The sequence below is a fragment of the Chrysoperla carnea genome, chromosome 3, assembly GCF_905475395.1.
Source record: "Chrysoperla carnea chromosome 3, inChrCarn1.1, whole genome shotgun sequence".
NCBI lineage: Eukaryota > Metazoa > Arthropoda > Insecta > Neuroptera > Chrysopidae > Chrysoperla > Chrysoperla carnea.
This window is the reverse complement of record NC_058339.1, coordinates 73036211-73097158: the sequence shown is the minus strand read 5'-3', so window position 1 is coordinate 73097158 and position 60948 is coordinate 73036211. Positions and strand designations below refer to the sequence as shown.

At 28.7% G+C, this 60948-nt stretch overlaps 3 protein-coding genes across 3 annotated transcripts; all 3 read left to right on the top strand.

The window, feature by feature from the left end:
• Positions 1-2438: 2438 nt before the first annotated feature.
• On the top strand, positions 2439-18497 carry LOC123296229. The gene is made up of 14 exons (XM_044877691.1): positions 2439-2544; positions 3595-3782; positions 3846-4083; positions 4595-4887; positions 5712-5842; positions 7122-7610; positions 8365-8546; positions 13558-13745; positions 13806-14043; positions 14388-14680; positions 15085-15215; positions 15594-15815; positions 17307-17573; positions 18263-18497. The coding sequence occupies exons 2-14, from the start codon at positions 3595-3597 to the stop codon at positions 18445-18447; spliced, it is 3045 nt and encodes a 1014-aa protein (XP_044733626.1). The 5' UTR covers positions 2439-2544; the 3' UTR covers positions 18448-18497.
• A 2996-nt stretch (positions 18498-21493) lies between these two features.
• Positions 21494-38699, top strand: LOC123296228. Its single transcript, XM_044877690.1, has 16 exons — positions 21494-21583; positions 22458-22645; positions 22713-22950; positions 23007-23299; positions 24012-24145; positions 25151-25372; positions 26120-26386; positions 27381-27539; positions 30493-30518; positions 32425-32612; positions 33148-33385; positions 34793-35085; positions 35870-36000; positions 36762-36983; positions 38099-38365; positions 38446-38699. The coding sequence occupies exons 2-16, from the start codon at positions 22458-22460 to the stop codon at positions 38622-38624; spliced, it is 3045 nt and encodes a 1014-aa protein (XP_044733625.1). The 5' UTR covers positions 21494-21583; the 3' UTR covers positions 38625-38699.
• An 8045-nt stretch (positions 38700-46744) lies between these two features.
• Positions 46745-52646, top strand: LOC123296790 (cytochrome P450 6a2-like). Its single transcript, XM_044878445.1, has 7 exons — positions 46745-46932; positions 47637-47874; positions 48599-48894; positions 49916-50046; positions 50473-50694; positions 52080-52352; positions 52422-52646. The coding sequence occupies exons 1-7, from the start codon at positions 46745-46747 to the stop codon at positions 52601-52603; spliced, it is 1530 nt and encodes a 509-aa protein (XP_044734380.1). The 3' UTR covers positions 52604-52646.
• Positions 52647-60948: the final 8302 nt, after the last annotated feature.

Here is a 60948-nt window from a genome sequence, read left to right as displayed (position 1 = left end):
ATAATCATCAATATAATTACATACAAGAATTAAATATTTATTTACGGATTTACTAATTATCTTTTTAATCTGACTTTATAGTTTTTAATTACTTTGTACAAACAAAATTTTAATATGCAGTTTTAATACAATTCGATGATAGGATTGGCAGTAGACTAATATAAATCGATTGATTTTGTCGGATGGATTTGGTTTAAAATTAGTATTTCTATTATTAATTATTAATGATCTTTTTAAAAAAGGAAAGTTTTGCCTCCTGTAGGAAAATAAAGAAGTTTAAAAAAAAGGGTTTCTAAACAAAAGACGTTTATTTTTTCCTAAGGAACATTTTTTGCATCTCTTCCTTTATATTTTACGATTGCCGTTTCTGAAGACGCTATAATATTTATAGCTAACTATATTTCTTTTTTCTTTTTTGAATTATGGTAGTGCATTACGGATAGAGCTTTGGTGTACAGAGGTGAGGACAAGTCAATTTGACTGTTCCCCTTTCTTGGTCGTGGGGGCTTACCATGGATTTTGTAAGCTAACAAATTCTAATTGCCCTCCTCTAAGCCAAAAATTTGAGTTTTGCTCTCTTTGGATTAAGAACTGGGTTCACCCATAAAAAAAACGGACAAACGCAAATGAGCTAATTAATATTTCGAAGAAAATGTCTTTTAGTCAAACTTTCTAAAACTAGAGACTCTAACAGTCTCTAGGCGTTAGCATGGCCCGAATTTTTTACATTTGAAATCAATACTAGAAAAAAAAATCACGTGACCGAATTTTTAGTCTTTTTACCTGACTATCAAAGAGTGGTTATGTTTTTCGCGGGTATCTTTTATGTATGTATGTATGTATGCCTTTTCTTCCAAACGGCTTGTGGGATTTCGACAATTAAAGTATCGTTGTATTCGTCTTAAAACCCAAGTGTTCTTAGATAGGTGTTTAAAAAAATACAAAATGCCGGATTTTCGGCACGATAAGGTAATACCTACGCTAATTAATAATAAAAAAAAAATTAACCAAAATCTATTGAGTTGGATATCAAAATAGGGGATAACAAAATATATATAAATTATATGTTTTAATTTAATTAGGAATAATAAATTGGTTTAAAAAGTATTAATATAATATGGTTTTTTTTAGTGCTGTGACACTAAAAACTCTAAAATAAAATAAATAATTAAAAAAATATAAAACCCGACTGTGTTAAATAAAATCTGAAAAAAAGAAACAAGTCTAGTAGTTTACATCGCGCATTTAACAGTCAGGACCCATTAAAATCTTAACAGGAAAATTCCCCAATAATAGACCTCGACTGTTAAAATCGCTATGTAAACTACTAGCTGTGATAACTACCCGCTTTGCTGGGCAACATCCCCACTTGCACCCTTCCCTCCACATTTCCTTGCGTGGGATAACAGTTTTGTAATGTACACGTCATGCTCTTTTATTTGATACCCCACTTAGGTATATTTGTAAATATTCGATAATTCCTTCCCACTTTCTCGCTACCCCTTTCTACCCTCCGAAGGTTAAAAGTAGATAAAAACAATAGATCTTTGAAGCTGGTTGTATATCGTGTCAATATTTGAGCTTAATCGATGCACAACTTTTTTAGTTTTTGAAGCATATCCCTTTCAACCCCTATTTCAACTCCTTACTCTACTATAATATGGATGTATTATACATAAAAACCTTCCTCTTGAATCACTCTATCTATTAAAAAAAACCGCATCAAAATCCGTTGCGCAGTTTCAAAGATTTAAGCGTACATAGGGACATAGGGACAGAAAAAGCGACTTTGTTTTATAATATGTAGTGATTAGACTTGTTTCTTTCTTTTCAGATTTTATTTAAAACAGGCGGATTTTTTTTATTTTTTATTTTATTTAGCTATATGACCAAAAATAGCCAATCCGCTGGCTATTATCATTTTTAGAAGAACGAACTAACCATTACAAACTCTTATGATGATGTCTCTCAGTAGTGTGAAAATTGAAATAGCAAAGAATATTAATTTTCAATGGGTTTTTATCTAGAAAATGCAATAATTATCATGAAAATTAACTTTTATTTAATTAAATATGTGCTATTTTCCTAAGATGTTCATATAATTTCAAATAAATAAAATAATTTTCCATCATTTTTTCAAAATTAATTTTCGCATTTTTATTTAAAAAAAAAATAAAATACTTAACGTAGCCTTGTTATAATCACTATTAATATTTAAGTCTATCATTATTAATTTTCTTGTATTGCATGCAATTTATTAATTGTATGTGAATAAAATACAATTGTTGTGGAAGTGATCAAAACATATTCTATTGTTATAGTCGCTCTCTTGATTACTATTAATCAAAGAAAATCATTACAATTAAAATTCAATCAGTAATCTTGGTATTCAAAAAGGTGCGTATACCAATTTTGATTCGTCAGTGTATGGTGAAATTTTGTTTTTTGTGAAGCTGTCTAATTGTTGTGAATTTTCATATTGTTGTTAAAAGTTTTGGGCAATTTTATTTTGTTGGGGATATAGAAATTGAAATTGATTCAATTGTAAGTAATGGTTTTAAGGTTTTAACTTATAGTGTTGTATATTTGTTATTTTGGTTCGTCAAAACCATCTATTTCTTGATTAAATGTTTCAAAAATTTCTCAACCTTTTCAAATAATAGAACTGGATTACGAATTTTGATAATTTGTGCTCAAACATTAATAGACTAATCACATAAAATTCATAAAAAGTGTTTCGAGGAATTTTTTTCCACTAAGCCAGAAATTGACCACGAAAAAGCGATTACAAATATTGGATAAAAAATACAACAGCTGAATGTACGGGTGAAGAAGTGTGGGGGCGTAAAGGAATGACAATCAGTTTTTTGCGGCGTAAATACTCGTCCTATCAAAAAAAGTTAAATATAACCGTTGTAGATAGTAAAAAAACTCTAGAACTTTTATTTTTATCATTTTTTAACATAAAAAAATCTATTTGAATTCCTAATAGACTGGTTTTTATGCTTTTTCTAATTTCAGTAGTTTCTGAGAAATTGGAAAAATTATATAATAATCAAATTTCATACCCATTCCCATTTTGTAATTTTTTATGCAATACAAATTATATTTGATGTAATATTGTGTTGAAGTTGAATCATATACATGAAAGAGTCACTCGAGTCACCTAAAGTCACCAAGAAATTTTGATAAATTAAGCCCAAACATTAAGCAGATTACAAATTTTCATTCTAATTATGTATCGCATCAATTATTAGAACTTCCCTAAAAATATCATAGTCTAACTTGGATAATTTTCATTCGTGAAACCTTCGGAACATATTTACTTAAATCAATCTAATTTTTTTTGAATTGGGAAATGCTACTTTTTAACCCGAGACCAATATTTTTTCTAGATTCAAATGCTTTATGTTTTAAATAATTAAAAATTGAATATCTAATTTTCAACACTGGAATAAACATTTGCTATCTCAAATTAACAATGGAATATGATTCTGAAAGCAGATTTGTTATTTTAGAAACTTTCATGTCATGAATGTAATACTTTTGCCTATACGTATTAAGAAATGTATGCTTTTTTTTTTTTAATTACAGATGTTGATTGATTTTCTTGTATTAATTGCTTCACTTATTGTTATTTTTATAATATTTTACACTTGGAATTATGATTATTGGAAAAAACGGAGTATTCCATATGAAAAACCATTTTTCCCATTTGGTAGTATTAAAGATGCTCTACTTGCCCGAAAAACTTTATGTTCCGTATTAAATGATTGTTACCAGTAAGAATACATTCCTAAATTTATTTTTTGACTGAAAGATTTTAAACAAAATTTTCATTCTAGGAAATATAAAGATTATAAATATTTTGGAGTATATTTTGGACGACATCCCGTATTGTTTGTTCGTGATTCACAATTAGCTAGAGATGTTATGGTGAAATATTTTAATCATTTTCAAGATAATACAATAAATATTAATGAAAAATCAGAACCATTAGTTGCGAAGAATCCTTTTGTTTTGAAAGGAGAACAATGGAGATCGAAACGTGGTCATTTAACACCTGGTTTTACAGCTTTAAAAGTATGTTTTTGTTAATAATTAATTAGTCTCTATATATACAGTTCAAATGTCTAGAAAAATGTGCCGGAAGAGTTTGTTAGCACATAAAAGATTATAAAAATAAAAAAACAATTAAAGATGAAAAAAAAGGTACCTATATATTTTTTAGACAATATTTCAAAAACTATTAATTTTTATGAAATTAAAAAACAAGATTTTTAAAGAGGAAATTATGCGCAAATTGAATAGTATGTATATGGGTATATCAGTTATATGTGTGTGACATGTATGTATGTGTAATGTGACAGAGTAATCAACACTGTTTATACATGGTATTTCAATAATTAACTCAGCCAATTGTTTGTTTTCACTTATTTATTTGGTAAAAAATGTTTCCGGCACATTTTTCGAGATATTCTGAATCCAACGAGCTATCACCAATTGTATTTGTACGATCCTTATCTCTAAATTTCATCAATTTGAACTTTATGACTAGACTAAAAGGTTCCAAAATTACGATTTTATGTTTTAGCTAAAACAAATGTTTCCACATATGGTAGCTGTATCTGAGCGTCTTGTAGCATATCTTCATCAACAAATTGACTCATCGCAAAATAGTATTGAAGCAAAAGAAGTTGCAAGTTGCTTTGCAACTGAAGTGTTCACATTGAGTGCTTTGAATATTACATCGGATTCATTTGAAAATCCAAAAAGTTCTTTCAAAACAATTGCAAAAACAATGTTAGAAGGTTCAAATTTACTAGCATTTATAACTTGGACCGTGGCAATTGTGGATCCAGGATTGTCAGTTTTATTACGGACTAAGTAAGCAAAGTATAATTGATTTTATGATTTAATTGTTTAAATGAAAGTTTCAAGAGCCTTAACACGGCTTCTACGTAATTTTTTATTTCTTTCTATTTGTTTAAATTAATATATCAATATCAATACATAGTATAACACAAAGTAGCTTCCGTCTCTCTATCGCTAATCCCTATGTATGCTTAGATCTTTAAAACTACGCAACGGATTTCGATGCGGTTTTTCTAATAGACAGAGCCATTCAAAATTAAGGTTTTTTATGTATAATACATGCATAATATAGTAGAGAAACACTGATAATTTGAGATATTAAACGAAATTGTGAAGAAAAAAAGACTAAGTGATGACATATGAAGTGCCCATGCGAAGCGGGTAATTCACAGCTAGTTCGATAGCTTTTTTTTAAACACTTTACTGTCCGTGGAGAACTCACTGTTATATCCATAGCATCCGTAACTATTTTTGTTATTCGCACAGTCATCTTAGATGCCAGACTTAAAATTCCGTTATCCTCTTTCTAGAAAAAAACCCTTCTATAGGCACCCACGATACCAGACTTGTTACAATTTAATCAGACGTGTGATGATAATATAATCAGACCATGTTAGAACCAAGGACTTTTGTTGATTAAAACATACTTATGTTTTTTCCAATTTTCTCAGAAAAGAAGCTCGAATTCGGAATTTCGGTTGTTCCGTTTTTATTGACTGCATCGCTTCTCCGTTGAAGTTTCAAAAATTTCAATGAGTATTTGAATGAGCAGAGTTTTAAGCCAAGAAATCCGAAATGTTTTATTAGGCATACTAATAATTTTAATGTATTTACAGAATTTTGACAAAAGAAGGAGCAGATTATTTCAGAAAGGCAGTAAATGATGTATTAGTTCATAGAGAAACGAACAATATTGTGGTAAATGACATCTTCAACCATTTTTATACGTTGTATCAAAAAAATGCTGGTAAGGAATTATGGCTATTTAAAGCTTATAGGGGAATATTTACAGCTTACAGAAGGGGAAATCCAGTGACAATCATTTTAAGAAGGACAAGGTTTATCCTAATAGAACTCTAAAACTACACTCTAACATATAAAACGCTGTTTTTTGTCTAATCTTTATTTAAGAGGGCAGATTTAAGCCCTCAAAATCACCACTACTATATCATATTATATCAAAAGTGACGGTACGGTTCGAGAATTTTCCTGAGAAGCATTTCTTTAAATATAAAATTCAAGTGCTAAAAAATCTATCTAGTAAGGCATTTATTTATAGTTAAATATTAAAAGGGTGTACATATAAAAAAATTTAAATAAAAAATACTTTTTAAAGCACAAGCTTTTATTGTACTAAAAAGTAGAAAATAATTATTGCTATGAGTCGAACTCATACTTGACTATTATAAAAGTTGGAGGCGCTCAATTAATATTTTAAAAAGAGTATGTATCGAGTGACTCGTAGAAATAATTGAGTTATATGAAAAAACAAATCAAAAATTTCTTAATAGTTATATAACTCGAAAAGTTGCAAAAAAAGTATTGGCGGTAAAATATTTTGCGGAAAAAGTTGGAAATGTTTGCGGTACAAAATTTTTTTTGTATCTTTATTATTTTTCGACTTATTTAACGATAAAGACATTTTTTTCGCAAATACTTTTTTGCATTTAAATTATAATATTTCAAAAAATATATATCCGAAATTGTTAGAACTCTTTGAGCATTTTGCCAGTACCTAAATAAAGTAAATTGGAAAGTGAGAACCATTAATTTTAGTTTCCGTGGTTTCTTTTCGTTAAAAATTCCTTTAATTTTCGAGAAAATGACTTAAAACTTTTTTCATCTTCAAGGATTTTTATGGTAATTGAAAAAGTGTACGATATCCTTTTTTCAAAAATCTACAAGCGAAGCGATGGGAAAATGGGAAAATCAGGCTCATACTTACCATAAAAAAGCATTTTCATCTAATTTACGTATGTTATTCGTATTTCGTATTAGTCTTGCCAAATTTTTTTTAGAATGACATCACTCAACTTTTTATGCATTGTCATCCAAACTAAACGTGAATGTAAAATTTCAGCTCAATCGGTTAAGGATAACATACCTTAAAATTCAGTTGCAAGATCTAACTCGAACATACATACAAATATTGAAGTTAAATAAAATAAATATCCATCCTCTCTAAGACTTTGGAGCAATTTGAAGGACAGTAGCTTTTTCATAAATTTTGTTTTGTGTTATTGCAGATTTCACGAAGGATGATTTAGTTTCGAATGTCGTAACATTATTTATTGATGGAGTAGAAACATCTGCAACGACTATTCGAGGTATATTATATGAAATAGCGGCACAACCTCGAGTCTTCAAGAAATTGCGTAAAGAAATCGACACAATTTTGAATAAAAATAACAATAAATTTACGTATGATGGAATTCAAGAAATGACTTATTTAGATAGCTGTATATCAGAAGGTTTACGCATTTGCTCAGCCGTTCTATTTGCAATGAGACAATGTACACTACCGTTTGAATTCCCATCGCAAAAAGATGGCGAACCAGGTGTGAAGATCGATAAAGGAATATCAGTGGTTCTACCATTTTATTCAATACATTATGATGAGAATTTGTATCCTAATCCTGAAGAATATAAACCGGAACGATTTTATGATGACGAAACAAAAGTTCAGGCCAAAGCTAATCTGTTTGGGTTTGGCGATGGTCCAAGAATTTGTTTAGGTATGACACGTTTCAAACAGTTTTTATATAAGTAACCGAAATATTGTAAACAGGTTACCAAAATACCTTGGTTGTTTTTTGGTCCTTTTTTGAAAGATTTTGAATTTACAAGTTTACTAGTCAGTTTACTATCGAACGGAAATTACAATCACTGTGGTGTAAAATTGCGAACAAAGCGATATCATTCGTGAGTCAAATGAAGATTTCTTTATTATATATTACACCTCCCTCTGGTTAAGTTTTATAAGGCAATACTCACTGAAAGCATTGCTCGATTTTGCGACCGATCGTAAAAATCCCCCGTGAATACGGCCCTGACAACTCCTCAATACATTTTCTGCTTAAAGTAGTCCGGGATAAAAATATCGTAAACTAGGCAATTTGTATGACGTAAATGTATAAATGCTCTAGAAATATCGTAAAAGCGTCCAAAACCAAAGTTTTTTTATGTTTTGTTTTTGGAAAGCGCCGTAAGGTTTTTTGCATAAACAGAATCTGTGATAATTTTCATGATGAAAACTTTTTTAAAGCTCAATCACCAATTAATATTTGTACAATTAACATTATTGTGAGTTCTTCCATAAGGCACTGTGGAAAAAATCACAATTTTAAAATGAAATAATTCAAAATTTTGTCCTACAAGAGGCCCTAAAACTGTGTTTATTGGGATCAAGAGACTTTATGTTTAATATGCTTTAAAAGCTCATTTTTTGTTTAATTTCAATTAATGAATTAAATAATTTGAACTTTTTAGGAATGAGATATGGAACAATGGTTACCAGATTAGGTTTAGCAACAATTATATCAAAATTTGACGTGACTGTGAATGAAAAATCGAAGGAGCGTGCAAAAAATATTGGCCCATCATTTCTTTTCGCTCCGAATGTAGAACCAATCGTGGACTTTCATAAACGTGGCACAATTTATAAAGATAATTAAAAATTAGTGTTTTGTAAAATTTTTTTAGTGAAATAAAATTTTTTTTTTAGTTAAATAATTTTGTTTTTAATAGATAGTTCTAGCTGAAGTAATTGAGCACATTTTTATTTTTATTTTTTTCGACTTTTTAGCTTCAAAATTGACCGAAATATACCAATTTTGTGCATTTTTTGCTAATACAATCAAATGAAAAAGGACCCATATTGTAAATCGTTAGAGATAGAACAAAAGTTTAAATGTAAAAGTTATTCTTTATAAAAAAAAACCGAGAGGTGTCGTGGAAACACTCGGTGGGAACTATATTCCATTCATCCCTTGGTACATTGTAAATGTAGCCCTTACTTTTTTTATTTACAATATATTTTTCTAAAAATTTTTAAGGTATTAATTTGAGAGGTCAAATACTTGTTTGATTCGTTAAAGAATTTAATTTTATAGCTACTTTTAGTTTTTACTGTATGAAATAATTGTAGTACCAGTTTAAGAAAGACATACTTATGATTTAGTAGTCAACCCAATATGTGAGTACATTACGTTTGGTTTGATTAGGATATTTATTATGACTTAACATAAAAATTGCATTGTACTTACTTTAAATTATATCTGTTTTCTTTACCTTTTGATAACTTTCACAACTCAATTTTTTTTAAACGATAAAACATAAAATTTTGACAAAAAATACAAATTGACAGTTTTAAAAAGATTTTTGCATTTTCTCAAAATTCATGGAAACCTGAATCGATTGAAAAAGTTTTAGAGTCCTAGGGAACCTGGATGTCAGTTTTTCGTGTCTATTGCAGTTTTTTTGGTTTTGACTCCCAACCAGAAAACAAAGATCGAGCGATAAGGAATTTAGTTTCAATAATCAACTTTTGTTTGAAACATTTTTTCGTAAACATCACTGCTTACCCGTGAGGACGCAGATTAAGACAAAGCTTTGGTGTCCATTTTTTCCAAACTATAAAAATTTTTGTGTTGTAACCAAGTGCAAGGTTAATAAAAGCGGCCTAGGATTCGCATCCTGTTACGTCTGTTATTCGTTCAAAGTCATCAATTAATTCCTATTCAATAAATTTATCATAAAAAAAATGAAGATTATATTTTTTGCAAGTCATTATTACATGTAAAATTCTATCCATTTCGAATTATCAGGCTTTTAGAACTGAAAAAATAAATGTTATTAAGCTCCCATATGACTCAGTGTCGTAGCAAAAGAGGCCTTGCTCCGTATCAAATAAATTCGTTAGCCAACTTTAATTGAAAAATAAACTACGATTTAGTGTGTCCTTAAAGTGGTTCGACTGTTTGAGCAAGTACGGTGAATGTTCATTTTTTTTTTGCGGTTAATGATAGTTCAAAATCCCTTGATCACGATAAACATAGTTTTGGGGTCTCTTATGGGGTAAAATTTTGAATATTTTATTTTAAAATTGTGATTTTTAACATAGTACTTTATGGAACAATTCACAATAATTTTAATTGTATAATTTTTATTTTAAAGATCCCCCGATCCCAATAAACACCGTTTTAGGGCCTATTGCGCGACAAAATTTTGAATTTGTACAAAAATTAATCGGTGAATGAGCTTCAAAAAAGTTTTCATCATGAAGGAAATTTATCACAGATTCTGTTTATGCAAAAAAAAATTACCTTACGGTGCTTTCCAAAAATAAAAAATAAAAAAACTTTGGTTTTTGACGCTTTTACGATATTTTTAGAGCATTTTTTTACATTTATGTCATACAAATTGCCTAGCTGACTAGTTGACTAGTCATGTGACAGTCGAATCACTTTAAAAGTTACTACGAAAACACTTGTAAAATCAATTAATTTATATCTATAATATCCTCGTATGTTCTTTGTGTGTAGGCTTTTTACAATCGGTGTAATTAGAAATAGATAGTTTTATCTAAAGTATCATTATAAAATTGGCTATCCTTTTCTACTTACACCGTAGACCGCACTTGCACAGTGTAAATAGTTAGTGTATGCACAAAAAATAAAAACAAAAACAAACTATAATCAATTAATATTTCAATCAATGAAGTTTTGAATGTTCTGTTAAATTTGATCGGCTATTAAGGTATCTCATGCGTATAAAATAATTTCTTGAAAACGAAGGATTTTCCTGTAATTAATCATGAATTATAATTTTATCATATTGTGAATAGCAAATGTTGAATGAAAGCATATACAGGATGTTTTTTTAGTTGAAATATTCGCAGGCATTAAACTGGACCTAAGTTTTCAGGCTCAATGAAAAGCTCACTCTACTCAATAAGAGGTAATTGATAGATGAATACTTTAAATTAGAAAGTTGTTATTGATTAAAAAAGTAACATTTTTGTTCGAAACATTTTTAAGCAAACCAAATAGTTTATGCAAAAAAGGACTAAAAAGTATTACCCAAAATAGTTTCTTCGTATCAAAATTGTTATTTTGTATAATTGTTTCAGTGAAATCGATTCACTCTTCGGTAAAAATTTTGTATTAAATCCAATAAAACTGTCTTGCTTTTCTATAAAGACCATTTTTGGTCAAATTGAATGAACAATAACGTTGTACAAAAAACTATATTTTTGCTATACCTTCTATAGTGTAGCTACATTATCGTGTTTAAAACGATACAGTGCGTTAATCTATATTTTTCGGTAGGAACTTTGTTCCTTTTGATATAAATTATGTATATAATTGGTGGGTTTTGATCTGACGACCTTCCGCATGAGATAAAATACAAAAAACCACTTTGAATTAAGTTATTACAACTTAATGGATCAAATTAAATAAACAAAAATATTAATAAATATTAAATAAACATGAGTACTCTTGAGTTATCTCATATATAACTGAAACAATAATAGTTTAATAATTTAATAGCCTTGAAAATTTGGCTGTACTTGAATGATTATTCTCAAATATATTTTATGCGTATCGAATATGTTTCCACTTTTAGATTGAATATACCGTAGAAGAGTTAATAATTACATTTAAATTCGGTATTGGAAACAATTTGTGGGAAATAACTATTTTTTGTTCAGTGATTTAATTTCGAATATTTATGAAGAGGTGAGAAACAAATTTTAATAATAATAATACGTGTGGTTTAATTCTTTATTAATTTTATCAAATTAATTATATTAAAAGTTGGTTGGACGTTTTTCTTGAACTCTCAAATACTATAAAGTTTCTGGGAATCATTTTGATTGTAACATCAGATGGAAAGCTCACATCGCCAAAATTAATACAGTTTGTTATCAAATCAAAGTAATGAAGGGAAGAGTTGATATGAATTCTTTATTACTTATATATTATACAAGCTTTGGCTCGATAATGTCGTTCGGGATTATAGTATGGGACTCAAAAAGTAATAAGCATTATATTTGGATTAAAAAAAGTAAAAAGTTGCAAACCCATTTTTAAAACCATTCCATGGTCTGTAAGCACTCGAAATGATCAAATTTATAATTAAAAATAAAAATAAAAACTACTTTCACCAAAATAAAGTAATTTCTAATCGTTTCACAAGGCAAAAGCGTGGCTATTGTCCTCCGTGTTGCAATTACAAATGTGTAGATCAAGGATCTCGTAACTTAGCTTCAAAATATAGAATAAGTTTTTAAACTGCAAAATCATTTACGGTTTTATGGAAAAGGACAGAGCGACTTTTGTGACGGCCGTAAAAAAGTACCTAATTGATAAATGTCCATACTCTATGGATGATGTTCTTCTCTAAGCCTGGAGTACAATATGCGGTCACTAATGGTTTATGATTTGCGACTTTCGTATTTGTACGAATTTAATTAATTAATTAATTTATCGTATTTAGAATTATTAGTGTCTTTTAGTATTTGACATCTCAGTTGAGAGGATTTTCTTTTTGTTGTTGTTATTATTTTTTATAATTGTTATTTATTTGTTATTTTATTTGTTATTTATTTGTTATTAACTGAAATCTCAGTTTTTTTTTTGTTATTGAAACTATGACATGTTCTGAACAACAATGTTTTGTAAAAAAAGAACGAATAATAATATTATTATTAAGTTGAGCGTTTAAAATTTGAGCACCATGGATTTAAAAAAGTGCCAAGAGTTTGATCGAGAAATTTGTATTTGAGGAATGCTAACAATTGATATGAATGCCGTCAAGATTAGAATGTCGACTCATTTTTCGAGATAGAGATTGATCTACATATTTAAATTAAAAATTAATTTTCTTCCAATTTTTTGTAACTTTTTTCCATTTTTAAAATATTGAAAATAATAAAATACTATTAACGGTTGATCAACCATGATCCAAGATAGATTAACAATCTTGGCCATAATAAGTATATCGAATCAAAAGTAGATTTTTAAACAATTTGCCATCTTAGAACCCGGGAAAAATTGAAATCGATGTTTAAAAATATACCTAACTTTATTTAAGAATACATATTTAAAAAAAACAAATAGAACAAAAATTAAATTTTGTTGTTTTATTGACCAGGGAGGCGTAAGCTGATTTTCGCAATCTAGTGCCCAATAACAGCCCTGCTTTGTCCATAGCTTTACAATAATTCCGATTTATTATCGTTTTGCGATATATTATCGTAACACAACTCGTTCACAAATTATTCATTATACCTGATAATGAGCGCCGAAAGCCTTTATATCAAATATCTTCATAGCGCACTTTTTCATAGCGTTCATATCTTGAATTTCGTAAGAAAGTGCGCTTCGCGTTATATTTGAAAATGCTTTATTGTATAAGAATAGTACCTATTCTGAAATCGTTTCCTACCCTGAAGACTTATTACCTGCTCAATTGATGTAAGTTTTGATTTTTAAACTTAACGAATCTGAACTTAAGTTAAACTTAACTAAATCAAATTTATAAGAAATAATTTAGTTTTTATACCTATATTAGCTTGTTGTTTCAGTTTCTCATTTAACTATTGACTTTAGATACTTTGTATATCATGAATGTAATATTTTTGCCTATATTAATCAAAAATGTACTTTTTAATTTTAGATGTTGGTTGATTTTCTATTATTGCTAGCTTCGCTAATCGGAATTTTATGTATAATTTTTACATGGAAATATGATTATTGGAAAAAACGGGGTATTCCATATGAAAAACCAGTATTCCCATTTGGCAGTATTAAAGATTCAATACTAGGAAAAAAAACTTTTAGTACGCAAATAGATAAATTCTATTAGTAAGTAAAAATTAACTTTTTGCGAAAAATAAAAAATATTTTCATATTTTTCAATTCTAGCAAATATAAAGATTATAAATATTTTGGATTACATTTCGGACGACTTCCTGTATTATTTATTCGTGATTCTCAGTTAGGTAGAGATATTATGGTGAAACATTTTAATCATTTTCAAGACAATGCAATACGTTTGAATGCGAAAGCAGACCCAGTTGCTGGAAACAATCCTTTTGTACTAAAGGGGAATAAATGGAAAACTACAAGGGCTCATTTAACACCTGGTTTTACAAGTTTAAAAGTATGATTTTAGTACATATCAAGTGCGAATCCAGAAATTTTTTTGAAGTGGGTATTATGAATTTTTCATGCTTTCGAAAGAAATAAGTTTTTTTACTACAATGTTTATAGTTTAAGTGTCGAATTTGATTTGACAATGCGTAAATTAGTTTGAATAATCAATTCAGAATTCTATGAGTAATTGGGTAATTTAAAAAAAGCAAGATATTTGATTTTTTTTTTAATGGAATATTTTTTTTTTTTATGCTAAGTATATTTTGAAGACGTTAATTTCTCCGATCACCGCTTTCTGGGTCCGCACTTGCAGATCAAAAGATTTATAATTTTATCTGATTTTATTTGTAGCTAAAACAAATGTTTCCAAATATGGAATCCGTTTCGAAACGCTTTGTAGCATATATTCAACAAAATATTAATGCTTCAAATAATAAACTTGAAGCAAAAGAAGTTGCAAGCAATTTTACAACTGAAGTATTTACGTTAGCTGCGTTGAATATAAAATCGGATTCATTTGAAAATCCAAATAGTTCTTTTAAAACAATTGCCAATACAATGTTTGAATCTTCAGGTATTCAGGGATTTATAACTTGGATGTTAATGACTGTCGATCCACCTCTATTGGAGTTGATCGGAACTAGGTAAGTAATTTTAACAGTAATGTATTGCATGCATTTGCATCTCCAAAAATCCATCACAAAATGCACCCCCTTCCCCCGAAAGTGGAGTTCAAAGACCTCTACATTAAGGTAATCAATTGGGTCTTGTAAGACCCATGGACCCATCTTGTAAACCGTTAGAGATAGAAAAGTTTAAATGTAAAATGTGTAGAGATAGAAAAGTTTAAATGTAATGTGATAGAGTAATCAACACTGTCTATGCATGGTATTTCAACAATTAACTCAGTCAATTGTTTGTTTTCACTTGTTTGTATATATATTTTCCCCTTATTTTGTGGATTTGAAAGCAATCAAAGCCTTCATGTACAGAAATTTATTTTTAATTTTTATGCAGCGATTATAAAAGGGGCAACTTTTCTTTTTAGATTGATGACAAAAGAAGGTAACGCATACTTTAGAAATGCTGTAAATGATGTTTTGAATCATCGAGAAAAAAATAATTTGCAGATAAATGATTTTTTAAATTATTTACATAATCTTCATCTTAAAAACAAAGGTAAATTATTATAAATTTTTTCAAAGATTAGCTGGTATCTCCAATGTGCGTCAGTTTAGTCAGCAAACATGTATACTCATTAATGTCACAAAAAATGCTCGTTTTACATATAATATTAAGTATATGTAAAACGAGCATTTTTTGTGACATTAAGTATATGTGCTATCTATAGTTTTGAAACTGCTAATGCTATAAGAATTCCTTCAAACCGTGTGCTAATCGCTATACAAGTGCTGTTCGCTTATACAATCTCTGCTGTTCAATAAATTTCGATTCTGCTGAATGATTTGTTTGAAATTGTTGTGAAAGAACTCTCAAGCATGCCCTTACACTCAAATTATTTAATATCAAATTTTTTTTTGTTTTATTTGGAAATAGATTTTACAAGGGATGACGTCCTCGCAAATATCGTTACATTATTCATTGATGGAGTTGAAACTTCTGCGGCAGCTATACGAAGTCTATTATATGAACTGGCTGCAAATCCACGAGTATTCGAAAAATTGCGAGAAGAAATTGACACAGTTAAAGCTAAATACAATAATGAAATTACTTTTGATGCCATACAAGAAATGGCTTATTTAGATTCCTGTTTGTCAGGTATTATAAAGAGTGCTTTATAATTGTCGCATTTTAAGAACACAGTGATACAGAGAATACAATTCCAAAAATATAGGTTCTTTGAAATTAATAGATCTTTCTGAATTTTAAACGAGATAGAGCTTCGTTAAACATCGTTTATTTTTTATGTATTTTAGGGACATTGAAATATTTTATAAATCAAAAGTAATTGTAGAAAATAAAATTTCATACGATTTGTCTCTAAGTTGAATACGGAATTATTGATGCGGAATTATTTATGTAAAGCTCTAAAAATTCAATACATCAAGTTTCTAATTCTACTAAACTAGACAGCAGGGGAAGGTGGTCTATAATGACCCCCCTAAGAAAAAATGTAATTTATAGCCAAACTATATTCGACATATGCACAACGTCGAAATATTTTTGAATTCTTTATCCAAATGTTACAATATTGGCATGTCAATTTCTTTTGATCTGTTCAAATTTCTAGAACTATTCAATATTTCTCAAGAGGGATCGTTTTGAACGATCTTGTAAGAATAGTGGGTAAAAGTGATTCCATTGCATTTTTTATCAAATAGATCACAAAAAATATTAACTGTTCTTTTACATAGCATCAACGATTAGTATGAAAACAAAAATCACTGGTAAATTCATCTCAATTAACACATTCAAAACCCGTTACATGATGGAGGATCATTTTACCTATTTTAATTTTACACACAAAATAGGGACCATTTTAAAGTATATAAAGGGGATCATTTTACCCGTAACGACATATTTGAATGTGGTCATAAAAACTGACCTTAAAATTTATTATATACCTATAAAAATGTGTATAATATTATTAAAAGTCAACAAAAGCAAAAAGTAAAATAACGAGCCGGCAAAAACTAATAAAAAAAAAAAAATTTTACGTTAAAATTTGTCTTACCATAGATCATAAGCAGTAAAGTTAATATTTTTGCTACGAAACACAAATTATAGCTTATACATCACCATAAGTCTTTGTTGAACCATTAATTTGATCGCGTGAAAGCCTTCTATCGATAAATATACTACTTAAAATAACGAGGAATCATTTTACCCTGAGGGATCATTATAGACCACTTTCCCCTAAGTATTAAACTGGGAGAAAAAAATTATACTAAGAGTACAATTATTCTAAATGGAACTTTGAGAAATTCTTGAATTTCCGATTGTCATGACAACATTTCGAGTTTTCAAGTAAATTGAAGAAGCTCGAAGTTCACTTATCTTTGAAATGAGCCCTGGTAGAGCACCCAAATATTTCGTATTTTCAATGAAACAAAAAGTTTCCCATTTTTATTTTTTTAGTATATCTAATTAACGAAGCTTTATCTCGTTAATGAAACATCGAATCAAAACATCGATGCGAAGGAATCCTTTTCTTAGAATTTTATCCTGTATACATCTTTGCTCTTCAAACTCAATAATTACCAACGAGACGATTATTCAAATCTCAGTAAAATAATTAATTTTTTTTAGAATCGTTACGAATTAATACTGTACTTCTTACGTCAATGAGAGAATGTACACAGCCTTTTGAATTCCCACCACAAAAGGATGGTACTGCAGGACTAAAAATTGATAAAGGTGTATCAGTTTTGATTCCACTTTATTGTATTCATCGTGATCCAACCTTGTATCCAAATCCTGAAGAATTTAAACCGGAACGTTTTTATGATGAAGAAACAAAAGATCAAGCTAAAGCTAATTTCTTTGGATTTGGCGATGGTCCAAGAATGTGTTTAGGTAAGGATGAGGAAGATTTATCGCCAAATATGAACTCCTGAATTATTCTCTTCTAATTATTCAAAGTACACTAAGAAATGATATTTATTCAAATCACGTGAACCAAAAATTATTCTCGATCTTTTAGAATTTTTCTAAGGGGTATTTTTAAGCTATGAATTCCCTTCTAACTTGAGCAAAGGCGTCGCCATCCGATTGCAAATAGAGAGGCAAGTTGATTTATGGAGATTAGGAAAAGTATGAATTCTAGTTACTTATATTCAAGTAAAAATATAGGAGAATAATGGCGTGGATTTAAGCTTAAACTTTGGGGTTTCACAGACACTGGAGTCCGGATTTATACTGGTGGAAATCGTTTACCTAAAAAATTAATTGTTCTGCTATTTCTTTTTCCCCCTTTCATCTTATGGGAGCCTTTTTCCTAAAAATTTGTTTTTAAAAATGATTTTATTTAGTTTCTTATACTCTTTATATGAAATATACCCTTTATAAGTAACTTTTTTTAAAAATAAATTTTCTCCATCAATGTAGAATCGATAATTTAGAACGCTTGATTAAAATCCATTTTTCATTTGGATCGTACCAGGTACTATTATTTATATATTTATCAGTAAAAATAGTGATTAAATCAAAAAATTGCAGATTATATCTATTTCATTATTTCTTGCATTTTTGTTTATTTTTTCCAGGAATGAGATACGGATCACTTGTTACCAAATTAGCAATAGCTACAATTGTATCAAATTTTGATTTTACGGTAAATGAGAAAATAAAAGAACGCCCAAAACATGTGGGTCCATCATTTATATATTTCCCCAGTGAAGAACCAATTATAGATTTCCATAATCGTGGAACAATTTATAAAGATAAATAGGTGTGTTTTCGAATTTTTCGATTCGAAAATCTATTGAGTTCTATCTTCAAAAAATTTGTTATGACTTTTTATTTGTAAATATTTTATTATAATATTCTTTGTTAATTGTTACAATAAATACATTTTTATTCGAAACGATTAGTTTTGGTCTATTGAAATACTAGCTGTCAGGTGTACATCATATGTAGAATTTCTTGCAGGACTTACTTAATATGAATTTTAATGAACATTTTTTACTTTCAAAAATTGTTACATCAACCTACTTTAAATATATGTATGTATGCATGGTATGCAATATACAACATTGTAAACAACGGATCCGTTAATTATTTTATATCTATTCGAGCTAACATTAATACTTCTTTTGTCTATCGCTAGATAAAGTTTTTCTTAGCATTAAAGTTCCATACTAAATTTTTCTCTTAGTATTAAGTTTCCGGACACATTTTTCTTAAAATGCTTGTTATGGTGTACCTTATCATCCCCTAGAATATAGACCACTTATTCTGATACACACGGTATATTATGGGTAAGGGCTGCTTGTTATTTTTTAATTATGTCCTTTCTGATTGAAGGTACTGAGACGAATTATCGTGCAAAGTGGCAGGTTGATCCATCGCTACTTATCTATCTATCTACAAAATCGAATCTTAAACCACCAACCATCTCATTCGAATTTTTTCCGTACCTACATCTCCCGGAACCATTATTCTAGGATTGTTCTATATAAGAGAAAATGGGGGATAGTGGAACAAATACTGTTTTTGTAGTTTTAAAAATAAAATTTAATCTGATTTAATGGAAGAATGATTGGGGCACAGTGGAATAAGATGGTTAGACATAGAGCAATTAGAAATTCTTTAGATACAAAATTACAATATAAAATATAGAAAATCGGCTTTTTTTATTATCTATTAAATGCAAATTAGATTATTATGTATGATCCGAGCGAAATGTTCAGAAAAATTTATTTCTTTTATAGGTACTCATATTTATAATTATTTGCTTCATTCGACAGTTTTTTTGCTTTAACTAAGCAGTCTACTTCTCTCATATAAAATTCCCGTAATCGGAAAAAAAAGACCCGGAAAAAATAGAGCGAGTTGGTTGGGTTGAAATTGCCGACTATAGAGGAGTTGGTTGGATTCTGAAGTTTTTAGCCCTTGCGATCAAAAATGGGACACTATTGCAGATTTTTTTTCGATCTACAAATCAAAATTTAATGAGCTGGTTTGATAGGAAACAGAGCTCGTATACTTTTCTATTTTGGATACTTGTATTTTCCTATATCAAGTGCTTATTATGCGAATTATGTATCAAATATTGGGAAAATACGAGCATTCGCCTTAAATGGAAATATTTATAATAAAAACAAAAAAATTAAAGTGAAAATTTTCTAAAGATTATTTTTTAAAATTATTTTTTTCAGCATAATTGCACAAACAATACGCTCATTAAAGGAACATGACAACTTCATTAAAATAATGATCTGAACGGAATAACAAATTTCTCTTGAAATATATAACGAATATTTCTGTTAATCTATTGTACCCCATCTTTAAACAATGTTTGACTAATAATTTAAAGTTATTAAAGCTTACTGAGCCAAATTAAATAAACATAAATCTATTAAAAGTATTAGGTACTATCAAGTACACTCTTCAATGAGCTATCATAACTAAACAAGCCGTCATGAATATCACCCTCAGTGGACAAACCAATCACTTTCTAATTAGTAAATGACTTCATTTGACGTATACTAATTGTAAGATACATTCCAAATACAGAAGTTACATTCCAAATTAAAAAATTTATTCATTCAAAAATCTAGTTTCTCCATAAAAATCAAAATATTTCGATAAATATCAAACTTATCTGCAGAAAAATAATCTAAATATATAAAGTGTGTCGCATTTAAGATGACACTATTCTAGTTTTATAACAAGTGAAAACAAACAATTGACTGAGTAAATTGTTGAAATACCATGTATCGACGGTATTGATTATTCTATTACATTACACATACATACATGTCACATATATATAATTGATATTCCCATATAATACATACTATATAATTTGAGCCTAATTTGCGCTCTCACGGGTAAACAGTGATTTTACGTAAAAATATTACAAACAAAAGTTGTTTATAAAATAAAATAAATAAATAAAATAAAAAGTTGTTTATATTTTATAAGGAACATTTTTTATATTTAAACTTTTGTTCTATCTCTAACGGTTTACAAGATGGGTCCTACGGACCCAAGACCCAATTGACCTATCTTGCTCATTTACGAACTCGACCTCACTTTTTACGTCCTGAGTACGCTGTAAAAAATTTCAGCTTGATATCTTTTTTCGTTTTTTAGTTATCGTGTTCACAGACGGGCGGACGGACGGACGGATTTTATGAACACCCATACCAAAATTAGTATACCTTGATATATATTACATATACACATGGTATAAAAACAACCGATCTGCATAAAAAATCCAATTAAAGTTTTCTCACAAATATTATCTTTATTTAGATGCAAGAAATGACTGACAATGGAATGTAGACATGGGCCGTTATAAGCCAAATATGATACCGTACAAAATATTACTATAGGTAACAGAACGGGCGCTAGAAGGAATTTAGTTTGCAAAATAGCTAGACAGCAAGATAATCTGCATTCTTATGCTTGACACACCCAAAGAATTAGAAAAACCTACGGATGAACCCATTTAAAATTTTTAATTGTTTAGAAAGGTAATTTGGTCGAGAGTGTTCTTAGCTATGTTCCAAAAAAATCGGTTTAGTTTAGAGCTACAAGGAAAAGCATTTGTCGGGAAATTTTTATAGTTTGTGTAAATTTCTTGTAATATAAAGTGGACACCTGAGAACATAAAGATACCATACAATTTTCGACTTTATTTTACGAGTTGAAAATTAAAATGTTCTATCAGACATCTACCAATTACTACAATGTTTATCAGCCTTGGGAATTTGTCTGTTTTTATTAATAATATTACTACCGTACTCCGTCGTTAAATATTTTTTCGCGTGTACGGAATTTATTTAATAACGCAAATCGAGATTACTGTGAAGATTTCCACTTTGTAATTGTTGTGAGTGATTAAACAGTGGGTAAAGGTGGGTAAAAATCTTAAAAATTATTATACAAATCTTTATAATTGAATTTATGTAGAGCCTTAAAAAATTAGACAATTGCGAAAGAATTACGAAATCGAAAAAACGAATTTTCTTACTTTTGAAGCATTTATTAAAAATATTAAGGATACTTGACAATCACTTGTAAATTTAGCTTTTATAATTTTAATTATAAAAGAATTTCCATTTTATTAATGCAAACAGAAAATTTTAAATTTTTGTAACTGAGAAAAATCTTTTGATGAAAGAACATCGTAAATTATTTTCGATAATTTTATCTATTATAAAAATTTAAATATTTCTAATATTAACGAAGAAGTTTCCAATATACGCTCAGATTTTATTACTCGGAACTTTCAAATATCAAAAGCAACTTAGATATTCAAATTTTATTGCAAACAGACTAAAATTGAGGCCACATGGAGAGAGAAATTTTCGAACGAAAGTTTTTTTTGAGTTCTGTGATGTTATAGTATACCTAGTATTGATAAATATCTGAAGAGTAGTATTGATATAGATTTGAGCCTATAGAATCGATAGATTAGTCCAATCATTTTAGTGTTTCACCTTGGTATTTAACGAAATAAGCTGAATATTTGTTCAAACCTTTATTTTAATAGTACACATATAAAAAATTTTTAGAGAATTTTATCCTCTACAACTTTTATAATAAATGTAAATGTGATTGAAGGCAAAGAAAACGAGAAATTCTTAAAAAAATTGATTTTTGACCTGATTCGGTTAAATATGTTAGAAAAACTATAAATCTTCTTGATCCTAGATATTTTGCACAACATTAAAGTAATATTTTTGCCTATATTTAGTGAGTATATCTAAAATATAATTTCTATTTCAGATGCTAATTGAATTGCTTTTACTCGTAGTTTCGCTAATCGGAATTTTTATCATAAATTTTACTTGGAAATATGATTATTGGAAAAAACGAGGTATTCCATATGAAAAACCAATTTTCCCATTTGGTAGTATTAAAGATTCCCTGCTTGGAAAAAAGACTTTATGCACGGTGGTAGATGAATTGTATTAGTAAGTATAATAATAAATTATTTGTTTTGATATGAAAAACTAAAAAATTTTCCATTTCCAATTTTAGCAAATATAAAGATTATAAATATTTTGGATTACATTTTGGACGATTGCCAATATTATTTTTGCGTGATCCACAATTATCCAGATCAATTTTGGTGAAATATTTCAATCATTTTCAAGATAATGCTGCTCGTTTAAATGCAAAAAATGATCCTATAATTGGTAACAATCCTTTCTTATTAAAAGGAAATAAATGGAAAATTGCACGGGCACATATAACACCTGGATTTACAGCCTTAAAAGTAGATTTTTTACATGATTATATAGATTATGATCTTCATCGCTGTTTCTTTTTTAGATAAAACAAATGTTTCCAAATATGGCTTCAGTGTCTGAACGTCTTGTAGCATATATTCAACAAAATATTGACGCTTCAACAAGAAGTCTTGAAGCAAAAGAAGTTGCAAGCAATTTTACAACTGAAGTGTTCACTTTAAGTGCCTTGAATATAAAATCGGATTCATTTGAAAATCCAAACAGCTCTTTCAAAACAATTTCAAATAAAATGTTTGTTGGAACAGGTTTTTTCACAAATATCACTTGGACATTAATGATTGTAGATCCACCATTATTGGAGTTTATTGGAACTAGGTAAGTAATGAGGCATAGTGCAACAGTTTAAAAATATAACATCTTTTCAAATAACCCAGAGAAATAGCAAAAAAAAAACAACTGATCTGCTTCAAAAATCCAAATGAAGTTTTTTCAGCGGAATTATTTTTATTTCGATGCTAGAACTGATCTATTAAAAGTCCATTGCAAAATCATTTGTGGAAAAAAGTAATTCAAGGTCAAAAGGGAGCGAAAATAGGTTTTTTACAAATATCTCGTTAGCTACTATGTTAATGTCAGCTTTAGCTATTATAAAATTTGTTCGTTAGTTAATTTTAAATAAAAAAGATTTTGGGCAAAATATTCGTAGAAACAAAAGTTCTCAATATATTTGGCTGAAAAAAATATTAAAAAAAAAATTATTTAAAAAATATTTAAAATATTTATTTTTACTTATTTTTTTAAAATATTTTTGATATTTTTCGTGTAGTAGAGTAAGCGAATTTAACTTTTCTCAGTTAAATATTTCGAAAATTATTGCTTCCTCGGAAATTTTGCAAAGAACATTTTTTATGTAGAATTAACTCACGAAAAAATTTTATCATGGCTGAAACTGCCATAAATTTTTAACTGCATTTCGTAGGTCATTTCTTGCATCCGAATAAAGATAATCCCGGTGAAAAAACTTTACTTTGATTTTTTTAAGCAGAAAAACCTTTATTTTCCTGTGTTAGAATATATGATGTTTTAGGATGATGACAAAAGAAGGCGAAGCTTACTTTCGAAATGCAATAAATGATATTTTGGTTCATCGAGAAAAAAACAATTTAGAGATTAATGATTTTTTAAATTATTTAAGCAATCTACAGCTTAAAAATAAAGGTAAATTATTAGAATTTTTTACAAATTTTGGACAATTTGTATTATTTTAATGAGATAAAGTTTATGTTACAATAAAACTTGAAGAGGGGAGATTTAAATATTATCCCAAATGTTGGTCATATTTTCTTTACTTTAAATACAGACTTGCACTGTATCGAAGGTCAAAGATGGAATACGATACCGCTAAATAGCTGAAAAGAACAAGCTTGTCATTGGTACTATTAATTTCATGCAGAATTTTCTTGTGCATTCAGCGATACTTTTTAAGATCATAAAAATAAATGGAAAATTTTTGAATCCTCTACACAAAGCGCTAGGAGATGATAAAAATTTTAAGCTACACCTCAAAAAGTTGATAATGTATGCTTTCGACTGAGGTGTTAGTATGAATTGTTTTACACAACTTTTGAGTATCTTCTGCGGCTCCTGGTATAAAGGGTTGTTAGGAAGATGGGTATATATAAAAAAGGGAGTTAATTTCAGTAATTTTGGGGAGATTCCAAAAGGAAAAATCACTTTTTTCGGTTTTTTATGCATTTTTACTTCAATACATTTCAGTACATTATTATAGTGTCAAAGATATACCTCTTGGGTTGCCTTTTCTCCCTTTTTTATGTCGAAATATTATATTTTTTCGCGTTTTTAATAAGAAATATAAAATGATGGGGAATAGAACTTAAGTGACGGACCTCTAGGACCTGTGTGCTATTAATTTTTTTCATCTTAAGAAGAAATAAAGAATTGAAAAAAATAAACATAGACTCAGAATCAAAAGTAGGATTTTTTTTCAATTCCGTTTATTAATTCAAGACTTATCCGACATTTACAAAGACCCGTGCCCGGCGAGGGCAGTTGAGGGCCAATCAATGTGATATATAGCTATAACAAATTGATTGATTAAATTATGTCCAGAATTTAGCTCACAATTACAGTAATTATATACATTAATTATAATGAATCAAATTATAGCCATATTTATATTGAATTATTTTTTGGATTTGTGAACAGATTTTACGAGAGATGATGTAGTTTCAAATATCGTTTCATTATTTCTTGATGGAGTTGAAACATCTGCAGCAACTATTCGAGCGTTTTTATATGAAGTAGCTGCAAATTCTCGAGTATTCGAAAAATTACGAGAAGAAATTGACACAATTAAAGCTAAATATAATAATGAAATTACATATGATGCCATACAAGAAATGGCTTATTTAGATTCTTGCTTGCAAGGTAAAAACTAAAGAATTATTAGGTTTGTGTTCCAAATTATAATAATAGTAAACTGACGAATATAGAAATGTGTCAGTTGATTTCAAAAGCTTCATAAACCCAGTCCTGTTCGTACAGTATCAGAATTTTTATTTTAATTATTTACAGTCCTAATAATTCAATTAAATTCTAAATAAATATTCTATTAGTGTTTTAAAGTAATCCGACCGTCACGTGCCTAGTCAACTAGTCACAACTAGGCAATTTTTATGACGTAAATGTAATAAAATGCTCTGAAAATATAATAAAAGCGTTAAAAGCCAAAGTTATTTATGTGTTCTTTTTGCGCCGTAAGGTAAAATTTTTTTGTATAAATAAAATCTGTAATGAATTTGTTCATTATGAAAACTTTTTTGAATCTCAATGACCGATTAAATTTTGTACAATTAACATTAATGTGAGTTCTTCTATAAGGTACTGTGTTAAAAATAACAATTTTAAAATGAAATAATTCAGAATTTTGTCCTACAAGAGGCTCCAAAACTGTGTTTATTGTGATCTAGGGACTTTGAACTATCATGTACCAGAAAAAAATGAACATGAAAAGTTGGACTACTTTAAGAAAAGTAGCTCTTTAATCTTCTGTTTATTGATAATAAATTTTTTTGGGGTAAATGTTTATATAGATTTTTTTGGAACACAATTTGGAACACGAATTTAACAAATATATTTTCAATTTTAACAAAACAATTTTATTGTAATTTTTAGAAACATTACGTATTAATTCAATAGTTTTTGCAACAGTAAAAGAATGTACAGAACCTTTCGAATTTCCCCCACTAAATGACGGTGAATCAGGATTAAAAATTGATAAAGGTGTATCAGTTTTAATTCCTGTTCATCCCATACAACATGATTCTGATTTTTACTCAGATCCTGAAGAATTCAAACCAGAACGATTTTATAATGATGAAACAAAAATTGAGGCTAGAGCTAATTTCTTTGGATTTGGTGATGGTCCAAGAATGTGTTTAGGTTGGTTTTATTTCTTTTTAATCTTCTTCTTTAATTTCTTAATAATTCATTCGGTTTTAAGGGCTGAAATTATTTGTACCTTATTTTCAACTTTGATGATGAATTTTGTTATAACTTCATGAATGTAGTCGCCCTGTTAGCTCAGTTGGTTAAGGCATAACCAATTCCGTCTGCGGTATGCTTAGGGTAACGGGTTCGATTCCCGCCCTCAAAACAAAATTAATTTAATTAATAGTTGTGATGGGCTGGTGTAGTGAATGTTATATGCATGAAGGAGGTGCACTCAGTCTCTGAAATTGAGGAGCTGATAAATGAAATTATCAGCGGAAAGGTGGTAAAACACATATATTATGGTATCACAATGGGCTCTATATAGCCTAAGTGTGTCTTTCGTGGACAGCCAATATAATCTAACCAAACCTATGAATGTAGGCGAAAAATAAGAATCCAATTTTTCCATATCTGCCTTGGTTTTCGAAATATTGAAAGCTAACTAATTAAACAAAATTTTCAATTTTCGATATATTGAAAATTACTCCAGATATTGAAAAATTTTATTCTTACTTTTCGTCTTATATTATGAAGTCATAATCAAAAATGCAGATTTATATTTTTTAAATTTGTGTCCCTCCACCATGCTCATACCTCCTTAATTAGTCGGGCACAACAGTTTTTTTTTTTTTTTCAATCATTTATTAAGATTTTAACTTTAATTTAAAGAGTTTTATTTTTTAATTTTCATCGACTAGTTTTGAAGAAATCTAATGTTAAATATGCCTACTTTTGAAATCATTTATTTATTTAAATAATCGGACAACTAACCCTCCCCGGCCCCCCCCCCCCCCTTAAGATTTTCAGAATTAATTTGGGCTTAGTCCAACTTCATATAAAAAAAAGCAAGCTTTTTACTTAAAATTGCCTTGGTGCTCGTACATACTTTAATACCTATATTTTTCTAATATTTTTTTCACTTGAATTGTATTTTTATCTATAGGAATGAGATACGGATCACTTGTTACCAAATTAGCAATAGCTACAATTGTATCAAATTTTGATGTGGCAGTTAATGAGAAAATAAAAGAACGTCCAAAAAATGTGGGAGCATCATTTATGTTTGTGCCGAGTGTTGAACCAATTATTGACTTTCATAAACGTGGAACAATTTATAAACATTAATTGCTTATGTTTTAATAAAAAATATATATTTATCTAAAAATTTGATCTTATTTACTATAGTTTAGGTGTAAGAAGGAGTTCGTTTGCAAAATATGGGAAGCTAAAGGTACATTCTCATCCCTGAAACCTCAAAGCATGAGTACCTCTTTTGCCCCGTGTTATTAACCGTCAATTATCAATTTTTTGAACCAATAAATATACTGTATGTTTTTTGTCATTTTACGTCGAAAAAATCTCCAGTTATTGTTTCGTAAAGTCTACCGTTTTCGAAATATTAACAGTTTAATGTTTCGAAAAACTCTAAAAATAACATTTTCAAAAAAATACAAAATTGAGGTTTCAATCTGCATTTAGTCTTCAGAACTTAATAAAAGGATGTTTCTGTATTCTAGGACTTTTGTTGGTTCAAAAATTTAATATCTCGAAAACGGTGAACTTTACGAAAAAGTCACACAGCATCTCAACCGACCCAAATGGCCCAATGAATAAAGCTTTAATTGATTCAAAAAATTCACATTACATGGTTTATAGTATGCATTTAACTGTTTATATCACGGGGCGAAGGGACGTTAAGACAATCGTCCGGAACATGATTTTTCTTATTCTTTGGGTGTGTCAAGAATAAGAATGCAGATTATCTAGCTGTTTTTCTATTTTGCAAACTAAATTCCTTCTAGCACTCCTTTTGTTTTAAACATTTTTTCATAAATGTCACTGTTTATCCGTGAGGGCCCAAATTAGGACAAAAATTTGGTGTTCATTTTCTCCAAAACTATAAAAGATAGAGAGGAAAATTTGCAGGTAGCTTCAACTAATGACCTTGTGAAACATTCTCGAAAAACAGAAAAAATTCTAGAAAGTACTTTCGAAAATCAAATCAATGGCGTTCGAAAGGCCGCCATAATTGTGATGGTTTTATAAACTCTTCTAATTTATAAAAAAATAATGAAAGCATTGATATTCAACACTTTCTATACAAGGTATTTCAATAATTAACTCAGTCAATTGTTTTTTTTTCACTTGTTTTTGTCGTATATGTCTGCAGGGTTAAGGACGATCCCTCACCAGTGATAGAAAAAAATAAATTAGTAGAAAATGATCCAAATTTTTAGTATGTTGTAGTTAACGATACATATTATTAAATAAAAAAAAAATTTGGGTATCTTATCGATCAATTAAGAGAGTAATTAATTAATTAAAAATACACTAAATAACATAGCATGATATGAGGATGATTATGTTATTTAGTGTATTTTTATATAAGAATTACTGTCTTAATTGATCGATAAGATACCCAAATTTTTTTTTTGATTTAATAATATGTATCGTTAACTACAACATACTAAAAATTTGGATCATTTTGTACTAATTTATTTTTTTCTATTACTGGTGAGGGATCTCCTTAAATGATAAAAATTATACGGATTATGGTAACTAAAAAGTTATTGAAATTAATTTTTAACTTGTCATTATCAAAACATAAAAATTATCAAAAAATACAAATAATTTGAATGATGTCACTTTGATTCAAGTAGGATGATAATTATTTGCATGTAATCCTTTCGCTATATAATGTTATTTATCTAATATTAGGCCATCGTATTGTCTGATTGTCTGTTTAATAAACTGTATATTAATAATTGTTGTCATGATGAAGGTCAAATTATTTTAATCTTAATTGAAAATTTATAAATCAATGTAGTTAATATCAACAGGCATTTTCGTCAATATGTATTATACACTGGAAAAACTTTATGAAATCTTAACAACTTCGCGGCGGAGTTGACAAACTCATACTCACAAAAAAGTTGAGTCAATAGAATTATGATTCACACAAGTCTGTCGGAATCAATGCAACTATGTACTGCGCGAGGGAATTTAATTTCAGTTTTATGTGGAGATGAGTCCACTATAATTTCTTTTATATTTTCTTTATAGAACTTACAATGGATAGTATTTTTAAGTTAGATTTTGGCGCCGGAAGTAGGGATATTCAAAAAAATCAAAACTAAGGTGAAACAACATAACAACCACTATATTTCCTGATATAAATATTATTTTTAGAGTCTCCCTCCCACTCGAAAAAATCATTAAAAAAAAAACGGAAAAAATGGGCGTAAGGGTTCATATCTAGGGTCCATGAAATTGAAATAGCCTTTAGTGGGCGGAAAATTGTGCATATGTATTCTCGATACAATTTTTGGTTGAAAACTTTTTTGATCTGACCCCTCTGTTCAAAGATAGACTCAAGAAAACCGAAATTTCCATGTTCAATTCAAATTTCGCGCTTAATAATGGCCATATTTTTTTTCCACACCTCGGGCAGCAAAATGACCCAACAACTCGTGATAAGCTCACAAAATTACCCCTTGTATTTTCAGTTATTCGCAAAAATAAATCATAAAACAAAACCTGGCAGGTGACTGGGCTAATATGTACGAACTTAATATATGTTTAACTTTTTTACTATGTGCCTCTGCTGCGTTTTATAGGTAGCACAACTATTTTTTGATAGCAAAACGTAATTCACACTCCCTTAAGGGGCCAAATAATATATCAAAAAAGCATCTTTTTATCGCTTTTGCAATTTTAATTATCTTTAATACCTGTCAGTCTACAAGCATGGCCCAAAAAATTGATTACTACATCCAGAATTAACTTACTGGATCTTATTCAGTTAAAAATCTACTGAAGTTCTTGTATTATAAATACATACTCCCTTCTATTAAAAACATAACACTGCAAAAAATGATTAAATATTATTTAATTTATTTAATGTATTAAATAATAAAATTATCCTTGAACCAATCTTCTGTGTTTCATTTGAAGCTTTTACAGTGCGCACTATCGCACCTTTAAATTACATTTAAAAACAAAGTGTTGTGATTTATTAATTTGTGATAAATTATTTAATTAATTTTATTCATAAGGCTTGCGTACTATAAAGGTTTCCGAAGTAAGTAATAATATCTATTTTATTATATTTTTTTGAAACTTTTTTCAAGTAGGTGCCGCTTAACTTAGGTAATGGGTTGGGACCCATAGACCCTCACACAAAAGGCTTACAAATAATTGTTGTTATTTTTATAAACACATATGTTTTTTGTTTAGTAAAAAAGTAAAGAAAATAAAATGGAAATGTGGATAACTAATCAGAAATCCTAAAAGTCGCAAAAACTGAATTAATAGCTAAAAAATACCAAAAACAATAAATAAAACTATTCCTTGATTTAAGTTTGTTTAGCCGCTACGAGCTTACAATAATGTATTATGTTCTTTAAAAACAAATTGTGATGTTAAAACTTTAAAATAAAAATTTATTAATTTTTGGAGGAGTGTCCCAGAATGAAGACAGGGATTTTGAGTGGTGGACCCCTAATACGTTTTTTTTTTGTCTTCGTAAATCTATCTGCGACTCTTACGATGAACGGGGACACTTCGACAAAAAAATTGTCCTACTTTCTTCTACTTTTCTTTTATTTGTACACATTTGTCGTATACAAGCCCTTTACACAAAAAACTTGTTCACATCATTCACCTTTTTTTAACTTTTCTTCTTCAAGCTTTTTTCAGAGGGGTGGACCCCGTGATCACCCCATCCCTCTAGATCGCTCTTGAGGAAACTTGAAGGTACTTTAAAAAATAAAAGATACTTTTTAAAGTACCTACATCATTTTAAAGTATCTCATCACCTTTTGCAATTTAAGACCAGTTTCATGAAGTAATGCAATTTTATTTGTTTTGGCGTCAATTTCAGTTATCCATACGAAGGTCAATTGTATTTTTCCTATAAACATTTAGACTTATGCACTTTATCGTAAGGCAAACGGAGAGACATGACGTGTGCTATAAATCTCTTATTTAACCTTTAGAACAAAATTTAAGGGATTTTAAAAATATCTTATATTTATTTTTGGGAATGTCAGCTCTCCAACCCCCCAGCTCCTTGCCTCTTTTTATGTCGAAATATCATAAATTTTCACGGTTTTTGAGGATTCGCGCAACTCTACAGTCTCTCCAAATTGGGCTAGACAGTGGAAAATATATATGTAGGTTTAGTTAGAGTCTAGAAAGCTCCTTTTGGGTGTGTCAATTTACCAATGACTCCTTATAATTTTTAATTCGAAAAATCTTGGTTTTTCGAAGTTTTAATCTCAATTGCGCTACTGCAGAGTTCCACCAAAAAGATTGAACATTTATCTGTGAATTAAATTAAGGATAAAGAAATGCATTTTGTTAGTGCCGACTTCTGGACGCCCTTCATGGCACTTTAAGAGGAAACATTTGAATATTACTCTAAGTAGCATCACTAAGCATCTAATAAAAGGGAAATATGACTAAATGATAGAGCTCGCCTCCTCAAGATTTTTTTTGTTAATTTTTTTTTTTTTAGTTAGGATGAATATTTCAAAATATTATTATCTTTTTTTAACACACTTATTGGCGACACACAAAGAATTGTTGTGTATTAATAATCCAATTCAATAATTATGTTTAACCTTCAGTTTCAATTCTTCAAAACCATTCAAACGTTCAGTGTGGTATTTTTTGCCCCCCAAATTTTCTTTGTGATATAATTTTTTAGAATTTGAAAAAAAATTGTGTCTTTAAATTTTTTATTACTTTGTTAGTTACCATTACAAATTAAAAACAATTTTCCAAAAATTGATCGAAAGAATCTCAGATGATTTATTTTATTTTAGAAACAAACAAAAAAATGCATTTGAGGAAACTCAAGAAATGTACAAAGTTTTCTGGTGTACATTTTTTAATCAGATAACTCATATGACATGAATGTAATACTTTTGCCTAAACATTTCAAATTATTGTAACTTATAAAATCTATATTATTTGAATTTCAGATGTGGGTTGATTTACTTTTATTGGTAGCTTCACTTCTTGGAATATTCACAATATTTTATACATGGAATTATGATTATTGGAAAAAGCGTCAACTTCCATTTGTAAAACCAATTTTCCCATTTGGTAGCATTAAAGATGTAATCCTTTTGAGAAAAACTTTTAGCTCGTTATTGGATGACTTGTATTAGTAAGTAATAAGATATTTTTCTGCTTAAAATTTTCTAATCAGTTGGTGATCGTTCTGAAACAGCCTATACCTATATATACAGGGTGCTCTATAATTGACTTCAGATCTCTACACTTCCTGAATAAGCTTTTAAAAACGAACGAAAAATATGTTTATCAAATTTCGATCAAAAGCCTAATTTCCGAGATATTGATATTGGTTGTTGTCTTTATTGTTGCATTTAAGTTTCAAATTATCTCCCTGAAAATATGAATAGTATAAATAAGGAATTTTCCATAATATACCACGAGCCGGTATTTAAGTTTGTAGAATGTAAAGATCGCATTTTGTCAATGGCTTCTTGTTCAGAAAAGCATATATATTTTTATTCCAGATGTTGCGAGAAACCCTATTTTTCCAATTTTTGTATATACCCTCCCCCTTCACGGGCTGAAGGCTTTTCAGCTTTTGGGCTGAAAATCTAACCTAACCTAAAACTATCAATCACGAGCTTACTATTTTAAAGCTTTAAAATTTTTATTTTCGCAATTTTCAGCAAGTATAAAGATTACAAATATATTGGAATGTATTTTGGACGTCACCCTGTCCTATTTATTCGTGACGCAAATTTGGCTAGAGATGTTATGATGAAACATTTTAATCATTTCCATGACAATGCAGCACGTATCAGTGAAAAAGCAGATCCAATAGCTGGCAATAATCCTTTTATATTGAAAGGAGCGCAATGGAAAACTACACGGGCTCATTTAACACCTGGATTTACAACTTTAAAAGTAAGTATGATTTCCAAGAGTTAATGACAACAGTTTCTCAAATTTTTACCCTAGGCGACAAAAAAATCTTGCCGCCTAAGGCAACTGGTTAGTCTTTTAAGTCGGCCTAGACGGTTAGACGAAGGGTAAGATGTCCTATAATGATACCACTAAGAAAAAATGTAATTTACAGCCAAACTGTTTCAGATATGTATATAACTTCGAAATATTTTTAATATTTCTCAAAAGGGATCGTTTTACTGACCTAGTAAGAATATAAGGTGGATAAAATGATCCAATTGCTTTTTTTACCAAACAATTCACATAAAATATTATTTGTTCTTTTACATTATTGCATCAACGATTAGCATGAAAACAAAAATCACTGGTAAATTCATCTCAATTAACACATTTAAAAACCATTGATGGGGGATATCTATTATAATTTTACACACAAAATAGGGATCATTTTAACGTATATAAAGGGGATCATTCTACCCTTAACGACATATTTGATTATCGTTATAAAAACTGACCTTAAAATTTATTATACGCCTATCAAAATGTGTTATAATATTATTAAAAGTCAACAGAAGCCAAGAGTAAAACAACCAGTCGGCGAAACGGCGAAAACTAATACAAAAAAGAAATTTTACGTTGAAATTTTTCTTACCATAAAGCTGTAAAATTAATATTTTTGCTACGAAACACAAAATAGCTTATACATCGCTATAAGTCTTTGTTGAACGATTAATTTGTTCACGTGGAAGTCATCTTAATGGTTCACTTAAAACAACGAGGGATTATTTTACCCTGAGGGATTATTATTTAGCATTTTCCCTTATCCACTTTGAGATACCTATAATGTTACAAAATCGAAGAGTAAAAACAAAAAAATTTTTTGGTTTAAATTAGTAAAATCGAAAAAGTTATTCAAGTAGTTCGATTATTGTGTAGTCAACTGTGTAAACAACTAGGCAATTTGTATGACGTAAATGTAATAAAATGCTCTGAAAATATCATAAAAGCGTCAAAAACCAAATTTTTTTAATGTTTTCTTTTGGGAAAGCACCGTAAGCTAATGTTTTTAAGTTTTTTTTTTCATAAACAGAATCTGTGATAAATTCAATCACCGATTAATTTTTGTACAATTAACATTATTTTGAGATCTTCCATTAGGTACTGTGTTCAAAATTACAATTTTAAAATGAAATAATTTTTGCTCTGAACATTCACCGAACTTGCACAAACAGTCGGACTACTTTAAAAGAAAAGTTGTAAAAATAAATGTACTAACGAAGAAAATAATTTAGTGAATCAGAAAATTATTGGCGGGGACACAAAATTCACAAAACTATACTTCTTGAACACTCACTGAAAACAAATTTTATTTTGCAGTGATTTTTTACTATAAAATTTGATTTTTAGCTAAAACAAATGTTTCCAAATATGTCTTCGGTAAGTGAACGCCTTATAGCATATATTCAACAACATATTGACTCATCCAAAAATAGTATTGAAGCAAAAGAACTTTCTGGTAGTTTTGCAACTGAAGTATTTACTTTAGCTGCATTGAATATCAAATCGGATTCATTTGAAAATCCAAAAAGTCCATTCAAAACAATTGCTAATGATTTGTTAGCTGGTTCACCTTTAAAATTGTTCATAACTTGGACATTAACAGTTGTGGATCCAGCATTAGCGGTATTGCTACGTATTAGGTAAGTAAAATAAAATTGAAAGATCATAGACACAAAAAAATATATTATTTTCTGAAATTCTGGCTATTGGCCAAATTTCTTCAGGATTAAATCAAATTGGCATAGAGTTCTAAAAATACGAGTTTTATAGTATATGGTGTATCAAAGTTTAGACCGAGGGAGGAGGGGTGAAATTTGTAATGCCATATTGAGATACCAACTTTACCCTTCAGGTAACCGAGTAATTTTCACGTGAAGCTATAGCTTTCGATCTACCTTTTCCAGAAATATTAATTAGTACGGTCAACTTGGTGGATAAAGTATGTCAATCTTTGAAAAAAGTATGGCAACTTTTCAAAAAAGGTTGCCATACTCTAACCACCAAGTTGACTTGGCAACCTATTATTTCTTGAAAAGGTAGATTGAAAGCTATAGCTTCAGGTGAAAATTATCCGGGTATTTATGGGTAAAGTTGGTTTCCTATGTCATTTCAAATTTCTCTGCTTCATTGTTTATAACTTTTGCAATTTTTTATGTTCTGAAAAATATTTCTGGGACATTTTTTAGACATCAGTCCGAATCGAACAAGCTACATTTGTTTTTAACCAAATGACTAATCGATTTTGAAGCTAAAATTATCGACAATCTAATGAAAAAAAATTTAAAAAAAGCGAAGAATTGCAATTATTAGTGAACATTTCTGTTTTTCGAACTAGTCTTCCATCGCTTACGATTTAGAAAATAATGTATTTTGTGTAAATCTTTATTTGTAGATAAATAATTCTAAACTTTTATTCTATTTTAGATTATTACCGAAAAAAGCAGAAATGTATTTTAGGAACGCAATAAGTGATGTTTTAAGTCATAGAGAAAGAAATAATTTGGTTTTTAATGATTTTTGTAATTATTTAAATAATCTTCAACTTAAAAATAGCGGTAAAGTAAATAATTTAAAAATATATCAAAACCCTTTATTCGACACCTATAATTACTTAATAACACAACTTGAAAAATGGATTGCAAACCAACCGTGGTAACATTCATGGTTACCATGGTTGCCATGGGTAAAAAAAGAACGAAAAAGAAACGTTAAAAAGTCATGTTCCAAGAAGGCGGCGAAAGGGTTAACTTCCCGACTGTGCAAAATCAGATTTAAGGTCTCCAAACAATCCCTTATCGAATGAATGAATACAAAAATTTAGTGTCAGTCCGTAAGTGCACTGGGCTATATTTGTGTCCATTATTCAAAAAGCTTAGAACAACATAATACCAAAAATTCAGACAATTTTGCTGGGAGCCATTTCCTATAAGGTTTCTGATAAATTTACCTTGGTTATTTTAATTTATCTATGGTTATAGGGTCCTAGTTTTCGAAATAAATATCGTGTTACTCGATTAAGATTTTCTATTTAAAAAATATTTCAAAATACATACAAAAGACTTACATTACGCTAAATTTCGATATTTCGATTGAAACGCAACCATCGTCAGTAGATAAATTTATTCCTATAACAGATTACAAATATTCTTCGCGTAGTTAAAAATAAAAATGTAAAACCAACTTATACCAACACTTAAAAAAAAGTGTAATTTATTTATATATTAATAAGTAATTAATTTTATTTCGAGTATCGTGGTATTTATTTCAATAACTACGTCTCAACTCGCATTCAATAAAAATGCATTCTAATTTATAGATTTTACAAGAGATGATGTAGTTTCAAATATGGTTACAATATTTCTTGATGGCGTTGAAACTGCAGCACAAGTGATTAGAGTTCTTCTACGTGAAGTAGCTGCATATCCAGACGTATACAAAAAATTACGAGATGAAGTTGATACAATCAAGAGTAAATATAATGATCAAATTACTTTTGATGGTTTACAAGAAATGACTTATTTGGATGGCTGTTTATTTGGTAAATAAATTTTTCGATATCATCCCCTGTTTATGAAGTGAAACCTTCTTTGGTCACGTTGAGAGATTTTATTATTGTATTATTTTATTATTGTATATTACAGTAATCTTAGCCGAAATGCTATATAGTAAATCGTATTTTTTGGGGGAAGCCCGACTTTTTGTATACGGTTAGGATGGCCAAAGATAAGTTTAAATTTTTAAAAAGCGGGATGCTACTCCTCGGGTAATGTCGCCATCTTGGTTTGAAGGGATGAGTTTGGTTTGTTTGCAATAACTGCTACACTATTGATTTTAGCGAAAAAAGTACCGAAAGCATCTTTTTAAAGAATAACACTCTCTACAGAAAAGGTCTCATGTGTTTTTTGCGTAGGTAAGTTACATAATAAACAATCTACTGAAAAATTTGTGCAAAATTTAAGACAATTTTTCTTTTTGCGAATTAAGCAAGCGATAGGAATGGAAACGCTATTTATGAGTAAAAATACTCATATATATGTTGCTGTTATGGAATTATTCGAATGTGAGCATGGTAAAATTTCAAAATTATTTGTTTTAAGCTTTGTAATAACTTTCCAGTAAATTTTTTAATATGTGACTATGCAAAAAAATGCACATGACCTTTTTGTAGACAATTCTCTTCAAAATATCAAAAAAATTATACAAAATAGGATAACATATCGTGGTTGCTATGAATATGACACACACATACACACACACACACACACACATACAAACACACATAGTATATCTCATTTTGTTACGTGACGGTTTTTGCCAGTTTTCGCACTATGGCAAGCTGCGTTAAAGAACTTCGTTCCAAAACCTGTGAACGTCTCAGTGCCTTCCTATAGTATATAATCCACATCCTAAATAATTAATTAAAAAATTCAAAAAAAAAAAAAAAAAAAACACAGATATTCCAAAGTTTTAAGTTTTCACTTCTGTCGGCAGTGTCCAATAGTGCCTACAATTTTTTTTCATAATCAATTTTTTATTCTCATTTTATTAATGTTTTTATCGTGACATTTTTAAAATGGAAGCATATAGATCATATTTAAATAGTTTTGGACCGTTACATATTTTTTTAACCAAATTTTTGTGTCTTTTATACAGAAACGTTACGTATTTATGGTGTACTTCTGGCCTCAATGCGAGTTTGTACACAAACATTTGAATTCCCACCACCAAAGGAAGGTGAACCTGCTTTGAAAATTGAACCAGGAATAGGAGTAATACTTCCATTGTATTCAATACATCATGATGAAAAAATACATCCAAAACCGGAGGAGTTTAATCCAGATCGTTTTAATGATGAAGAAACCAAAGAACAAGCAAAAGCTAATTTTTATGGATTTGGTGCTGGGCCTAGACAGTGTTTAGGTAATTATTATGCCCATGTTTTTTTCAGCGAAGCGAGTGGTTAAGTGCTAGTTATACATATACAAATTTCTTTTTTCTAGGCATGAGATATGGATCATTGGTGGTGAAATTAGGAATTGCAACAATTATATCCAATTTTGATGTGACTTTAAATGAAAAGACAAAAGAACGACCGGAAAATATTAGTCCATCGTTTTTATTTTCACCAAGTTTTGAACCAATTTTGGATTTTCATAAACGTGGAAAAATTTACAAATAAAAGTGATCAATCTTTCGTAATAGGCTTTCATCTTAAATTTGAAAAATTGGTTTAGACGTTACATTAGTATCTGATCTACACCAAAAAAAGTATTATTAAAAAAAAACAAATACTATTTACCTTATCAATTTTGTTTGCATTTTAAAAAACCAAAAACAAATATTTGCAAGTTTACATGTTTTTGTATTTGTAAGCTTACATAGTCTTTCATATGGCGTGACGTGGTACCTGCAAAGTACATCTGATTGGTGTTTGCTGTCACACGTGACCGGATGTATAATATTAAAGAATTGATTTTTTTTTAAATATTAATAATCCTTATATTTTATAAAAATTAATTTTGTGTTTTGTTATTTACATATTATGATTAATCATTAGAAACGTATCCAACCGATTTATTCTTAGTTGACAAAAGCCTATTATTAAAGCGAAAAATATTTCTATGGCAAGATAGAATAGTGAGATTAATTTTTATGACATTTTCTAATGTTTTTCGAATCGAGACAAATGCAAATTTTCTGACTGGTTCACATAAATTTATGAGATTTTTTTAATCAATTTTTTTAATAGATTTTATTATAAATTTTTAAGATAAATAAAAAGTTAATATTTTTTATCCATTGCATAATTTTAACAATTATAGCCAATTTATTCTTCAAAGTTTGCATTATTTATGATATGTTATGACCGAAAGCTGTATTTAAAATATTCCTGGCGAATTTTAATCGCTAATTAGGTAATAACCATTTTTAAGTACTTACTTTAGTCGAGTAAATACGCCGAAAAATACTGTATAATGTTGAGAACATTCCTTAGACCTTTGGAAATAGTAATCCCCACTAACCTCTGCAGTAATTTGAAAAATGGGGAGAGATGGGCTTAAACCTCAAAAATTAAAATATGAAAAAAAATAGACTTTTAAACAAATCTAATTAAGGATGGACGAGCAGCAAGGTAATTTTAAATAAAAATTTTGATTTTTTTATATGAAGTCCCTCTAAAATTTTCAAAATTGATTTAGATTTACTCCAACTTCATATAAAAAAAATCAAGCCCTTTACTTTAGGTACGATGTGGAGTGGAAGAATGCTAAAGTTGGAGTAATAAAATGTTATTAGGTTTGGCGAAAAGATAAGAAGTTGCGTCATGTGTTTTTTAAGGTTTTATTAAACCAATTATTTAAAACTTACTTATCAGTATTCTATCGTCAGTATATATGTATTGATAATTGAAAATGCAAACTTAAAATTTACCCAATGAAAGGAAAATTAATACCTTGTAGAACTCAAAAGTCGGGGTTTGTCTTAAAATGAAAACTCACAATTTAATATTCAAATAAACAGAAACTAAAATTTAAATTATAATAATTTAAAAATTTTAAAAAGGAAATCCGTATTCTCAAGGTTTATTATACTGAACAAATTAAAAATTTTAACAAAACTTCGAACGAATTAGAATTAATAAAGTTTAAATTCAAATAATTACATTGATTGATTTGAGACTGCGATGTATTAATTAATAATAAATCAATTAATTAATAATTGAAAGAATTAATAAGTTTGATAATTAATTCTCCCAGAGGTTTTTTATTGTTCGCATATCACGAATCTGGAGTCCAAATTTCACAAGAGATAATCGGTTGAATGAAAAGAAACAAATGTATAAATATTCATTTTTAATAAGTGCAAAAAATGTGAGAAATTTTTTATATTGCTTTTATTATTCCCTGAAAACAAGAGGAATTAAAAATTACTTTTTATTTGATGGTCGTTGAATTCAATATTATATTTGTCATTCGGATGTAAATAAATACTTTTAATTAGGATGCGCCAGCTAATTAAGCAAGATGCAACAGTTAATTTACATATGCATAAAAATTTTGTTTATCTAGGCCTTGATGTTAATGTATACTCATCAAAAATATTAAAGAATGCGAATGCGTTTTATTTTGCGTCATATTATGTTAACGCTTTTAGTTTTGTTATTATTATTATTATTATTATTTTTGATTAATTCTGCATTTATCTCTCTGTAGTAAAAATGTACTCATAAAACTACATGCAAAAGGGAAACGCGTTCAAGACTGTGTTCAACTTCGAATATCTTCCTCTATGCAGAATTTATGATTGAATTGTATCTGGGGCCAAACTATACATAAAACCATTTATTGGAAAATGGTAAAATAAAGAACCTTTGTATTTTAGAATCAAATTTATTAGAAAAATAAATCGTGACTAAAACTACAGAACAAAACGTGACTGACACACCCGTTACTATGAATTGCACAATAGTTGTATTTTGTTTGAGTTGTGTTTTAAAAAAAAAAAACCTAAGAAATTAATGTTACAGGACACAAGATAGGAATTCAAAACCATTTTAAAATGTACTAAAATGCAATTTTTGAGTAATATAAGAATAAAAAAAATCACGAATGAAATTTAAAAGAATTGGAATTTTAACGTTTTTATAAACATAAATAATGTATATTTCTAGCTCGAACCGTAAGGAAAAATAAAACTAACAACAAATTTCGTAGAAAAATGTTGAAAAAAAGTCAAAAGTCCCTCAATTAATATTAGGAGAACATGTTTCAAAAATAGTAATTATACATGTCTAGGGTATGTCTATAAGGAGATCATCTATAAAAACTAACATGTTTGCCTAATAAACTTATTATTTAAATTTATATTTTTTAGACAGCTCCGCGATCTTAGCACCTCATGTGCGGAATTTCGATTGACCAATTATACCATCTGAAAGGTCAGAAATTGGTCATAAAAGGTCAGTTGGTCTCATTAATTGGTCAGCATCAGAAAATTTTTTATTAAAGATTAAAGTTTATCAAGGTCAATTAATAAGTTTAGCACCTCATTCGCAGAAAAAATAAAAAACTCCACCTATGCGCGATCGGGAAGCATTCGCTGATAATTGGTCAGCTAATATAAATAATTGGTCAGTTTAATTTAATATTAAAAAAAATTAAAAAATTTGTCTCTGTCGTAACGCGCATGCTTTGAGCCGGATGGTTTTATCAGGGCAGTGAGTACTTACGCACAGCTCTTCACTATAAACCAGAAAGAGTAGGGGAAATATTTTTTTTATAATTTTTACTTTTAAAAAAATGAATTTTTCCTTTTATTTAAATTTTTCACTCTTTTTATACCATGTATATATGAAATATACATAGTATATTAAGTTTAGTCCCAAGTTTGTAACGCTTAAAAATAATGATGTTAGTATAAAAATTTTGTCATAGGTGTTCATAAAATCACCTAATTAGTCCATTTCCGGTTGTCCGTCCGTCCATCCGTCCGTCTGTGGACACGATAACTCAAAAACGAAAAAAGATATCGAGCTGAAATTTTTACAGCGTACTCAGGACGTAAAAAGTGAGGTCAAGTTCGTAAATGAGCATCATAGGTGAATTGGGTCTTGGGTCCGTAGGACCCATCTTGTAAACCGTTAAATAGAACAAAAGAACGTTAAGATAGAAGAAAAGTTTAAATGTAAAATTTTTTTTTCATAAACATCACTGTTTACTCGTGAGGGCGCCAATTAGGCGGAAATTTTATAATAGGTACTATACTTGATTATCAGTTATGTATGTGTCACATGTTTGTATGTGTAATGTGATAAATAAATCAACACTGACTATGCATGGTATTTCAACAATTAACTCAGTCAATTGTTTGTTTTCACTTGTATTATATATATTTGTACATATGTCACCTATAAAAAATTTGAATGAATAATAATAATGGTTATTTTATATAGTAAAAAATCAATTTTCGGGATAACGTTTTCTAATTAATATAAATAAATAAATATCGTTATATATTTTAAATTTTGTTTTATTTTATTCTATCCCATTTTTCCTTTCAGAACAAAATTATTAATTAACTAATTAATTTTTTTTTAGTAAAGGTACAAACAAATTCTTATAAAATATAGGTGAGATAAAGAAGTTGGATTGTAAATACGTAATATTCTTTTTGGATTTTCATTTTATTTTTGTGTGGTATTTGGTTTGTAAAAAAAAAGTTGATGCAAAAAAATTTTTTTAAAATGAAATTAATTATATGGAATTATGTCCAAGTAATTCGTAAATAGTTTTTATGTATTTTGATTTCATTTAAATAAAGTTGAAAACTCAAACCCTGTTTTTATTTTATTTTTCCCCATCTCTCTGTAGCTATACAATATTATTTCAGTTAAAAATAGGTGAGTATTTCGAACTTCACGATAGGTAAGTATTTCAAACTTCGTTTGCCATTTTTTTTTTGTAATAATACTACTCAAAATTTTCCGAAAATAAGTTTTACTTTTTGTTATAATTTAAGAAAGTCGAAAATATGAATATAATTATTTATTAATACGAATAACAGAGCCCTAATGGTATAATGGTTAGCGTATCTGACTTCGAATAAATAGTCCCTTGGTTCGAAACTAGGTGAGGACATATATTAAAAAAAAGTTCATTAAATCTTTTAAGCAAAATCTGATTTTTATTTTCATTTTTTTTCAAATTACCACCACAGCATGTTCGCCTAGTAAATGATGAAAAAATTAGTTTTTTTTCGTTCAAAAACTTCAATTTTTTTCACATTTCTACTAGGAGAACATCAAGGACGGACGGAATAAGTAGTACCTGATAGCAAGGTAATTGTTGTCAGCTCGTAAGTCAGAAAGTTAGTGGTCTGCACACCCGTGTTTGGTGAGTGTGACCTCTAGTGGGCAGACCAATAACTTTCTGCCAAAATAAAATTTTAGACTTTCGGGGTGAAAACACTTACTCACCTTTCTCCTTATCAGGAACTACTAATTCCCACTTATGTTCTCCTAGTACAAATGTTGAAAAAATTGAAAATTTTTTCGAAATTATATTATTTTTTGAATATAAAATTAAACTGACCAATTATTTATATTAGCTGACCAATTATCAGCGAATGCTTCCCGATCGCGCATAGGTGGAGTTTTTTCAATCTTTAATAAAAAATTTTCTGATGCTGACCAATTAATGAGACCAACTGACCTTTTATGACCAATTTCTGACCTTTCAGATGATATAATTGGTCAATCGAAATTCCGCACATGAGGTGCTAAGATCGCGGAGCTTTTTTAGACCGTGAATATATTTTTCGTGAAACCTAGACATAAAAAGCTTGAAAATGAGGGGTAAATCATGGAATTTGATAAAAGAAAAAGGAAGATAAGGATAAGGCAGAACAAAAATTGCTAGAGTAAATAATATATAAGATAATGAAAACTTAACTAACGTTGACGAAAAAAAATATTATTTAGATACTTAAAATACTAAAAGATAAAAGTACTACAGTGTTGGCACCATGCTAAAGTAAGTCTTTTTACTATCAAAAACAGTAATATTTTTTTTCCATTCATAATACACTTTTTCATGGAATCTCCCAGCTCATTTTCAAGAAAAATAAGCAAGTGTTCGAGTTCATTTCAGCTCTTTCAATTCACCCTTTCCATCTCCAGTAAAAAGCGGCAGTATGTGATAGAAAATTTTAAGCAAAATATTCTAAAACTAGAAAATACAAGTTTTCAAATGATCTATTGAAGTTCCAAATTCAATTATTTTTGTGTTCACCAAATTTTCCTTTAATACTTTTGATGAGTGTATTAACTAATGTTACTAGAAATATGATATTGAAATAAAAAAATAGTCATAGTAAAAAAATAACATTATTGTTACATAAAAAAAAAACATCGTATTATTGAGTTCGCGTTGCGGACACATAAATCGGCCTCAGGCTAAAATAAATCTTAAAAAAATAATAAAATTATCATAATATGTTAATTGATTGTTTTTTATGAGGTAATTATTTATTTTAAAAGAGTGTGCTGGATTAGTAAATAATGTGCAGAACCGTGCATTCACCATGAAGCACCAAATTATCCTGCAGTGCCCTGCATAAAATCTATGAAAGTCAATTATCGCGATAATTCTTTATAGAAAAGTTTTTATGATTCTAAATAAAACTTAGCATTAATGAAACCGATAATCGAATATAATTTTCCTACAATAATTTTACAATCATGTAATGCGTGTTGCCTAAAAAGATACAAATTTTATAAAAATGGAATAAATAAATACCTATTCGCTTCGTACATGAGTTTTTTTCAGGGAGTACCATAGTAACGACACACTACTTTATTAATATAATTGTATGGATGGACATATCAGTTTATGGTTTGTATATATGGATTACATTGAAGATTTAATATTATTTTTTAACAAATTTAAATAATTATATTAATTTACATTTTTTATGCAATTTCGTCTCTTTTTTTAGATTTAGCTGCCCCCTCCATCTTCTATACTCCCTGCCAATACCCTTTTTTTAGAATATAAAGTAGGTAATAGAGTTGTTAACATGATTTTTAAGAGAAAAATTGATATCTAGAGCCCATTATCACAAATACAAGCCTATAAAGAATTATCACGCTAATTGACAGTATATTTGAGTCAATTTAATAATTTCAAACGAAGGCAATATTATTACATAAATGATAAAATGCTTACGTAGAAAATCATAGCATTTTATTTTAATTTCCAAAAGTATCTTATTGTTTTTTTTTTCACGAGTTGTGTTGAAATTATAAATATTTCCAAGTGGCACTGAGTTGGGTCCTGCACATAACAAGAGATTTTTTTTTTTCAAATCAGAATCTTAATTATTTTATCATTAATAACATAATAGTACCTGAGTACACTGCATATTCATAACTTTAATTTTAATTTTGTTTATTAAATCACGGATTTTAAATTGTTTTTACGAAGTGAATTTTTAAAATAATATACACTTAATTCGGTAAGTTTTTCTTTTAATTATTTACTAAAAATTTAAAAAAAAAATGAATAACTATCGAAAGCGAGTTACACTCAATTTTATTATTAAAACATTAAATAATAATTGTATACCCTGTATTTATGAAATATATATCAATTTTGGTACAGGGATTCAAAAAATCACCTAATAAGCCCATTTTCGGTTGTCTATCTGTCCGTCATCACGATAACTCAAAAGCGAAAAGAGATATCAAGAGAATTTTATAACGTGCTCAGTACGTAAAAAGTGAGGTAAAAGGAGTTCGAAAAGTTACAATAAAAATTTAAGTATAAAAAAAGAATAAACAACTTTTGTTTGAAATATTTTTTCGTAAACATCACTGTTTACACGTGAGGGCGCAAATTAAGATAAAACTTTGCTCCATTTTCTCTAAAACTATAAAAGATAGGATGTTGAAAATTTGCGTGTTGCGTCAACTAGTGAACTTGTGAAAGATACTCGAAAAACGAAAAATAATTCTAGAAAATACTTTCGAAAATTTTAATAATTTTAACAATTAACTCTGTCAATTTTACTTTCTTTTTTTTTCAAAACAGAATTTTAATTATTATTATCTCAAAATCTAATCAAAGATACCTATAAGATGGATGCATACTTTTGATACGAGCAACTGTTGCTTGACATTTTTCTGTATCTAGTATTTACTTACCTTAGAGAAAACACTTTCGAGGACATACTGTATTTATGGAACATTTTGTACTTATATTTATAATAATGAAATTGAAAACCATGTGCCTATATTTTTACAATAGATTAAAAAGAGGGGATCACTAGAGGATGCATTTTTTAATTTCCCTCACATTTATCCGTTCTTTTGTAATAAAAATTGCATCTGCAATATTATTTCAATAAAATTAATTTTATCCAATTTTCGTGTTATTATTTCATAGTGAAAAAACATTTAATTCACTCTGAAAATTAATTCAAAATCGTTTTTAATTTAAGGTATTTAAATACAAAATATCATATTTGGATGAGATTCTATGAAACTTTAATCTCATTTTGATTTACAGTTAAATTGAGTCAGAGAAAACGTGAAAATATTTGTATTGATAATATAGAAATATTTTTCAAAACCAAAGTTAATAGAAAATTTTTTTTTATGCTAGGTGATCTTGTTTTTTGTTAAGTCCGATATTTTCAAAATACTTATCATCAAAAACACAAACTTTAAGTAAGTGCGGCCTTTTTTTTGATCAATCAAATTTTTGAAGAATAATAATTATAATTTTCTTATTTCAGAAAATGTTCTTTGATATATTATTAATATTAATTACGATTACATTATGTTTTGTAATATTTTACACTTGGAATTACGATTATTGGAAAAAACGCCGTATTCCATATGAATCACCAATATTTCCATTTGGTAGCATAAAAGATGCATTACTTTTGAGAAAACCTTTAGGCTCAATTATACATGAACTATATTAGTGAGTATCAATCATTTTCAAAATACCATAGAGATGTTTGCATGTTTTTTTTATTTTATTCTTTTTCGAAAGATGACTAAAAATTACTAAGAAAAATTTTAAAAAAAGTATTTTTAAATTGATTTCTCGTGTATTTTTACATTTAAAAATGGTTTTTCTAAACTATAAATTCAAACGACATTGACGTCAACACCTCGCTTTCATAACGCCATCGCACGTAGAAATGATAAAGTAACATGAATAATGATAAATGGTTTGTCCCTCAGATGACTTTCACTATATTATAACGCAAATTTCCATATAAATCGATTGGCTCACAGCCTCAACGGAGGTTAATACGTCACTACTGATTTATTTATTCAAAAATATAACAATTTTTTTATCAATAATTAATAAAAACATGGAATTATTAATTTTTTTTTAAATTACTTAAATATACTTTAGATGAATTATTATTTCATTTATATATGAATTTGTGGCAAAAGAAAATTAATGCAACTTCTCTATCTAAATTTTCAGTTGAATAAAATTTTGATTTTATTATCGTTATGTTTGAGAGTGAAAATATTAGAGCAGAGAAATAATCTAAATAATTAAAAAAAAACATTAAATAATTTTACCATATCGATCACAAGTTTTTTTAATTGACTGAGTACGGCTTATACTTAACTAACGAAAGTAATCAAAATTAGATAATTTTTCAGCAAATATAAAGATTATAAATATTTTGGCATATTTTTCGGACGACATCCGGTATTATTTATTCGTGATCCAGAACTATTTAAAATGGTTACAGTGAAAAATTTTAATGATTTTCAAGATAATACAGCATCAATGAGTGAAAAATCTGATATATTAGGTGCATTAAATCCATTTATATTGAAAGGAGAACGTTGGAAAATATCACGAACACATATAACCCCAGCATTTACTTCATTAAAGGTAAGTTAAGGGAGCCAGCGCAGCGGTCATAATTCTGGACGGATTAAACTCATGGAATTTTAAAAATTTATACTTTATAAAAAGCTCTGTTTTTCAAAAATAATAACATTCAGCTATTCAATTTTGACATCGAATATACAGGATGTCCACAAATTGAAATGGTTCGATAGAAATATTAATGGTCGTTTAGAAATGTAAACCATTTAGAACAGATAACAACGGAAACGGTTCAAGAAATCACTCCCGAGATATGTAGGAGTGTATTTAAAGAATTTTGAAAAAGAACAATTACATGTATGGACGCGAAGGTGGATAAGTTGAGGCAAAAACGAACCTTATTATCTGTTCAAAATGTCTACATTTCTAAACGATCATTAACATTCCTATCGAGCTTTCTCAATTTGTGGACACCCTGTAAATTCGATTTCAAAAGTGAATAGGTGAATGCTAATATTTTTGAAAGCAGAGGTTTTTATAAAAAATAAATTTTTTTCGGAAACCTTATATAATAAACAAGTTTTCCATTCGTAGCCAACGTAACTTATAGGTATATAAACACATATATCTATGCGAACTAACATATGTAGTTCTTTTATCTATCATTAAAAAATTATGATCATTTTGATAAGTTGGTCTATTTTTGGGTTTAATCCGAAATTTCATTAAATATTTTACCTAATTTATGTTAATATGGAAACATAATTCTACCTAAAATTTTCAACAGATCAAACAAAATATGTATCCTAATATGGTTGATGTTTCGGAACGTTTAAAAATGTATATAACCAAAAATTTGGATAATTTTTCTAATGGTATTAAAATACAAAATTTGGCACGAGATTTTGCTAGTGAAATATTTACATTATGTGGCTTAGCAATCAAAACGGATGCATTTGAGGATTCAAAAAATCCATTTAAGATAATCGCCCATGAAATGTTTGAAACGGAATCATTTACTGGAATTTTAAAATTCATATTAATGATTGTCGATCCAGCAGTGTCACTTTTACTTCGAACAGCGTAAGTTACAATTGTGAAAACAAACAATTGACTGAGTTAAATGTTGAAATACCCTGTATAGAAAGTGTTGAATGTAGTGCTTGTATTATTTCAAGACTCTTCCACAGGACCACTAGTTGAATCTACCTGCAAATTTTCAACTCCCTATCTTTTATAGTTTTGAAGAAAATAGACACTAAAGTTTTGTCCTAATTTGTGACCTCACGGGTGATATTTACTAAAAGCTATTTCAAACAAAAGTGGTTTATTTTCTTTAAAAAAGAACATTTTTTATATTTAAACTTTTTTTTTATCTCTAACGGTTTGCAAGATGGGTCCAACAGGCCCCTATTCCCAATTGACCTAAGTTGTTCATTTACGAACTCAAACATACTTTTTACGCCCTGAATTGATTTTTTGTTTGTTTCCGAAAACGAAAAACAATTCTACAAAATAGTTTCGATCTTCGAATACGAAAATGAAGGCCAGTAGGCCGCCAAAATTGTGTCGGTTTTTTAAACTCTTCTAATTTATAAAAAAAACTAGCAAAGTAAAGATTGGTAAAAACCATTGTGTTATAGCCTTCACCTCCCTTGGTCTCACTCATCACAGGTAAAATATATGTACAGTTTTCAATTTTTTTAATTGTAATTTTATGTAAAATAGTCATAATTTATTGAGTATGTCAGAAAAGATGGCCCTAAATTGTTTTACATTTACCATGTTTACAAAAATCTTTAATTTATGGTTCAAAATGATGCTCATAGATGGCACAGTAAAAATGTCAGATTAATTTTTTTTTAAATATATCTTTATAAATTATAGTTCTTGTGTTATTGTGATAAATTTCAAATCCATTCGATAATTTTTACGTCAAAGCGAAACAAACATATATCCTTCCTTTCACATTTATAATATATAATAATAATGTAAGCACTGGCATTCAATACTTTCTATACAGGGTATTTCAACAAATAACTCGTCAAATTCTAATTGTCAAATGTTCTCAACCCACTTTGCAAATTGTTACTTTTTTCTCCAGATTAATGTCAAAAACAGCCGTTGAATATTTTCGGAAAGTGATAAGAGATGTTCGCCTTCAACGCAAGATAAATAACATCAACACAAACGATTATTTCAGTTATTTGGATAAACTTCAAATAGACAATGCCGGTATTGTATAAAAATTCATGGCTCGGAAAAAATCAATGTAAAAAATACGATCAATTTATTTTACCATGGACCCAACGAAAAATAATGACACGTACTCAAATTATTCGACATTCAAGTTGCGATATTTTATGACACCAAGTCCATCAATTAATTTTGAAAAATTACGGCGTTGATTTATTTGATATTAATCGATTATAGGCAATTTGCATTACATTGATGTATGATTTTTGTAAAAACAAATGAAATTTCATTCAAAACCAAAAAAATCAAAGTCGATTCATTCGTTTAGCCACTACTGTGCCACAGACAGACAGACACACACACATAGCGGTGAAACTTATAACACCCTTTTTGTAGTTTGGGAGTTAAAAATAGTTTATATATATATATATATATTTATTAAAACATATTTTCTTCCTAAAATAGATTTTTCCGAGGATGATTTAGCATCGCATATAGTAACGTTATTCATCGATGGTGTGGAAACAACTGCTAGTACAATTAAACTTACGATGGCGGAAATTGTAGCAAATCCACGGATATTTAAAAAATTGCGGGAGGAAATTGACACAATTATGGTGAAATATGATAATAAATTAACGTATGATGCTCTGCGCGATATGACTTATTTAGATCATTGTATATCAGGTATTTTATTGTTTTTTCATATCTGCACTCTTGCTCACATGGTCACAGAATTTTATCCAAATAGTTATCAAAAATTTTTCGTAATTTTTAGTCTAATATTTTAGCGAAAAATAATCTCCACCGTATACAGCTTAATCGAAAACATACAATTTCAACCTTTTGAAGTTAATCGATAAACTATGGATGCGTTCCGTTATACACTGCGAGCAATATATATAATGCTTTTACTGGAGAGAAATTCGTTCTGTTTTAAACTTCCTGTACACTGCTACAGTACTTTAGGAGAATTAATGACATCATAAATCACAAATCATAACATTTTGCTTTCAATTATTAATGTAAATAAATTACTCATCATAATTATAAAATAATGAGTAAAATTTTTTTAAATTAAAATTTTAGAAATTACATTCATGATACATAAAACATAGCATTTTAACTAAATAAAAATTTACATATTTTTATAAAGGAAGGCTATAAAGGAACGGCTTCACAGTATACTGAATAAACGTCATACATCACAGAGGTCGCAGTGTATATCGGAACGCACCTTAAATGTCGCTCTCAAAGTCCCAATACACCTTTTCATTACAATTATGACTCATTATTGTTTCGGACAGACAGTAATGAGTTAGACAAAGATACATAATATTTGTTATTCATTTTATCACATTAGTTTTATAACAAACTGTCCGAAACAATAGGTAATCACTTTTTAAAATGAAAGGTCTCTAGATTAAGATAGATAGATGACAGATTTATGAATTTCTAAATCAAAATCTACGAATACAACATATAAGCCTATATAATCAAAATTAGTTTCATATTCGCTCCGTTCATGAGTTTTATTTCAGGGAGTTACCATAATAACGACAAACTACTTTATTAATATATTTACACATACCTTCTTTTTACCCTGCTAGACAGAATTATTGTTTCTTGAACGTTTGAGCTTCTCCGAAGAAACCTCTTCGGTTCAAATCTGTTGAAATTCGGTATGTTGAGTTATATTCAATGTCGGTTGATATTATTAAATCATAAATCTTCCCCAAATTGCTCATTTAAGCAATTTTGGGATGATTCCCAGAAGAAAACCCGCTTATTTCATCATTTTTATGACTATGCACACCTCCACAGCCCCTCCAAACTGAGTCAAAGAGTTAAAAATCGATATGTATGTTTAGTAAGTGTCTTTTGGGGGTATTAACTTACCGATTACCTTCTCCCTTTTTTTACCACAAATACTATGTAATTATACTACTAAGGCTTTGTACACTTCCATATAGCCCCTCTAAAACATCTAGCAATAAGAAACATTAAATGACGGGGAAATGTCACTTTAGTGATGAAGCACTGCTGCTCACGAATTTTTTATTTTATTTCAGAGGCGTTACGTATGCACCCATTATTCATGTTTTTTATGCGAAATTGCACAGCTGATTCATTTCAATTCCCACCTCACAAAGATGGTGTAAATCGTGATGTAAAAATTGATAAAGGTATTTCAGTACTCTTACCGGTGTATGCGTTACAACATGACGAAAATTTACATGCAAATCCTAAAACATTTTATCCAGAACGATTTAGTGATGAAGATACCAAAGTTCAATCAAAAGCTATTTACTATGGTTTTGGTGATGGTCCACGAATATGTTTAGGTTTGATAAACCCTAAAATTTGTATATAGTTTATGAAAAATTGATGTATTTTTAAATTTTATGATTTAGGTATGAAATATGCACAATTAGTAACAAAAATTGGAATATGGGCCATGATTTCTAATTTTGACATTGTACTTAATGAGAAAAGTAAATATCCGATTAAAAATGCTGGACCATCATTTATTTTTGTACCTGAAGATGAACCACTTTTAAATTTTTACAAACGTGGAGAAATTTATAGTCGATAAGATTTGTGTATTCAAATAAAAATTTTTTTTAAATACTCTGAAATTGTTTTGTGTTTTTATCATTTATTAATTTTTATGCATTTAACATTTCAAAAGTTTTTAACTTCGAAAAAAATACACACGGCATAGAATTTCGTCATAAAAGAATTTAATCAAAAGAAAACACGCTAACTACGAAATAATGCTTTAACAAAAACTGGTCAAGGACAATAGAGGACATTCGCCTGTGTCCATGACATTGACCTACAATTATCGATAAACTTTAAGCGTATTTTCTTTCGATTAAATGCAATAATGACATATTTTTAAGTCGCATTTCCTCCAAAAATTGTTAGTTTTTTTTATGAGGATATATATCTTACCGTTCAGTTACCAAATTGGCTATTAAAGAAACCGGAAGAACTAGGTCCAATATGATGTCTAATTGGACCCCTCTCAAACTCTACAATTTTTGTTCAGCTCATTTTTAAGTAGGTTGTGCCTCTAGCGAGATATTCAAATGCATAGATTATAATGGTCCACCCTGTATATATCAGCACTAACAGGCCTAGAAGTCCCTTGGCCATCGAGCAGACATGTCTCCATCTGCTTCTGTTCTCGGCTACTCATTTCCAATTTCCAATTCCCAGTTATCGTAAATCTTGTCTCACTGACTTTATCCAGCTGGTCCTAGGCATATCACTCTTTCTTTTTCCGGCATTTCCTCTCATCGGCACTTGTATCACCGCTTTATCAAAGGGGAATCGAAATACATGACCCAACCACCTCAATCTCTGTGATCTTATCACGTTTGTTATGCAGTGTTCTTTATATAGTTCGTGATTCTTGGTTTGATCTTTTTTCCCCAAAATTCACTACTTGCCGGCCTCCAAATATTGATTAATACTTTTTTCTCGCATATATTCCGCATATGTTTTTCCTTTTGGTTTGGAATTGGACTAATTAAGTGATTTTGTGAACACCTATATCAAAATTTTATTGGTAGCATCAATATTTTTAAGCGTTACAAACTTAGTATACCTTGATAATTTAGGGTTGGTCAACTTTTTTGGCGAGTTGCATACCATCACGGTGTTCTTTGGATTGTTTTAAGAATTTTTGCCCAAGACACCATACCTCCAAAATGAATTTCGCATCCCAAATTTCCCCCCAAAAAGGCGATAAACTAAAACACTCAAAAATAAAAGCCAAAAATGTGTGTTTTTGTCCTTTACATACAACATCTAGGTCACTTTTTGGAAAAACCTACCTTTGAAAAATTCGGAGTCTTGAAATTCATGGTTTCTAGGGCAAATATTCTAAAAATGATTGAAAGAACGCCGTGAGGGGGTTGGTAACATCGACTTTTTCGACCCCCTTCAAATTGACTCACCCTAATTTTTCCATATATACAGGGCATAACACTGAAACCATACTGTCTTTTGATGACTGAACTTTCATATTTGCAGAAAATGATGATTATTTAGTGAAAGTGTCACCAAATTAGCTCCCAGTTACTTTTCTCTCTGAAGATAATTATTCTGGATGGATAAAATGTGCATATCACTATATAAATGTACTATCTCGGATATAATGACCAATCTTCAGTTTCAATTAAAATTGTTTTTTATTAATAATTAATTATATATAGATAAATAAATTATGAAAGCGTTACATAATTTCTCAAATGTATATTTTTATTATAAAGCCTATTTTTATGTCGTTCACACAATTTTCACCATACAATAAATTTTTTTTTTATTAAATTTACTTATTTTCAAACAAAAGTTGTAGATGTGTCAAGGTTTCAAAATTGCAAAAAATTCATTTCAACGTTATTTACACACTGCCAAAAATTCACAAAATTATTAATATATCTTTTTTTTTTTAAATATTTTTCGGTTTTGTACTTAAGTATCGGTTGCGAAGGCATTTTTTTTTTGTATTTGCCACACTCGCAAAACGAAAAAAAAAATGATTTGTTTTTTTTTTTGGCAATATAAGCATTTTGTTTTAGTACGGATTTATTAAATGTTCGAAAATAAATTTTATTATATCACAGACACGAACTAAATTTTCTTTATTTTTTTGGCTTATAAGTAGATTTTTTTTGGTTTACCAATATTTTAAAAATGCCTAACACAACTGATACTTCAAATATTTTCGACTTCGAAATTTATTTGTACTCAGCAATATTATTTCAAGTCTTTAAAAAACACCAACAATATACATCTATTTTTTTACATTATGTGTGGGGGAGAAAAGAAAAATCATAATGAAAATAAGAATTATAACACAACTATTTCTCTTACTTTCGTTCATTTTTGATAAGGTGTGATGGAAAATTTTTGAAATGCAAATAAAAAATACATTAATTTTTATGAAAAATCAAAATAATTTTTCTTTTGAAATGATGCTAATTAGTTTTTATTCAATACTGTCGTTTCGATTTAATTTAAAATTACATTTCATTGGAACCACCATTGGATGGAATCAAGTGTATTTTTAACCCCCGAAGCAAAAAAAAAAAACGGGGTGTTATAAATTTGACCGCTATGTGTGTGTGTCTGTCTATCTGTCTGTGGCATCATTGCGCCTAAACAGATGAATCGCTTTTGATTTTTTTGTTTCGTTTGAAAGGTTATTTAATGGAAAGTGTTCTTAGCTGCGTGTTCTCAAAATCAGTTAGTTCAGTTTGGAGAAGGCTCGAAGGAAAAAGGTAATTTAATAATGGAGAGTGTTCATAGATATGTTTCAAGTGCGTTTTAGGTTCCCGTACCCGAAAAATATGTCGGGAGTTTTTGAAAATTTGTTAAATTTCACTTGTTATTCAACAATTTTTGGTAGGTTTTAATTATCAAGGAGTCAGCACTCTACCAGTTTTTGATAAAAAATATGTATATTTTTTTCCACTGTCGTATTTATTATTTGGCATGTTTGTTTTAAATTTGACACATGCTTGAAATTCACAAAATTTAAGTTTAATTAAGTTCAAATAAATTCCAAGTCATTAATAAGGAGGTTATAACCAGTTGGAATTGAATTTCCATAAAGTACATATATTTAAATATATTTTCTGAGTTGATCCGAGAAATATTAACAAAGATAAACGCAACCAAAAAATAAAATTTTAACTGAGTGTAAACGTCTTTTGAAACTTTTTCTCGAAACAGCGTTTTCAAAGTAGGTGAGCAAGATTTCTTCAAAACGGCTAAACCGACCCCTCTCGAATTTTTACACAAACTTAGAAAATTAGTTTTTCTCGAGAAAACTAATTTTTCTAGCTTCGGAGCATATTTCAAATTGAAAAACATTATACTGCGGGAGATAACAAATGAAAGAGTAGATTCCTAAAGCACTTCAGCTAGTCCTTTTCTGATGTGATACGATAAAAATTAAATTGAAACGAAAGTTTTGATGTAGAAATATAATCAAATAATATTTGACGTTTGAATCGCCTAAAATGAATAACCCTTATAAGGTTTTGTTCCTAACATTTGAGTCAGAGTTATGCCTATTATTTTGAATATTAAAAAAATAATTTTTTTCACCTAATCTATGTTTTTTTAACAGAATTAACCTCTATATTCTTAGTTTGGTATAAAATCTATGAGAAGTAACGACATCGGCTAAAATTCTTTGTTTCGTTGAAGATATTTATACTCACATCAATTATTAGAACCATTCCAAACGCGTTTACTTCGACAAATAACGATTTATTGATTGCTTATATTTGTCATACGATCGATAAAAGATGCAAAACCGATAAAAGGCGTCAGGATTTTAAAAATATTTTAGGGCAAGATAGACTATTACTCGTCTATGTATATCAAATTCTTCGCTCTCTTTCGAATAGGTTTTCAATTTAAGTTAAATATATTATCTGCGATTTATTAAAACAACTTCGTATTGACATAAATGGCGCCGAAAGTTGAGCTTCAGTGTTATATAGTGTGCTATGTTCCGTCAGGTTATTCTCAGTTTCAAACAATAGATGCTTTGTCTGTTATACGTACTATATAGTATAATTTATATAATACGGCAACCCGAAAAAAACCCAAGTCGTACGATGTAGTTAGTTGCTTGACTGAGTACCTATGCAGTCTTTTGTATCGGTGAATAACAATTCCACTGTGTTCAGTGTTCGTTGGGTTATTGTCAGTTGTTTTCAATCAATTTCAATTGATTGACTGATTTCATTGATTCATTTTCAACTAAGAATATGAGGTTAATTATTTTTCATATATTTTTGTACAAATAATTGCCAGTTTGATTAACAATTGTTGTGTTTACTTTATATACAAAGACAAAATTTTTTACATTCTCAAAAATGTTTCACAAAATTTCAGTCTACACATTAAAAAAAAAAATGTTTACTTTGGTAGAAAAAATGGCAAATAAAAATTCTCAGAAAACATAACTTATAAAATAAAACATCTCTGATTTAGATAATAATTTCCAGTCTTTTTAGTTTTTTATTTTTATTTTTAGGAGTCTGTGTTCGAATTAATTTCCGAAATCAAACTCAGACTATTTATATAATATATATTATTTTTGGATTTTACAAATTTGATTATTTTTTCGAAAATGTAGATTTTCTTTAAATGCAACCCTGTTTTCAGTTCAATATGTGCTTTGTGCAGTGATCGTTTTATTTTTTTGAATTTACAAAAATACAATTTCGAAAAAATAATCAATACTTAGGTATTTAATAATAAATTCAATCCTTTAAATTTTCATAAAAAATGCTATCCAATCAAGTTTACTCGATTTTTTTTAATCGAATTTTCGTGAAAATCTACCGTAATGAAAGAAAAAGTATACAATTTTTTGTTACCGTTGGAACTGTTTTCTATAAATCGAATAGAAATTTCGTTAATATAGTATATAGGGTGGATCATTTTAATATATTATGACTAATAGCTCGTTTTGTAGTTAAACCAATCAAAATATAACTTTAACATAAGTTGCGGAATTGTTGGGGAACGTCATGTTCTGACATCAGAATGGATCTAGGTATACAGGGTGTACCATTTAAAAAATAGCTTGGTACACCTTGTATAGAGTGATTTAAAATTAATGCCCGTCACTATAATACCAAAACATTACAAAGTGAAACAGGACCTGAAGGCGTTATAACAGGCATTAAATATTTCGGAATTGTATTGAACCTGTTGGGTTTACGGAAAAAATTTCGAACAAAAATTTTTGGTATTTTTATGAGAAAAAGTTTTGTTCTCTGAAGTTTTCTTATATCTCTAACAGTTTTGGAGAGATAGAGGAAAACTTAAGAGGGTAAAAATGTTTGTAAATGTAGATTGAATCCATTATTAATACATAAATACATTTTATAGGGTGTTTCAAGTGTTTGATCACACTTGAAACACTCTGTTACAGTATGAATTAAATTTTATAAAAATAATTCTAATAAAAATATTAATACTTAAAAATATTAAAAGTTAAAAACATTTGTGTTTTTTCCTTTGTCTTTGTATACAGCTAACTCTCATTTTAATTCAGTCTGTAAGGAAATTTCCCCGACAAAAAAAATGGGAGATAAAAATCCCTATTGACGACTGAATTCTATAATAATTTGTTGGTTTGATTTTTATTTTTATAAAAAATTTTTGATTTAATATATTGTTTTGTCTGTTTCTATATGTTATTTTTAAAATGTTTCATATCAAAAAAAATATGTTTAGGAAATTAGTTTCTTTTTTTTATTGCAGAAAAAATTAGAAAATTTATTGAAACCAAAATTTAGTTTGTTTTCAATTTTTGTATTATTTTTTTTTTTTAATTTTATTATATAATATCGTATGGTGTGCTAAAAATGAGATCCAAAAATAATAATTTATTTTCCAAAAAATTTTTTTATAATACTATATTTTTTTTTATTAATTTAATAAAAATAAAAATGTTACTATGTATAATAATTATAAAGCAGGATCGAATTAATTTTTGTTTTAAGCCAAGAAAAACATTTTCATCTATCTAGAGCAAGCGTAATAATTGACAACCATTTAAGATCGACCGGGAGGAAATTTAATCGATTGTTTTCAGGGTCTTGCTTAACGAACTTAGCTTTGCTTTCAGGATCTTTCAGCTAAATTGTCTCAATTTTCGACATGTTATAGTAACCATTCTGAATACAGTAAGACGACATTATATTTTAATAACTACTTTTTCGAGTTACAAAGTCTAAATAATTCGAGATATCGCGTATTTAAGGGTTCAGCGGAAGGGAATGGTATTTTTTTTTCGACTCACTATGGATTACGACTTACGAGGTTATATCCAGCTAGATAGTCTTTCTTAGAATGAAAATTCAATAAGAATGAACAATATTACTTTATCAGTGTAAAAAATACTTAATAACTATTGTTTTTCATTTTATGCCCATTTAGTCATTTATTGAGAACGCTTAGAACTACAATATATCTTAAGTTCAGATAATTTAGCTGGGAGTCAATTTCCATAAGATTTGTGCGTGGCCACTTCCAATCGCTCTGAAAATTTGTCAAGTTATATGCTTGACCCTAGACTTAATATAAATTCCATCACTTTTTCTTCCGTTCTATAATTATTATACTTTATTAGCAAAAATTTAAACACAACCAAAAAATATACACAATGTGTGTAATAATGATTCGAAGAAGAAGAGGGATCTCACACAGAATTAGCAAATTTTTTTTTTCTCTAAAAATCTAAATACTCTAGGCCCACTAACTATTTTGAATATAGAACATATCTTAAAAACTAGAAATTTATTAATCACTATCTAACTAATAATTTTTTAAAATGTTTTTTTTTCTCTTTTAAATTTTCTTTTATATTTACCAGTTTTCTTTTCTTTTTTTTTAATGATTATGTATTGTGTGTGTGTTTGTTTTAACGAAAATTTACGAAAAAAAATGATTTAAGAAACGAAAAATGAAAATGATTTAATCGATTTTTTTTTATTGCTATTGTAATTTCACTAAATTATTTTATTAAATTTCCTTCGAAGTTGTCTCACTTTCCATATCCATTAAACAGTATAATCCATAACTTGTAACCCATATAAGCCAAGATCCAAAATTTGCAAATATACTTGGTTACACCCAAAACTGTTGCCTAAATAAATATAAAAATTACGACTGTATTCAACCAAAAAATAACCTCTCAAATTGTTCATAAATGGATTTGAGTGATATGTTGAAAATTGTGTGTTAAAAGATCAAAATATGATATTTTGTTATTTCTAAAGCGGAGCATACACGTTACGATATACTGGAGAGGTTTACCTGTTCAGGTCACATGTACAAGTAAATCGGTATAGCTGTGTAGGCGATCGGAGAAGAATCGAAATTCGATTATTACTACCTGCGCAGCCAAACAACCTGACCGCATGTATGAGTCCGTCCGGCAAACCTGTACACTTATAGGCATAGACAAACCCAGTATAATATGAATAAACTTATTGAAAACAACCGTACGCTAGCGACACTATTGAGGGTTACACTAATTAAAAATTTTGATGCTATAACTATGATTTGCGCCAAGTATCATCAGATCTTATTAACTTCAAAATAGTTCGTGTAGCTCTCAAGAGATGCGCTAGTGTCGCTCATTTCTAGTCCATAAATATGAATGAATCGTCTTATTAATGTTTGGCTATGGGTATAAGATTAGTTTTTGTTTCTTCGATTTTCGTTTTTTCTCGGCTGAGAAGAAATCTTCAGATTTACTGTAGCATGTGTGTGCTCTAGTCTGCATTGGTATACCGTAACGTGTATGCTCGGCTTTACATTTTCTCATTTCCATAATAATTTTTCATCACACTCTCTAGGGCTGAAATGATTAGATGCGTAATTTCGAAAATTTCCTTATTAAAAACATTTAAAAAAAATAAAATCATAGAAAATAAATAAAAATTTCAAATTATTTAAATTATTAATAATACTCTTTTTGTTTTAACTCTCTTGAATTCTTACATTATTTTTTAAATATATTAAATATAAATTAAAAAAATATAATCTTTTGGCTTCCTTCTTCCTATAATTTCGCAAACCGAACGGATTATTTCAATGATTCTTTTCTATATAAAATTCTTTTAGTACGCTTAAATTATGCGAAAATTCATTTGTTGTATCGATATCGCATATTTTTCTCAATAACTAGTTTAGTGAAATCACATTTGTTTGAATTTAAATGAGCTTTACGCGTAAAATTTGTACTTTTTTTTCTGTAATTTTTCACGCCGAAATTTTCATTATTGATCTAGACACCTATACGATTGAAAATAACGCGTAAATGTGAACAATGTCAATATGAAAACTTACAAAAAAAAAAATGAAACTTGTGTATATCGAATTTTGATCTCG

What these genes read in the sequence shown, in the direction of transcription:
- LOC123296790 (XM_044878445.1), top strand. Translation starts at nt 46,745, where the DNA reads ATGTTCTTTGATATATTATTAATATTAATTACGATTACATTATGTTTT. An exon ending in CAGCATTTACTTCATTAAAG is followed by an intron (nt 47,875 to 48,598) that starts GTAAGTTAAGGG and finishes AATTTTCAACAG; the next exon opens with ATCAAACAAAATATGTATCC. An exon ending in TTTAGATCATTGTATATCAG is followed by an intron (nt 50,695 to 52,079) that starts GTATTTTATTGT and finishes ATTTTATTTCAG; the next exon opens with AGGCGTTACGTATGCACCCA.
- LOC123296229 (XM_044877691.1), top strand. Translation starts at nt 3,595, where the DNA reads ATGTTGATTGATTTTCTTGTATTAATTGCTTCACTTATTGTTATTTTT. An exon ending in GTATTAAATGATTGTTACCA is followed by an intron (nt 3,783 to 3,845) that starts GTAAGAATACAT and finishes TTTTCATTCTAG; the next exon opens with GAAATATAAAGATTATAAAT. An exon ending in CAAATAGATAAATTCTATTA is followed by an intron (nt 13,746 to 13,805) that starts GTAAGTAAAAAT and finishes TTTCAATTCTAG; the next exon opens with CAAATATAAAGATTATAAAT.
- LOC123296228 (XM_044877690.1), top strand. Translation starts at nt 22,458, where the DNA reads ATGCTAATTGAATTGCTTTTACTCGTAGTTTCGCTAATCGGAATTTTT. An exon ending in ACAGCTTAAAAATAAAGGTA is followed by an intron (nt 24,146 to 25,150) that starts AATTATTAGAAT and finishes ATTTGTGAACAG; the next exon opens with ATTTTACGAGAGATGATGTA. An exon ending in TCTTCAACTTAAAAATAGCG is followed by an intron (nt 36,001 to 36,761) that starts GTAAAGTAAATA and finishes TCTAATTTATAG; the next exon opens with ATTTTACAAGAGATGATGTA.